General features: G+C 37.5%; 2 protein-coding genes across 3 annotated transcripts; one reads left to right on the top strand and one right to left on the bottom strand.

Moving 5' to 3' along the window:
* Window positions 1–2,663: 2,663 nt before the first annotated feature.
* On the top strand, window positions 2,664–19,743 carry TDO2 (tryptophan 2,3-dioxygenase). Its single transcript, XM_028520971.2, has 12 exons — window positions 2,664–2,820; window positions 3,038–3,143; window positions 4,365–4,455; window positions 7,103–7,173; window positions 9,212–9,339; window positions 10,516–10,702; window positions 12,360–12,467; window positions 15,131–15,242; window positions 16,420–16,477; window positions 17,738–17,817; window positions 18,474–18,564; window positions 19,177–19,743. The coding sequence occupies exons 1-12, from the start codon at window positions 2,786–2,788 to the stop codon at window positions 19,328–19,330; spliced, it is 1,221 nt and encodes a 406-aa protein (XP_028376772.1). The 5' UTR covers window positions 2,664–2,785; the 3' UTR covers window positions 19,331–19,743.
* A 3,529-nt stretch (window positions 19,744–23,272) lies between these two features.
* On the bottom strand, window positions 23,273–38,190 carry CTSO (cathepsin O). Of its 2 annotated transcripts, none has more exons than XM_036031973.1 (8): window positions 37,984–38,190; window positions 33,718–33,826; window positions 32,977–33,125; window positions 30,611–30,778; window positions 28,980–29,101; window positions 25,617–25,780; window positions 24,938–25,030; window positions 23,273–24,528 (listed from the first exon to the last, which is right to left on the bottom strand). In XM_036031973.1, exons 1-8 carry the CDS (start codon window positions 37,990–37,992, stop codon window positions 24,494–24,496), a joined length of 849 nt encoding a protein of 282 aa, XP_035887866.1. In that variant the 5' UTR covers window positions 37,993–38,190; the 3' UTR covers window positions 23,273–24,493. The 2 variants fall into 2 exon arrangements, with proteins under 2 accessions (XP_035887866.1, XP_028376672.1); XM_028520871.2 differs by lacking the exon at window positions 37,984–38,190 and adding an exon at window positions 35,029–35,616.
* Window positions 38,191–60,948: the final 22,758 nt, after the last annotated feature.

Below are 60,948 nucleotides of genomic sequence, written 5' to 3'. Positions count from 1 at the left end.
ATAATGTTCCTGTTGAATCAGCACTGGACTGGATTGGTCAGTGTCAGGACACACTCGTAACTCGTTAGCACCTGACCTGTGACCCTGGATTCTCCAGACTGTGCGTCACACTCTGCTGCGGTGGAATTCCAGCCAGCATACTTGGACTGATATCCAACATGGCCTAAGAAGGGTTTTTTTCTGTCAACTTAAAGGGACAAATCGATAAGTTGCAGCTAGAGTTGCATCAGCAGCTGCAGGACATTCAACGCTTAACTGAACAGGACATTTTTAGAGCCCTTAATGAAAATATTAGTTGGCTGAATCCCAGAACATGGTTTGATGGACTTAATTTGAGATTTTGGGTTTTTGGAGCAGCTGGTTGTTTATTGATTATAATACTGCTTTGTGTACTTCGATGTATCTGCAAGTTGTATTCCCAGGGTCGTATTAGGGACCAGCAAGTAGCAACCTTTATGGAATGTTTGGCATTCCTAACTAAGAACAAGGGAGGGGATATGAAAAACCACTCTGGTAGACGTGGAAATATAACTCAATACCCACATAAGAAACCAGTGCGGGATGAGTCGGTGGGCAGAACCGCACTGGTAAAGGAATCCTCCCGTAGGAAGTCAGGCCTGCATTATACTGAAACTGCCTTGTGATTTGCCTTTCCTGAAATCTATGAAATTCTCCCAAAGATTGAAATGTAATCAGACCTGTTACTCCTATTATTCCCTTGTCTGTAATATGTTTTTTAGGCTAAAATTGGGAGCCTGGGTGTTGGCAAACTGTAAGATCTCTCTCTTTTGCTTTAATTTTTACTAGTGCTGTATGATGTATATAGATGTTGCTTTTCTTCTGATTTGCATTCAAAAACAGCAAATAGTAGGTTTTACAGGCTTAACAACCACAATTGATTTTAAAAACAAAAAAGGGGGAGATGTTGGGAACCGCCCTGCCTGGTTTCAGAAGCTGTAACCCCCTCCAAGGCTAAGGCTGAGGGAATGACCTTGGACTGTAAGCCAGCAGGGAGACAAAAGCTTATCTCCCTGGCAGGAGCACCACTTCTGCTGGCCCCCAATGCTTGGCTGGTTAGCCAATGACAGGTAAGATTCCCCAAGGGGGGAATGACCTAAGACAGGCACAATCACATGGGAGGCCCCCAAGGAAGGACTTTGGGGGATACAGCAAAAGGGGTGATGGACCCTTGCCCATCGGCTTTGCCAAAACCTGAGTCCTCATTGTCTGTGAGAAAATCTCCTAATCTCTTGGCTGCCTTACTTCCCTTGCTCTACCTAAGCCTGAAACAATGCCAGGGTGGTGCAGCCCTGTGCTGGGAAGGGCAGGTTCCCCGGGCAATCAGGCCTAAGAAAGAATACGTAAAATCCTGTGAAACCTGCTTTGTTTAGAATGCTGTCAATGAAATGATAAGGGTCCAAGCAAGAAGTAAGTTTGTTCCTCAAAGTTTTATAGCTCTTTAGCTATCTGACCCTGACTCAGCATAGGCCCTCAGAGTTCTTTGTTATCCATTGTTTGATCCTTACTTCCTGGCAATGAGTAATGAGCTTTATGTGAATTCCTGTGTAAATGAACCCAATAAAAGCCTGCTTGGGCAGAATAACGGGGTGCTCCCCACTAGAGAGAGTGGCCGTTTCGTCCCTGTTTCTCCACAGGACTCGGTTGTCTGTGTGTATGCTTTTCTTGTGTTTCTATGAGCATCCGCAGTCTCGATGCCCAGTATCCATCTCAATTTTGAGTGAGGAAGTTGATATGTATGGGAGTTACATCATTTTTTTAATGTCACACCATTAGTGGTAGAGCAAAGGCTAGAGAAAAAGTTTCTGGCTATTAATGACTTTGGTAACTTAGACATGAATAAACCACTGCAAAGGGTCAAATCACAAGGAATGCTGTCTCTAGGTTCTTAGTAGGGGTGCACCAAGAACAGGGTGACAGAGCTTCTCCCCTGGCTCTAGGCTGCTCAGTAGAACTTAGACCAATCAATAATATTTTCCAGGAAACACATTTTATCACTAATATTGTTTGAAACCGTGGACACACTATTATTGTTTTTAAGTTATCTAGAGACCAAACACCCCGATGTGGATGACTCCCAGTGCCCTGTAATTGGGATGCTACAGGTAACTGTAATTGTCCAGTAAATTTCAATACAATATAGCAGCCTGCTGCTGATTATGAGATGAGATTTAGGCCAGAAGTCCTGTGCAGGTGAGATAGAAATAGGGTCTGAGCATGTACTCTGTCTCTGTTCTATACTGATTTTCTTTTCCCGGAGACATTCAAGTTCAGTTTTTTTTTGTTTGTTTGTTTGTTTGTTTGTTTTTTTGCTTAGGACTTATAAAAATAGTCTAGTCTGAGACTAAGAGTAAATATTTGCTTTTTTTTTACAAGCTCATCATCTTACATATCTTAATACTATGCCACATGTATCCTGGGAGTAGACTAGTTATGTTTTTTTTTTTTAACTTGGTTTCTATTAATTTATTTCATGTTTGCTATTTTGGATACAAAAACAGAACTGGTCAAGTCAAATCATTCAGTTTGGCAGACTACTTAACTATTCTGGCAAACAAACTGTCCCCAACGTAAATTCATTCTGAAGTTCACAGAGGTTCAACTATGAACCAGTTGAAAAAATGAGAGCCCAGCTGAAAGGACACAACTGATTGGCAGGTTCAGGATGAGCTGGGTAAATAAAAGGCAGCAGCAGAACGTCTGCGAAGATCAGTGATACACCACCGATCTAGAGCCACACTTCAGTGCTTCTCAGAGTGTTTTCAACATGAGTGGCTGCCCGTTTTTAAGAAGTGGCCTTAGGTAAGTATTTGCCTCTACTCTAAATATGGTTAGGCACTTAGAAATGCTGAGTATGAACACTTTAGTTTCCAAATTTCCAGAGCATTGAAAACTGTCACTTTGGTTCCCTTGTTTACTAATTTCTTTTTAAATAATTAGCAATAAGAGCATTTTAATCTCTCATTAGTTACTGTGTTTTCTCAAGATCTATTTTTTCCATCACTTCTTTAATCTGCAGGCATCCTTTTGAAAAACTGTCTTTAGAAAACAATGAAGAAGATGAATCACAAACTGGTATAAATAAAGCCAGCAAAGGAGGACTTATTTATGGGAATTATCTTCATGTAAGTGGCTGATTATCTTACAGTATTTAGCTTCCATTGTTGGGTGTTTTGTTGTCTTTTTTTTTCTCAGTCATCACATAGTTTTCTGAACCTAATAATATCCTTTTTCATAGAAATTTATGCTTTTCAATTTTTGTTTGAACAATTCAAGAGACTCATATGAAAATCTCTCCAACAGAGGTACAGTAAAGGCAAAGAATGTAGAATCTGGGTGGAAGAGTATAAATGATCAATTAGTGTAGATAACTGGAAAGTATTGTACAACTTGTAGAAATAAGACAAGGTCACTAAATCCCAAATGATTCCAGAAAAAAATTCTCTTTTAAATCTCTTTTATAAAGTAGAAATTTTTAAGGCAAATATTTTCTTGACATCATTAATAAGTAAAAGAAGGATGATACAGATGAGGTACTAGGGATTATTCTGGGGTAAATTTTAGCCTGTTTGTCTTCTATGTTGTTTAAGAAGTGAAATGATTAGAGCTCTCGATGCCTTCATCAATACAGTTCTAAGGATGAGCTGATGAAGAATGCTAAGATCTTAGGATAGGCTTTTTAGAGAAATAGAAGAATGGAAGTTTCAGAGTCAACTAAGCAAGTTACCAGGCTTTTATCACACTTTTTCAAGAGATGGAAGAACTGTGGCTTGCTTCTCAATGAGTGTAATAGCATTTGTTATAATAGATCCTACCAAATATAAAATTCCTCAAAAAAACAACAACCCAGAAACCACAAATTCAACTCACTATTTATGGGGAACTCATTAATTGTTTAAAAGAAAATAGAATGGAGTCTGAGAATTGGAGAATTTGGGTTATTTTTTCAGTACTGTATTCTACTTCATATTCAAGTTGATAAAAACCAAGTTTTGCAATTTCAAAATCAGTCACTAATTTTTTTTTAGTTTTATTGCAATGTGGTTAATATATAACATCATGCTATAACATCATAACATCATGCTTGTTGATTTGATATCTTTATATATTTCAATATGATTATCAGTGCAGCATTGAGCTGACATGTCTGTCATGTCACATCATTACCATTTTTCTTTGGTGTGGTGATAACATTTAAGATCTGCTCTTTTAACAACTTTCAAGTGTATAATACAGTGTTGCTAACTGTATGTAATCATTCTGTTATAAACCGGGTCCCCACAGTTTATTTATCTTATAACCGGAAGTTTATACAAAATCAGGTTTCCTATTTTTTTTGTTTAAAGTTGGAAAAAATTTTGAAGGCACAGGAGCTTCAAAGCGAAATAAAAGGAAATAAAATCCACGATGAACACCTTTTCATCATAACTCATCAAGGTAAGTTGCATAAAAATTTGGACAATAACTATTCCACAGGCATTTTGCATCAATAATGAGGAAACTACAATTGTTTTAACTGTAAAATGGTGAAAGCCCAAGGAATCTGCTTTGTTAAAAATGCTCAAGATATTTTGCTGTCAGATAAATTCTCACAGATCCTTCTATTGGGATTTGAAAGTCTTCTTTATGTTACTTCACTGCTAATTGGATCAGGTTGGTTTTTAAGCTTTGTCCTCAGTCCAATAAGACATTTATCTTGGAATTGACAAAGAATTTTCAAGCTAATATGTTATTATTTTTCGACTTGGAACTTTAAAAAACTGCTTTCAAGAAATACATCGCTCAAATTTATTATGATTTTACATACTCCCATATCAATCTGATATTTAATAGAAATGGAAATTTTGTCTAAAATGTGTGTTTATCCTTTTTAGACTTAAAACCTGTAGGCAGTGTTTTGTTTCTTTTTCATATTTCAGTGACACTTTGCTTTGCTTTAATATTTTGTCTTTTCTGCTTCCTTTAAATTTTATTTTAATCATTGTTCAAGTATAGTTTTCTGCCCTTTACTCCCATTCCAGTCCACCCACCCATCCCTCCCCACATCCCTCCCATTTCCACCTACCCCCCCAGTTTTTGTCCATGTGTCCTTTATATTTTTTCTGCTTTTGAGATGAACTCTCAATTACAATACATCAAATTGAATTAAAAAGTGCCAGCCACTGGCGCAGCATAGAGAAGCCCTCGAGTAAGGACAGATAGCAGCAACAGGTGGCAAGAGGGACAAAGTGATGGAGCAATGGTTACAAATGTTCACAAGAAGCTAAAACTATCCAACAGATTGTGCCCTGAAGTTAGCACAGGTCATATTAGTCTCTAATTTGGTGGATGGCCTCAGTGTAGCTGGGTTCAGATTCTACAATTTCTTCCAGCGAAGAGTTCCTGATTTGAATTGATCACAGGGTGGCACTGGACCATCAATTAGTTTTTCAAAATACTGTTGTAGACCTGATAGATGTACTGAGAGACTTCAGCAGCTCTACACTTCAGCAATGGCATCCACTTGGGGTTTCCTGGCTGGCTATGTAGCTTAACCAAGATCCAAAGCCTATTAAGTGAATGTCAGAGGTTGACACAACATACCCTATCTTTCCAAAATCCTCTTGGCAATTGTTGTTTCATAACTTACTGGAAATAGGGCCAGCATTTTAATAACATTCCTTAACCTGAAGCTGAAGTTCATCGTTATTGGAAATATTCTTCCATGTTGCAAGGAAGACCTGGCTCTTCATTTTGCCACCATCTACAGAGAGCACATAGAGTGGGAGGAAGGAGACATCCATATTGTTTTTCACAGGCACCTGCAGGTTATTCAGAGGTTCCATGTTCATGACCGGGCCCAAGGGTTTGAGAGGCAGGGAGATACCAGTGCTCTGGTTTGATGTCAGTGGTAAATGTTTGGCCAGAGGAGTGCTGGGGATGACACCAAAGCCATTCTTGTTAAGCTGACAGCAAAGTGTTATGGGCTTCAGAGCTTCATTGGGGAAGTGCATTTCCATATACATGTGCCCTTGGTGATGAGTAAATGTTTCAGAAATTCCCAAGCCTTTAGCTTTTACTGCAGGCAGCCAGACAGCCTTAGGAGCCACATTTCCAACAGGTACAAATCGATCACTCAGACCACTGCTGGCCACAGCAACGATAGGTTAAAGTGTTAAAGGTTGCAGGCACTGATGACGTGATGAAGGATGGGCCCAATGCCAGACTTCCTCCAATGCCCCAGCCAAGGTCACCGCCAAGTAGACTATCTAGTCCTCCTCTCAAGAGATCCACTACTCCCACCTACATGGAGGATTCTGTGGCGCATTGATTGGGGGACTGAGGTCAAGGTTTAAAAGGTCCCCCAGAAGGTCACTTTGAGAAGGAAAAATGGTTGGGGCTATTCCAGGTTGGTGGCAGTGGCAGTGCCAAAATGGTCAGTGGTTTTTAATGTAGGAGTACAAGACTTTGGGAGTTTAGAAAGTCCCTGAACTCTTTGAAATTGCATGCAAAATTTTGTTAATATATATCTTAAAGAGGTCTGTGACCCCAAAATATTAAGATCCCTAACCCTAATGCTAACCCCAACACTGTGCTAAGTACTAAGGGAAATAGATGAGTAGGACAACATTTCAGATTTAGACCATTCATATATGCTTGTCCTCCCATAGTATTCTGAGTGGTCAGAACCCAAACTTTGTCCAATATATTAGGTCAGTAAATATTGAATTTTCAGTTTATACATAAAGTTGGGCATCGCTTCTGCTTCTCCACATACCTCCGTCTTCCAATGGGAAGGCAGAATTAGATCATGTGCCATATCCTAAAACACTTAAATAACATATTCATTGAGATAAATCAGTGTAATGATAACACCTCTAAAGCATGTAAATAATACACATGACATATTAAAACATTAAATACAAGGGAACTATTGTAAATTTATCACTAATATTTGGTTATAGCATAAAAAGGGCTATATTGATATTTATTAATTTTTGAATTACATTTTTATTTCTTTCAATGTATTGACCATGTCTTTTATATAATTATGGTCAAAGAGGCTCCCAGAATTTTCCAACTGACAATGGTTTTCTCATTGCAGCTTATGAACTCTGGTTTAAGCAAATCCTCTGGGAATTAGATTCTGTTCGTGAGATCTTTCAGAACGGCCTTGTAAGTTATTGCCATAATATTGTTTTCATATTCTTTTTAGAGAATGTAGAAAATATTATTAATGAGAAAAATTTAATACCAAATAGTGAAATTTTTACTTAATGAAAAAAAGCTTTTCAGTGGGAAGAATGTAGTCCTACTTTCCCAGTGCCATTGCTACCCTGAGCTCCACATTGCATTCAGGTCTCTTTCATTTTTTTAAATTTTTAAAAATTGTTTTAATCCACACCTTAGGATATGTTTACTGTTTTTTTTTAATTTAGTTGTTGTTCAAGTACAGTTGACTCCATTTTACCCCCACCCCTCCCCCTGAGGCCAGCTATCCCCACTGCCCCATCCTTGATCCTACCCCTCTGGTTTTCTCCATGTGTCCTTCATAGATGCTTCTGAAAACACTTCCCCCTTTACCCCCCATTATCCCTTCCCACCTCCCCTCTGGTCACTGTCACTTTGTTCTTAATTTCAGTGTATCTGGTTATAGGTTGCTTGCTTGTTTGTTTTGTTGATTAGGTTCCACTTACAGGTGAGAGCTAAGTATATAAAGCCAGGTGGTCAGGTTCCTTTCAAATTTCATTTTCAAGCCCCTTGTTTGGAACCTTTTTTTTTTTTTTTGCCCTGAAGAATAGTTGCTTTAGATGATGGTAGATTTCAGAATAGCTAATATACAGTCTTTAGTTACTAAGTACCAGAATTGTATTTCTAATGAATATATTTGTTAGGGGAAGAGAGGAAGAATAATGAGGAAAGAAAACAGGAAGAGAAGGAGGAGATAGGAAAAGAGTAGCAAGAGGAAGAAAAAGAGAAAGGAGTTGAGGAGGAGGGGAGGCCAATGAAGAAAAAGACGAGGGGGATGGGGGTGGGAGAACAGCAGAGGTTGGGCGATGGTAGAAATCTGCACTGCACTTGTGGGCCTCCACCCTGCTTGCTGCTTTCACAGCCTCCCAGACACAGGGCAGGGCCGCAGGTGCTCTACCAGAAAGCCTCTGCTCAGGAGGGGCTGAGAAAGAGAGAACAGCCATACACAGACAATGCCCTTCTTTCTATGTGAATACAATTCCATTTTATGTCAGTGTCAACTAGTCCCTCTGGAAAGAGCAGATTTACCCAGGTGTTGCTTAATCCTCACCTTACCTTTCCATGACACCTTGATCTTTATTCCTCAAAGCAAACATACAGGAAAATAGGTTTAAAATTAGTGGGTTTCATGTTCCAGAATTTACTCCTAACTTGCTTCCATGTAATTTCCTATTTTTAAAGAAAGAAAAATGATTCTAATTTTGCAGACATTCCCTGCACACAATCCAGTTACCATTAGTTCAGCATATACATAGAAGGGGGACGCAAAAAAACCCCAGAGTTTATTTATTAAAAAGTGTGTATTCTTACATGTTTAAATTCAGTAACCTTCCAAGTACTCTCCGTTTAATGCAAGACACCCATTGAGTTTCTTTTCTACCGCTCAAAAGTCTTTGGAACTGAGTGATTTTGGTTCCTTTTAGTGCTTCTGCTGTTTTGTTTCACCTCTTCCCACTCGACAAAACATTTCCCTTTGAGGACATTTTTTTTTTAATCTAGGAAAGCAAAACCAAGTTGCTTAGGGTGAGATCTGGTGAATAGGGGGGGTAGGACACTGGGGGTCATGCCATTTTTGATCAAAAACTGCTGGACACTCAACAGCATGTGGGCAGGTGTGCTCAGTAAATCGCCCATTGTGAAATGGGCAAACATTTTGAGAGTCTTCAAAAAACATTCACTGAAGCCAAACACAGCCTCTCACAGCAATCCCAGCTGGTACACTGACACAGATGGGTTCCTAGAACACTCACCTAGCAGGGGAAGCCTACACTACAAAGCACCAACCCTCCAGAGGATAATTCCTATTGTTTTGGAGTGCCCCCTCCTACTTAAGGCAAATTTTCATTCCAACATTCCTTTTGGGAGTAAAGATACAATTAATAGGAACATACTGTTTGTGGACTATTTTTTATCTTCTAAAATCGAGAATTGATTACTCAGTGTTTTATTTCTTACCCATCAGGTCAGGGATGAGAGGAATATGCTTAAGGTTGTTACACGAATGCATCGAGTGGTGGTGATCCTTAAACTACTGGTACAGCAGTTTTCTGTTCTGGAAACGATGACAGCCTTGGACTTCAATGACTTCAGGTGTGCACCTGTGGCTTTGTGATAATGCAGTGGGGTTGACCTTCTCACTGTTGTGGGGTCAAAAGAGAACTTGTGTATTGTGTCACAGGAGGAGTCTGTTCTACTGACACTTTGTCACTATGAGTACCTGGGAGTCTTAATCACAAAGCATTTGAGGAGTTATTAAAACATTTCATCATTTAATTTTACATAAAAATGTAATGTGATCAATTAATTTCAATTCATCATTATGCATGATTTTACCCCAAAAGAATTCGAGGCCACTTATTAAAATGGCTTAAATGGCTTATATAACTCATATAACTAAATTTCTAAAAAATTAAAAACTAAAAATAGAAGAGAAACTGGAGTGATATATAAAAAAGGATTTCAGCAAAAGTCTCAGAATAAGTTATGCATTGATTTATAAAATTTAGCTCTACATTTTTAGGCAGCCAAAGTCACTATATATATATATATATATATATATATATATATATATATGAAAAAGCTGTTTTATATACCAAATTTTGTAAGTAGATTTTCCTAGACCATTAGGTGCATTTGATGGTGTAATGTGCCGTCCAACATGTTTGACAATCAGAGAAGATGTAAAAGAGTACCTTTGCAGTTGATTTTAAAAAGTATAGTTTTGGTACCAATTAGATGAAGGATGTTGACAAAGAGGTGGCCATATAGGGTAAGAGTAATAACATTTTGATCGCCTATTTTGCCCCAAGGAACATCCCCTTCATTTCACTTGTAGTATCTTACTGGTGATCATAATAGCGGTAGGTAGTGATATCATTAATAATATTTAAAAATGTAAGTTTTAGGAGGGATTGGATATTTATAAATTATAAATAATCTTTTAGCACTATTGAACAAAATATTGTTCCATGTCCACCCATCTTTAAGAAAAAACTTAGTACACATATGTAACATTTTACAAACTATACAAACATTTCAACTTTAAATTGATTGACAGATGTCAACAATGATGTTAAAGTAGCTCATTTCCTTTGCTTCAGCAACGTCCAAACCATAGGTCCAACTCTAGGCAGTCGTGTGTCTGTGCTCTTGATGATATATAGGGAAGTGAAACTGAGAGTCTCTTGTGATAGAGAAATCATTACAGTGATTTATAACATCAACATATTTTTGTCTTTCTCTTCTCTTCCCCTATTTACCTAAAAGAGAGTACTTATCTCCAGCGTCTGGCTTTCAGAGTTTGCAATTCCGACTATTAGAAAACAAGATAGGTGTCCTTCAGAGTTCAAGAGTACCTTACAACAGAAGACATTATCGTGATAACTTCAAAGGAGAAGATAATGAAGTGCTACTTAATTCGGAGCAGGAGAAAACACTTCTGCAACTAGTGGAGGTACATGCTCAAATACTATTTCTAAAGTCTAACTTAATGCATTTTTTCTTCTTTCATTTTTAAATTTATATTTTATTGATTGTGCTACTATAGTTGTCCTAATTTTTCCCTCTTTGTGCCCCTCACCGCAGCACCCCCTACTCCCTCAGGCAATCCCCACACTATGTTCATGTCCATGGGCCATGCATACAAGTTCACTGGCTACTCCATTTCCTATACCTTACATCTTTTTAACTTATTTTCCACCAGATAAGAATTGTGTAACTCCTATCAAAGTTTGGTGACAGTAATTGTAATAAGAACAGAAAGTATTTATACAAAGACTTAAATGTGTAAATTTAACTAATTATAGTAATTAAAATATTAAGAACTCTCTTGAGAATTTTAGAAATATCTATATAATCAGTTGTGTGTTAATATCTAATCTTTTAAACATCTCTACTAAGCAACATTTAATTAGTTGATTTTTAAACTAAGTGTGGTTCATTATTTAATGAGCTTTAATTTCTTCAATATATTATGGGTAGCAGGGGAAAGTGGTGGTGGGAAAATGGAGACAACTGTACTAGAACATCAATAAAAAGTTAAAAAAAATATTCTGTAATGAGTAGTCCCAAAAGTTGAGTATTTTTATGAATTAAAGTATATTACTGAGTATATACTCTTCAGCATTTTTTCTTTTATATTTTAATCCACCATGAGTCTATAATAGTTTTGAGAAATTTTTAATTTGTTTATTCATAAATAAATTATTAAATAAGTATTATCTTGATTTCTTTTACAGAGACTTTTTCTTTGCAGATGAAACTTTTATTTTAGTGAATTATGGAGTTGGGTTAAAATATATAATGCCATATATCAGCTTATAAAGATAGGGATAAAAAATCATAAAGCTGATTTCAAACCAAGAATAGGTTAAATGAGAACCCACAGAGATGCATGAATTAGGTTTTATTTAGATTAGATTAAAAAGTCTTTCAGAGTACTAAAATAATTGAGTAAGTGGGTTTCAGAATTGTTGATTATACCATGCTCCTGCATTTATTACACACCATAATTCCTTCAGAACCTAAGACAAAGTATTCTTAGAATAAACCAAAGACTTCATCAAAACAATATATGCATATGTTCATAGGTATATACTGCATTATTTTGGACTGTGAGATGAACCCCTCAATTTTGGGAGGAAAAGGGGGATGCGTCTTATACTCCGAATTTAGCCTACCTCACTCTCTGTGGGGGGGTGCAGTGGTGCAGCAGGGTCACAGGTTATTAAATATTTTACCACATTTTTTGCTTCAATTTTTTTTCTATTTTCCTCCTCTAAAACGTAGGTATGTCTTATGGTCCAGTGTGTCTTATAGTCTTAAAAATATGGGTAGAACAAAACTGTGATTTGTGATAATATATTTATAATAAATAAAGAGTAAACATCAGTGATATGATTTCCTGAAATATTAAAAAGATGAAATATAATAGATTTCTATTTTTAAATGAAGAAATTGAAGGGAACATTTTTACACACAAAAAAAACCTTATTACATGTATTTCTCAAGTCCATGAAAATTTTGTTTCAAGTTTGTAAATGCTAGTTATCATATATCTTACATATTTAAAATTTTATAATATATTCACTTACAAATAATGTTTACTTAAGGCATGGCTGGAAAGAACACCAGGTTTGGAGCCAGAAGGATTTAACTTCTGGAGAAAGTTGGAAAAAAATATTGTTAAAGGCCTGGAAGACGAATTCATAATGATTCAGGTATTTATGATGCCATACATAAGTATAAGTTTACTACAAAAGTACTGGGAATTTTTAAAAATTGCTATCTACTTATCTCAAACTTACACTTTTCTTATGTTCTTTTTCTTTCATAAATGTATCTGCTTAGAATATATTACATGGTTAATTTAATTCTATATACAATAAAATTAAATTAAGTTTATTGTAGGCAAGATTTTATCTTTAAATAGATGAGATTAATAGACCTTTTTCATTTCTATTGAAAATTTCAGATTGTGACCAATTCTAGACAGAAGTAGGCTCACAAAAGACTTGTTAACCAACTATACTTAATCATAGAATTTTCCCTTGGCTCTGGGTTCTTCCTAGAGGTTCTCAGACAATGCCAAGTTTCTCACTCAGACAATGCCAAGTTTCTCACTTGATTCCTCATGTCCTTCAAATTACAGGCCTCCTCCTTTCTTCATGACTGAATACATTGAAGCATTGTTTTAATTCTATGTCTTGAGAGGCTGTTTCAGGTAGTACTTCATTCAGGGACTTTGAAGTCACACTGCATGGATTCAAGTTTCACATCCATTTCTTAACCATGTGACACTGAATATCTTCTGCAACTTCTCTGCTTCATTTTCATCATTGATAAAATAGAGAATAAGTGTATCTACTTCATAGGGTTATTATGAATATTAGATTAATATTTGTGAAGTGTTTTAGAACAGTACTTAGCATAATTATTTCTTTTTTCTCATCTAATCTTCAACACAGTCCAGTCTGTCTTCTTGTCCTATGATTCACAAATGCCCTCCATGCACATAAATCCAATAGCCGTTTTTTATCTTCACTTTTCTTAAGCAGACAGTAACATTCAATACTAATGAATACTTACTCTTTCTTAAGCACTCATCCCCCTACCCCCATCTTGGATTTGGTACACAATATTCTGTCTTCATCTAATTCTCTGGTTCCTATTTCTCTTCCTCTTTTACTGGCTCATTTTTATCTGTTAGACCAATAAATGGAGGCATTTCCCAAGGCTGCATTAGCTTACAGAGTTGTATCCTTTCTCTGTGCTGTTTCACTAGATGAACTCATTTATACCCACTGCTTCACTATCTACTTATACACCAATGATTACATTTACCTTTAGCACAGATATCTCCTTACATTTCAGATCATATATTTAACGCCTTAATTTATATTGCTCCTGGTCCTCTAAAAAACACACTAATTAAAAAAAAAACTTCAAAAACTTTCCTTCTACCCACTCTAGTATCAACTTGGTCTTCTCCAAGTTTTTCTCCTACAAACTGTCTAGTTTGTCAAGTCAGACACATACAATTGGTCCTTGGCAACTTCTTTCCCAACCACTTCTTCAAGTTATCACGACATGCTGTTGACTTAACCTACTAAATAGCTCTCACATATCTCCTTTTAATCTACCACCACCCCTCAAGTGAAGATTCTCATTGTTTTCCACCTGGACTAAAGTCGTGTTCTTTCAACTATTTTACAAGGCTCCCCAGTATGGCTCCATTTCAATTTACTCCCCATACTGCAGTTTGAGTGACCTTTTCAAAATGCACATCTACTCACCTGTTTCCTTTGATTGAAACTCTGATATTTTCTCATTTTTTCCAGCATAACCATCAAAATCTTTGACATAATCTTCAAGGCATTTCATGATATCATGTGTGCCAATCATACTAAATTTTCTTTAAGCTAAACTTAGTTATTTTGAATTTACCACCATATCCTTTTATATCTTATTCCCTGGGCTTGGAATAGTCTTCCCCTGATAATTCCTTTTCATTCTTCAAGTCTTGGCTCAAGGAAAACTTCTTCAGGAAGGTCTTTCTTGACCTCTTTACTACAATAATTTATCATGGTGCTATACTGCTCCCGTATACCACTGTGTGTTCATGGTCACAGCTTAATGCTCAGGTTATTATTTGTTCTATGTCTTATTCCCACCAGATAATATATTGCATAAAATCAGGGGACACAATTTTTGCTCATAATTTTATTGATCACCTGAGCATGACATTTCCTAAAAAAATGAATATTTAATTGGCAACAGTATGCATACAAGTTTTTACCAAACAGCTTGGTTTTTCTGGGAATTGAAGATAATTGGGTTAATTAATTTTTGCTCCAACTTAACAGAATTGTAAGTAGAGCATGTGCTATAGGCAGAAAAGAATTTTCTTAAGCCAATCAATAGATATAAAATGAATAAAAATACTAGGGTGAAATATAGCTGAGAAATTATATTTACAGAATTTAATACTGAAAATAGAGTTTCGGTTGTGTTTCTAGTTTTCCTGGCTAGGAATTCTTCACTTTTCCTAAGTGGAATTGCTTTCCTTACTGTGTTAAATAATTTCCATCAAAATGTAGATCAATATTGATCACTTGTATCTAGTTATATCCTCTTGAATCCATGAAAAGAATATTTGAAATTAACATGTCACTTAAACTAAAATAGGAGAATAGAACTAGCAACTTTGAAGAAAAGTCCTTCTCATAAGTCACAATTTCCAAGTTCTAATATTAGATGAAATGGTAAATGTTCCAAGTACAACCTTTCTGCATCTGGCAAATCTATTTGTCACATGCAATGTTTTCTAAAATTAGAATCTACTCTCTCCCATGAAAATACTAATGCAGTATTTTCCCCAAAGGCTAAAAGAGAGTCAGAGGAAAAAGAGGAGCAGATGGCTGAACTTCAGAAACAAAAAGAGATTTTCCTCTCCTTGTTTGATGAGAAACGCCATGAGCATCTCCTTCATAAGGGTAGGTATTTTATTCTAAGGATTGTTTTCTGGTGCTTTACTACTGTGACATCCAAAGATCAAACCCCACTTGGGGGAAATGAAATGAAAATTGGTATTTCACTCATAGAAACAAGAATTAGTTAATGTTACCTATTAACAGGTTTAAGTGTCCAGTTTATCACAAAGACATTGGTAGAAACTTTCATAATATATCAGACATAAGGGATACCAAGGTACATTGAAAATATTCTCTCAAGTAGTTCATAGCCTAATAGGGTCAGGAATAAGACAATGATGTCATTGTAAGAACTACAGGAGCAGTAAGAGAGGGAAGGAATAACTCCATTGGCAGGGCAAGGGTGGCTTGGCCAATGAAATATTTCTCAAGCTGACCATGAAAAACACACATTTAGACTTCTTGTATAATTAATGTTGAGGTATTGGTTTTTGAAACTAATTGACCATTACAATCAAAATACTTCTATTAGTTAACTCCTTTCTTTGATCTGTTTGAAACTTTGTGTTCATTTTTTATTTGGAACTTTTACTCTAAAGTACCTATAAATCTTTTGGGAAAAGATAGAATAGAAATAAAAATTAATTTTTATAATACAAGTATAAGGCATAACAATATATGAAATTAGAGTGAAATTCTATAAGCTAAGATGTAGTCAGCCTTGGCTTTCTATAGAACTTCAGTAAAGAATAGCAAAATCTTGTTTTCCTACAGATAGAACAACACAGAAATTTTATATAATGATTGAAATCAAGTGATTTTAAGTAATTCAAGTAATTTTAAGTAAATTATTAAAACCTACTTTCAAAAGAAATGTGGAATACATTTTGTTTAACTTTTTAAGAAGCCATCATACTATTTTACTTAAACAATACATTCTATCATGGAATTTAAGTAGTTTCTACTTAACTACTTAAGTAGATATGGCTTTCATAGCACGTTAAAGGTTTTGAGAATTTAGGGTATATATATATGTGTATATATTTAACTTGTCTTTTAAATTCTGATATTAAAACAATGATTTATATGATAGTTTTCCAATTTCAAGCTAAGGAATAAAAATGTTAACCTAAAAGCTAAACTGTTTTCTAAAAACATAAAACAATTAAGGTGATGGTGCCAAATTAATACAACTATCCTAAATAGCCTATTAAATTAAAACTCACTGTGTGTCTTGCAGGTGAAAGACGACTGTCATACAGAGCACTGCAGGGGGCCTTGATGATATATTTTTACAGGTAAAAGCAAATTAGAAAAGAAGCAGAAGTTAAAACTGAGGATTGGATATAGATAATGCATCACATATAAAGCCTATAAATTGCAACCATAGTTCTAATAAGTTATTTAGTTTAGGAGGAAAGCTTAGGAAATAATTCATTGTGAGGTTTCATGAGGTTTTCTCTCTCATAAATAGTAAAGGTAGAACTTTATTTCTGTAGTTGGTTTAAAAAAAACCCATATGAATTAATCATATATTCTTTTAGTAAAAAGGAGTCATGGACATGGACAACAGTGTGGTGGTTGCTGGGGGGAGGGGGTATAAAAGGACTAAATGGTAATGGGGAAAATACAATACAGATAAACAAAAAAATTCTACTATTACATGATATTGTGTCCAGAAAGACCACCATGCTGTCTGCCTCAGAAATGGTCATGGAATGCGTTCCATCTTTAAACAATGTTGAGGAGTTATTCCTGTTTTATCAAGGCAAAAAAGAATGGCTAAAGGGAAAACACCTTATAAACTGTCATTCTACTTATTCAGCAGTTTCAAGTACAATCGCCTTCACTGTTCAATGCGTTTGAGGTGTCCTTTGAAAGTCCACGTACTCTTTCATACACATGAAGATCTCACCTTCATGTTTCATAAATTAGATGAATCAGAACAATGGGTAGCACACCAGGAAAAATACCTATATTTACTGGGTCTTTTACTAACTTGTATTTATTTAATTTGTAGTCCTCTCAAATAATTTTTCAGAATGACAACATAAACCAATTTTTTTTTACTCTTTTCCTAAAGTCTTACTAAATGTATGCCACTCAAGTTTATGTATCCAAAGTAGAAAATTTACTGAGAGGGTTGAAGGATTAGATATATACTACATATTTATATGTTTTGGAGGAAATGAAAAAGCAGTCTTTGTTTTTGAGTTTTAATATCTTTGTTTGGAAAAAGTTTTTGACTGTACTAACTGGAAAATCGGACCCAGTGTATATGTCTGCCTGTTAATGAGGATCAGTGTTAGGTGTGACTCTGACTGGTTACTTCATTTGTATTACATGGAATAGTCTGGACTCTTCACACAAATGATGTAAGGTGAGAGGTAGTGTCGCCATTTTTGAGATGAAGAAAGTAAGACTGATTGGGTAATTCAAAGATGCCACAGCTTCTCAGAGCAAAGTTGACATTTGTTTTAAGGGCCAGGAGATTATGAGAGTCATGTTCTTCCCAACACACTAGATTTGCTTGAATAAATTTCTTATTTCTCCTTCAGGGAGGAACCTAGGTTCCAGATCCCTTTCCAGTTGCTGACTTCTCTCATGGACATGGACACGCTCTTGACCAAATGGAGATGTAAGTCGTCCCCTTCATCCCCACCCCACAACTCTTCTCCTCGATCTTGTTCCTTTACCCGTTTTCTCCATCTGCCCTCCTTCCTGCTCTCTTCTCTTCCATATTGTTAGTGTGAGTTGCTAAAAAAAACTTGACAATTATTCTTTCCTAGGGTCCACTTATCCAATATACAAAAAGGCACAATGCCTGGAGCCCAGCGTAACTTTGGGGGCCCATAAAAATATTTTATTTGATAATCAGAAGGAAAAAATACATTTTAGGTCCAAATAAATGTTTTACTATATAATAGTAACTTATTCATCTTTATGCCAATATAATTTAAAAATATAATTTTAATATTTTTTAATGGAGGAAGAGACCCATAAAGAAAAATGACCAGAGCTCATTAAAATCGTACTATGGCCCTGCTCTCCCCTACTGTGTTCACAGACTAAATGTAAATATAGTTGGAGACAGATAGGATTCTGAACCAAGTGGGGTGCCAGGCAACCTGCAGGCCTCATCTGGCTCTCACAGGTGAACGTTCCATATGGCTAAGTGATAAGGCATGAACCCCTTTCTCAGAAGCAATAGCCATTATTGACCCTTTCTTTTTAGAACATTAGGGAACTAATAGCAGAAAAGTATCCATGGAGTTAATTTGTGTGTTTACCTAGATAACCACGTGTGCCTGGTGCACAGGATGCTGGGCAGCAAAGCCGGCACTGGTGGGTCCTCCGGCTACCACTACCTGCGTTCCACAGTGAGGTAAAGACAAAGTCTTCTTTGACTTTTTTGACAAAAAGTTTTGCAAGTGACAGAACAGGATTTGAACCCAAATTTGACTTTAAAGGCCAATGCTCTTCTGCTATAAAACTGCAACAGTTACAATAGTGGACTAACAAACAGAAGCAACTTTTAGTGTTATAAGCACTCTGATGAACATTTACTATGAATCTTAAGATGGCATTTCTATTTTTTAATCCATTTATGTCAGTTACTTGGCAGCTACTTTGTAGGTGGGGAATAGTATCCAGTGAACTAAAAACTTCGGATGCTTTAAATTCATTATTTTGAATACTGTCCTTTAAAGGTCAGAAACAGGACAATAATGAGACTAGGTTGTACTCTGAACCCGCCTGGTCAAGATCAATGAAACATGTAATATGGTTTTATGGGCATGGACTTTGGATACAGAATAAAAATGGAGCAACCTTAATGCTAATAATGCTCAATGTAATACATGTGATATATACAACATGTAGCATACAATATTGAATACTAATTATTTATGGCAAAATACTGAGGAAATGTTTTGATGAAAAGTTCTAAATATTTCATTTCAACAAATCTAAAACATCTGTATGTGTTTTTTTCCAGTGACAGGTACAAAGTATTTGCAGATTTATTTAATCTGTCAACATACTTGATTCCCCGACACTGGATACCGAAGATGAACCCACTTGTTCATAAATTCCTGTACACGGCTGAGTGTTGTGACAGCTCTTACTTCAGCAGTGAAGACTCAGATTAAAACTGTCTGCAACAATCTAGGAAGAACACAGATTTCTGCATTTTTTCTATGAATTTTCATGAACACAGGGTGCTAAATGTAACATATGTATACATGTAGTTAAGCACTGAGGTGCTCTGATTCAACCTCCGAAATAATTTTACTTTATTTGTTGTGATCAGACTAAGTACTTTTGTGATGGCAGAAGACACTGAGATAAGAAATTAAATCAGTTACATTCTAACGTTGTACATAGGGTATTTTCCTATTAAAAAGCTCATGTCCCCTGATGTTTACCTTAATGTAACCATTTCATGTAATCATTCTCATTGTTTCATATTTCATAAGCTTGCGAAGTTCAACTATTTCAAATATTTTATGCAGTAAAATGCGTGATTCTGTACAAACATTCAATAAAAAAGATTTTGAAGTAACAAAAATTAGTCTTTCTACAATATGGTGTTTTGAAAACATTCCCTGCATTTGTTAAGACTCTCGGCCATCAATGAAATCTGTGTGAGCCTGCCCAAAGGGGGTTTACCTGATAATTACTCCAGTAGCTTAAGTAACTGAGAGAGCCTGGGAGCTCCAAGTCGATTGGGATAGACCCAGTTCCTAGAGTACTGTGTTCCTGGAACACTTTGTGGTTCCTCCGTGTCTCATCTCTTCTGTGTAGGTGTAGGGTTTAGTCTTCCCTGATGTAGACCCACTCTTCCTCACTCAGGCTGGGACTCAATTTTAGCACCTCTGAACTCCCAGAAGGGCAGAGGAACTCTCCTCAGCTCTAATGCTTGTGGTCTGGGAGGGACAGTTTACTCAAATTCACAAGAGTGAGGCAGGGATGAGAGTTCCTTCAAGTGAAGAATGTTCTTTCCAGAAGAAAGGGGAGGAAAAGAGACTAAGCAATGACTCAGTTCATTTCTAATAACCATTAGACTTGAAGTTTAGATCAGATATGAGCTTTAGTCTTCTTTTTCTGGCTTGGCCTGGATATTGGCAATGCTTAATTTTTTGCTATGAGAAGAATACACAACATTATCAAAGGAATCTAAAACTTACATTGACATTGACCTAGATAATTTTATACATGGCAAGTAGCAAGCTCTTGTTGGAGTTGAACTATTCTTTACTGTCAACTACACATTTTTTTTTATGAAGATCATCTTGTTCAATCCATCTCTAAATTACATTGAATTGTTTGTGCCTGTGTGGCTCTGTGCATGGTGTGCATACCTGATGCAGACACCAGCCTGCAGTGTCCGAGTCGTTATGGATGAAATGAGACATTCACACAAACTACCAAATCCAGTGGTGGAAAAGGGACAGCATGGCTTTTCTCTCAGGGGGAGCAAAAGCCTTGGCCCTTGCCATGACCGGCCTTTATTGGGTTTCTCAGCACATTACATGATGGTCCTCATTTACTATGCACAGGTTCACTTTAGGTTGTTACCTTTTACAGAAAACAAAGGATCCAGTGCTGCTAATCACATCACAGAAGAGGGATATTTGCAAATGAAAAGGGAAAAGTAGTTGAACTGGTTACACTCCTCCTTGGAAGGTTTAGTATGGATTTCAGGAAGTTACATTATAGTAAATGTCCTCAATTCAGGGTAAGGGAGTTTTTTAGCAAAAGTAAGACTCAAAGCAGCCTAGGCACTTTGCGGGCCTGATTCCCCACAGGAGAACCTATTTGTGGGCGTGGGTCCTGTGCATCTCTGAGTGGGAGCTGTGCCCACACCACGCAGAATGGTCTCCTACATGTACCCATATACACAGTACCTCATGGTAGTTAGGCTGCAAAAAGTGATGAGTAGTAGGGTGGCTAAATCAGTACATCCTGGCACTGCCATTTAGTAACTGTCTACTTTGGTGCAAACACCAGTTTAAGTCCGTTTTCTATCTATTTATAATGGGGATAAAAATACTTATATTCTTTGTTTTTCTCCTCACGTAATGAAAAATATGTTAATAGATGTTCTGTCACCAAGATGCTTTGGAATCTTGGAATAAATGCTATTTTGTCAAAGTTTATTCCTTTAACAGACTAAATCATTTGATTTAATTTTTATCTATATTTCTTGGTGTTAGAAACATATAGTTGTAAAGATTTTTTTCAAAGGATATATCAGTAATTCTTCATGTACATGTCAAAACAATTTGCAATGCAGGGTTCTACCTTTGCCATTGTTCAAACTTGCTTCTAGTGCTGACACTCCACTTTACATAACAACTCTTAAATGGATCACAAAGCCACTGTAAAGTTGCCTACTTTAGAATTCACTTTGACATGCTTGTGAAATCACCCCCAGGAACATCTTGATGGTTTTCATTGTGAAAGCTAATTATTATGTGTAGGTCTCATTGCTTTTGTCTTAGCCTCAGTGGGTGAACTTCAAGTAGTTTGTGATGGCTGGAGCACAGCAGATGCCTACATAGAACCGCAGAGGTTGAGCTGAGAAGGAGCTCTCATTTGCAACAGCTGGCGTGTTATCTTTTAGGCATTGGGGAGTCTCTGGTTTAAACGGGAATAACATGATACCATTGTCTTTAAGAAATGTAAATCCAAGGAACACAGAGTAGGTGGATTATAGTGACATCAATCAGAATCATCAGGAGGGCTTATTAAAACAAAGGGTTTTACAAATCCTCAGGTATTTTCTGGTCTGGGGACTACACTTTTGAGAACCATTGGATTAAGGAACATGGGTTTATTAGGTACACTCAACCCACTGAACCACACCAGTCAGGGCTGGGTAGACTACTCAACAGTGGAGATGAGATACTATGAACATGCATCAAAAAAGGAACAGTAGAAATGGGGAGGAGGCAGGTGACCAGGTGATTGGTTACTAAGGTATAATTGGCCTGATTAAATATCTAAGGAGATTTCCCTTAATTTTATCAGTTGGGTGATTACTTAATGATGATGCTGTTTAATAAAGAGACTCTAGGAAGTGTAGCAGTCTTTTCTTCCTTTCTTCCTTCTTTCTTTCTTTCTTTCTTTTTTTTTTTTTTTGAGACATTGAGGTTAAGGTGTGTGTGGAGAAAACCGAAAATGAAGTACATGGATTTGGAATAGAGCAAACTCTTGGGTGAATGTGAAGCACATTATACTGTGTTTACAAATGTAAGCCACACACTTCTGGAAATAGTCTTCTTAACACAAAGTCAAATGAAGGTTGTTTTATTATAAATGTCATCAAATTCAGAGCAGTTGTGAGGTATTAATGATTTTGTAATTTTAACTTTTTTTAGCATTTAAAAGAGTATCATAAAAGCATTTACATTATACAGAAATCAGTAAATGAACATGAACTTAGTTCCATTTGGCATACTTAAATAATTAGAATATTAATCCATTAAGCTATCAATGCTTAGCTTCCTGGAACATATCTAAACCTAAGTCAACACATATTCTTTTGAGATTGGTTCTGGTTGGTGTAAGAAAAAGAAATACAGTGTTTTGTTTTTGATTTTCATTTCTAATAAACAGGATAGATACAAACCAAAAGGGAAATAAAAAGCAGGATTTTTTTAGTGGTTGCTTCTACATTTAGAATTTCATTTCTGTAATATATTTTACATTAGAAAGCAATCTGGAGGGATTGAGCAGGGGGGGAGGGGGAGAGAGGGAAAGAGAGAGAGGGAGAGGGAGAGAGAGAAAGAAACTCACGGCCATGGACAACAGTGTGGTGATTGCCAGTGGGAGTGTGGATGAGGGAGATAAAGGGGGGTATGGGGACAATAAATGGTGATGGAAGGAAACTTGACTTGGGGTGATCAAAATACAATACAGTGCATAGATGTTGTGTTGTGGAACTGTGCACCTGAAATCTGTATAATTTTGTTAATCAGTGTCACCTAAATAAATTTAATAAAAATTAGTGGGGGGGGAAGAAACGATGAATTTTATAGAAGAAATATTTACATATGTAGTCTTTGATTAGATTTTCTCATGTAACATTTAATACTGTTGTATAATCTAAAGATCAACTCTTATGCTATGAGGTTGTTCCCCAGCCACACATGATGATTTAGGCAAGGAACATGGGCATGAAGAATTAAGAACTGGGTGAAAGCCAAATGGATGCACAGCAAAGTAGTTAGAATGGGAGTCTGGGAAGCATATGCAGGAAACTGGGAAAATGGAGAGCCTGAGAAACTCGCATTCTAGCTAATACCCCAGATTAATGGCATTAGACTTTGAAAGGCATATTACCTACAAATAATGGGAAAAAGAGAAAGGTAAGAACTTGATGTTTGTGGCTTAGAAAGAACAAAATATATAGTTGTAGAAGTGAAAAATAAACAATGAGATTTCTTAGCCAGGGAAGTCAAACAACCAGGAACACTTAGGAGTATCACAGTAAAGAGTAAGAGAAAGAGAGTGGGAAAATATGGAAAAATATATTGTCCTTCAATATAGGGAGATCAAAGTAAGAAATGAAGTCTAGTGGAATCTTCTTGACAATGAAAATTTCCAAATAATTAATTTGTCCCTCAGGCAATGCTACTTGAGCTGTTCTTATCACACAGTTGCCATATAATTTATTGTCATTTAATTTTAACCTTGTAAAAAAGTGATTTTTGTCCTTTTGTTCCTGACTACATGGTCTCCCTGCAGTTTAAGGGATAAGTGCTATTTGTTAAGGTAAAGCTATTGGTATTTCAAAATCCTTATAAAATTTAATCTCAGAGGGTGAGAGTATAACTGTGAGAGGCACACATAATTTTACGTTGGCTATTCTTGTATATACGGGTAAGCTAATGCAGTGGTTATATTCCACAAAGGAAAAGACATTCTTATCACCTCTTTAATTCTACCTGAAGTATGACATTAAGAATAAACACATAAAAAAACAAACAAAACAGCAATCAAACAAAACCAGCTAATAGCCTCTTCAAAATAAAGAGACCTAAGATAGCTCCTAATTTGAGACTCAGTCCAGCGTAGGAAATTGTCTCTCAGGACTCAGTGCTGGTGTTCTTCCAAATGACTATAGTTGCCCATGTCTCCACATAAGAAGGGGACATTCTAGAACTTAGTTTAAATGCTACTAGGCCCTAGAAACTTTTGTGGGTATTTGCTAAAACCTAAAGGTAAATAATGCCGAGAATGCAGTACCAGATACATTTCATTATGAACCTTCATTTTTGTGGTTGTTTCTTGATCCGATCAATATATCATACAAATACGGCAGAGACAGAATCTGCAATACCTAAGAGAATAAAAAAAAGAAATTATTAGAATGAATCTATTTTCTCTTTACATGCCAACAAAACAATTTTCACTTGGGTTCAGAAAAAGTTAGCATCTATTAAGGAAATAATTTAACAGTTACAGCTTTCAACATAAACATGGCAACCTAAAAAGCAGATATTAGAGATATGACTCATATTTTGTTTCAAGAAACTACAGTATAACCCAACATGACTTATTAACTGAGGCGATAAAATAATGTATACAACTATTTTTATCAATTGGCTAAAGTGAAAAATTATTACTATAAAAGTGATTTGAGTACGTTGGAAGCATACTATGAACTGGACAGGCCTGTAATTTTAATATATTCAGAGTATCTTCTTTGACATTTAGCTCGAAGTTTTCAACATCAATTCATGACTCACCGCAAATATTCCCTCCCATTTTGACATGGGCATAGCCATCCACTCCCCATGAACTTCCCCATGAGTTCCGCACAATCCAATATGGAGTACTTCCTGCAAAACAGAACCAGCTAACATACCTGAAAAACTCATGCTGGTGTTAATGCATGTTAATTTAAATGGTATTTCTTGATCAATATAGCAACTTTGAGAAAATAATTAAAACTCTAACGGAATGCTAACTTAAGCTAGCTAAGTAAATCTGAGCTATACTTATGTCAACACTCCAATTAATGGAAAAATATGTTTGAATTCATTTCACTTAATGCGGGGCCTGCATAAAATAAAAACACACACGTATTTCCAGGGAATTAGAAAAAGGAAAATAAAAATAATTGTTAGATATATGTGATAAAATAACAGGCACTTCTGTTTTCCCAACAATTATCCTAAACACTCCAGAAGGAAAATGCACATAATTTAAATCAATAATGATCATCATTCAAACAAGTGATCTACCAAAATTGATAGGCAGAAGCACTTTGGGGTCATTTGTCCCCAGAAGTCTTTTGAAAAAGTTGTAAAGATGGTAGGAGGACTTAGACATAAGAAGACCAAATTTTAACCTTTTTAAGGATGGCAATCATTTGTCCATCACCCTAAGCTAGAAAGCAATCAATCAAGTCTTGCCAGCACTCACCTGTTTTGTCAAACCCAGTTATGATCACTGCATGATTGGCTTCTCCACTAGAGCAGTGATGCTGAATGATCCCTCCCAGATAATCTTGCCAGCTCACGGCATCTACGATCCCTACCAAAGGACCAAAGGTAAGAAGCGCTTTTGCCATTTTGTCTTCTTGGTCACTACCAAAAGAGAAAGTATTTGTTTAAGGAGTTTAGTTTTTAAGGTAAGAATATTTTATAAAAATGATTTCTTTAATTTTTGTATGAATACAAGTAGGTTTGGCTGCAACTACAGAAGACTTAAACACTGGAGGCTAGAGAAGTCTGTGATATCGGCAATCTAGGGCTGCAGTGGGGCTACGGGATATCAGGAACCCAGGTTCCTTTTACGTTATTATTCTGCCACGTGAGGTGTCCATTCCCAAGGTCAACTAATGGTCCAAGATGGCCACAGGTGCTCCAGACATTTAACACATATTTCACACAACAGGAAGTAGAAAGAAGAGGTGCTATATCCCTGTTGAGACTTCCCAGAAGTAACACACACATTCTGCATATATCTGCATGGATCTCATTGGCTAGAATTCAGTCATATGGCTAAGTCTAGCTTCAAGGAAGATGGTGAATGAAGGTTTGCAACAAGCTGGCTGGCCAAGTATCCAGCTATAATATAAAGATTCTTTTAATAAGGAAAGTGGAAAGAGGGGATGCATGGAACTATCTCTGCCATACCATGTGAAAATCAAGAGACTGATCTTATGTTAGTGAATGTCAAATACAGAAATTATAGCAAAAGATTATCCCAAAGTGGCAAATATATTATATGACAGAAGAAATGTTAAGACACCAGAGAACTAGTACTAGATTGTGAAGACTGCAAAGACACAGTTATTGCTTCCACACTCCACACATGGACATCTAATGATAAATTTTTAGATGATCTTGGAAGTATGTGAGTAAACCATTATTTACATTTTTAAAGGTCAGCTTTGGAGGGGGAGGGCACTATAGCCAAGTTACTGGTATTTCCAGCCATGAAGATAGCATTTGGTAGATTAGTGCTGTGGCAAGACATGGGTGGATTAGTGGCTTGAAAGAGTATATAATCCTTCATGATGCCCAACTAGACATCAGTTCCTATCAAGAGAATATTTTCTCCACAGATGAGGGGGAAAAATGAATGATTAACAGCAGAAATGACTGAAATAGAAACTACACATTCATTCCTCACATTTATTCATTACCTTTTAACTTGAAGATATGTTTTTTGGGAATCTATGACCAGCCATTTCTAATTTTTGCCACTGTAATAGTAATTAGTATTCACTAGCATTACCCTGAAACAGGCAAAATTATATAATTTCTTAAAAGGCATCATGGTGGGGTAGAGACTTTGAAGTTCTACATACTGGGGTTCAAATTCCAGCTATAGTCTGGAGTCATTCCATCTGCCTTGTAGAATCAGCATAAGGATAAAATTATAGGTGTAAACTTTGTAGCATGCCTAACACATTTTCCTCTAAGTTAACAAAAAACATTGTTTCCTTCCCTCATTCCTAACTTATCTAATAAACTAGTTTTTCTTAGCATAAGCTTTAGTGTATAATATATATTTTATTATACTTAATTTAGAAAAACATTTTGTAATCTGTGATAATCCACTGCTTTGTCTTCTTTAGAAATTATTACATCTAACATGCCATACATATTTTCATTTGTTTTGTTTGTTGCCTGGCTCTATCACTAAAACGTAGTCCCAAGGAAGGGTTTTTGTCTGTTTGTTTACTGCCTAATCTCTATAACCTGAAACAGAGCTCAGTAAGTATCTGAATGAATAAATGAATAAGTCAAAGCAAGGTCTTCTTGCACAATCTATCACAGTTAGCTTAGCATTGTATTATCAGAGAGTTTAAAGTCCAGTGTGATCACAGAGATTTTTTTAAGGACCCCTTTCTGTTTAATTAAAGGGGTGGATAAACCCTGTTTCAGGCCCAATGTCAGTGACCTCTGCAGATTCTCACGCTCACTCACTCTCCAACTCAGACTAATGCCTCTTATTTTTTCATTTCTTTCTAACTTTGTCAGTCATGACCCATGACAAGGGATTCCTTGAATCCTCTTCTAGTGACATTTTGAAAACTGTGCCTTCTTGTACACACACATCATTTATACTGTCAAGGAACTGAGAGCTCACAAAGGCACACTTTCTCAAAGGAGATGCTGACCACCGTATTCAGTGACCCTGCCCATGTTATTACAGATTCAATGTGGTTGGCCGTCTGTGGAATGGAAGCTTTCTGGTGCATGGTCCCTACAGTCACCCTGGGTGCCCTTGTCAGGGACAGGAGCTGTGCTGACAATCTGCCAGTCCTGTGACACACTTACGCTTATTTAGAGGGGTTCCATTTTGTTCAAGGGTCCAATTTCACCCTTGATTCCCTTCACATCCCATGGGTAGACACCATCTGGATGCGGAGTTTCTGTTCATGTTAAGCACCAGTAACTTAGAGGGCAGTCACCTCATCCAAATTTAATTTAATTTCTCTGTGTTCTCTGTTTCAAAAGACTGCACTAAGCTCCCTTCATATTTAAAAACAAACAAAACAATAAAGCCACATCTGGGTTGAGTCTTTCTCTTTTGTTATCATTTCTGATCATCTATTTTGCACTACATCGAATGGTCACAATGGTCTCTCACAGGCTTTAAGATTTTCCTATAATTTGAAAGCATTTTTAAGTGGTTGTTTTCCCCTGAACCTGTCCAAAGTCAATTTGCCCTTCAAGCTCTGACACAAATCGTCTTCCTCAGCTTTTTCTTATCTACGTCTCACTCCCCTTGTGCCAATATAGGGTGTGCTACAGAATCTGTCTCCAGTAATACATTCCTCCTTGTTTCTAATGTGGAAGTTTCAGTTTATGCTTTTCTTAGAGTTGATGGCTTGAGATGCAAGGGGCATGGAGGGTGTTCAAGAAATGATTCCTGGTAAGTAGACTGCTTGATAGTAGCTGGGGCATCTATTCAAGGCCATTTTCCATTGATTCCATGGGAGGATTAAAATATACTAATGGTAATTACAACATGTAGAATTGGTAAAAGGAAGGTGGTAAATATAAATTATACCTTTACCTGGATTTAATGTGTTGATTTGAGCTTTATATTTTTTATTATAATGACACATTAACACCCACGTAGATCGTGTTTAAGGAAGAACATCCCTAGCACTCCATGGTGATTGACAATTAGTCTCTGTAGTAGAAGGTAGGTTTGAAAACAATTACAAATATGCATGGAGCCTTCAACCAACTTATTAATTCTGAATAGTCAATAGATCATAAAATAAGAAATAGGAAGAAAATCACAGCAGCATGAGACATTTACCTGAAGTCATGTACAGAATAACCTTTGATTGAAAATCCAGAATGTGAGTCGGAAAAGTAATGGCAGAGGCCATTCTGTGCTTTAAATGGGTATTCTGAATCTCTCACCAGCTTTACCTGTGTCTAAAAAAAAATAATAATCACCCAGACAACTGTATTTGAACATTAATAAAAAAATTCAAAGACGAAAATAAAAAGAAAATAATCGCCCAAAGCATTCTCTGTCATGCAGTTGTTTTAGAAGTCAAACAGAACTTTCTGCAATGTGTCAACATAAAATTCAACTTGGCCACACCTTCATCATGAGGGTATTCTTTGAGGAATTAAAGATCTTAAATTCAGTCTTTAAGTGTTCATTATGGACATCCTAGAAATTAGAATCATTATCTTTCTTTCTCTCTTATTCTCGTTGTTTTTTTTTCCCTGTATCCTCCTTCCTTGGAACCTCTATCAATCTAAAAATAAAGTCTTGTCATCTTTCTTCAGAGATTATAATAGGGCAATCCACTTTCCTTCAGGCTTCTGGTTCTACATGAGCAAGTCTCTGAGACTCACTCAGCACAGTGGTTTATGCACAGGCCATGGTCAGGTCAAGCATTTTTTCCATCCTCTTCCCTCTGTGCCTTTCATCTGGGATGTGACACTTACTTTATAAGTATATGTACACACACCTCCTTCTCTGAATGTCGGGCTTATGAAAGGGAGAAGAAACAGTTCATTGTGCCCATTATATAGAGCAGCTTTGGGCATTCAGTGACTCAAATACAGCAAATGATTAAGGGAAGGATAGTTGAGTTTGGGGAACTCAGTTTTAGAAAACATAATAGCACCCTCGTTGGCTGCTTTCACACAGCCTGTGTTGGATCTAGGGCAATGTCAGAAAGTATTCTAAGAACACTGAGGGACACTGGGATAGAGTGGGTAAAGATGTCCAGTAGGTAGCGGAGGATTTAAGGTGCAATTCTGGCTCAGATACTGATTTTGCAATATAATCTCACATCTTCATCTATATAATGAGTAACTAAATTAGCTGACCTATAATGTCCCTTTTAACCTTCATATTCAGAAATTCTATGGAGATGGTTAATCATATGCTCTCTTCTTTCTGGCTCACTATTTGACATGCATCTGCAAACTAAAAGTATTTACCTTTTAAGAAATGTTCAGAAATAAACATAAATTACTATGGGTAAACAGATCTCAGGTAAGATTTTTCTACCGTTTGATTTTGATGGCTGACTTACCTAGAAGCAATTCATTTTAAAATCTGATTCATACAAGCTTTGGTCATCTAAATTTTGAAACTTAAAAACATTGTTAGTAAACGTGCCCTGGCTGGCGTAGCTCAGTGGATTGAGCGCGGGCTGGGAACCAAAGTGTCCCAGGTTCGATTCCCAGCCAGGGTACATTCCTAGGTTGCAGGCCATAACCCCCAGCAACCACACATTGATGTTTCTCTCTCTCTCTCTCCCTCCCTTCCTTCTCTCTCTAAAAATAAATAAATAAAAAAAAACACACACAAAAAAACAAAAAACATTGTTAGTAAACAAGAGTAAACTGTTTGAATTAGGAACACACATTAAATAAGCAAAAGAGGAAGCAAAGAGTTTAAAAGGCTGAGAAACTAGTCACCTTATTCAGCCAGTTCAAAGCACTGAGCGTAGAGCCTCCATTGCAGCCGTAATTGCTGTATGAACAGTCAATGACCTGCTGCACGCTTAGGTCTTCCAAAGGCTTCCCTTTTATCGCATATGCTGACTCCACTGCACCTACCACGCTGAAGGCCCAGCACCCTCCGCACTGTTTTAAAATAGAAACAAAATAGTACTTTTTATCAAGCACTGTTCAAACCAGGTTTGCCAACATTTTTCAATATCACAAGTTATCAAGCCAAGTGAGTCGAGTGTGGAGGCCTATAAGAATATAAAGGGCCATCCTTTTGGTTTCCGAATTGAAAAAAATGAAACCAAAATTCTCTTTTAAGTATCAAAACCCAGCAATTAGTTAAAGGTAAATTGGCATATCACTAATGCAAAGTAGATAATGCAAGATAAAAGCAAATTTTAGAGACTCAGAAAACAGACTGGTGGTACTTTTCAAGACCAGTCAGTTCATTAAACAGGTGATACCTGTTTCTGAGACATTCACCGATTCTACCCTATTCTCCAATCCCAGGGGTCCCCTAACTCTATGCTTCCGTGTCACCCACCATCTCCCCCAAGCAGAGATGATAAGGTGAGGTGGGGTGAGGATGTGTGTCGCATATGTCGTGCTCATTATTTGATGGACACAGGAGCTGAATGAGTTCTGTTTTAAGCTCTCAAATGCCAGCATGTGCATATTATGAATGCACATGAAATGTCCTCATGGTAGGAACCCATATTCATCATTCTTCATTCAAATGTTGGCTGGCAATCTTCCTGATTCTGGATCTATTAGCTTGCTTTTATTGGATGGACTGGAACAAAAGAGCAAAAGGATGGGTCCTGAAAGAAGAGATCGAGCAAATGGAATCAAGGACCATGCACAAGAAAGACAGAACCCCAGAAAAGGCAGAGGTGAGAGTGGGATTTGGAATTGGGTAGAACTGACCTCTGCAACACAGGTCCATGTGTTGCAGAATTAGACAAAGAAAGAAAGCACAACTTGTCTTCATGGAGTGAAGTTTTGAACAACTTTATGGATTAAAGTGTCCTTTTATGCCTACATCTCCAGCGCCTACAGCATAGTGAAATATTTACTAAGGGACTAGGCTGCAGAACCTTCACACATTGAGAAATGTGAATATAGGCTGCTGAGACCATATCTACAGCCAGCTTTAGTTAAGCTCCCTTGGGCTTCCCTAGGATGGCAATGCCTGCTCAAAAACATCTCTCCGGTAAGTTCTTTAATTAAAGATTCCTAATTAAATGTTCCCCCTTACTACAATGTAGACATTCCTGGGAGGATTAGATTTTAGACTACTCCACACTTGATGATGAATCCAATAACAAAGCCCATGATTTGGTGGTAAAATGTAATTCACAGCAATAAATATAGAACCTGGGAAATAAAAAAGATCACCCTAAATCAATGGTGATAAGAAACTGCAGGGTCTAGAATACTTGCCACATTGTCAGACGGGCACTAGATTTATCAGGATGATCACTTTGTAAGTCATATAAATGTCTAATCACTATGTTGTACACCTGAAAGTAGTATAATACTGTGTATCAACTGTAATTGAAAAAAAATTTAAAAAGGGGAGGCTGAATGGCCTGTTGCGGTATCCGTTGCAGATACATCGAGACCACAGCCACATGGTTAGGCTGCTGGTCAGCTGACATTTCCTGTGCTGCAACTTTTACTACCCCCTATCTTTGTTGAAGTGTGCCACTGAGTGTGACACATTTTTAAATGTACTCTAACCTCATAATCCCTTTCATTTTTCCTGTGTGGTTTTGCATAGGTGGTGATTTTTAGGAATGTAAGTATGTCACATTATAGCAAAAATGACCACATTTCTAAGGGTCATAGATAGAAAGTGTAAGATCCTTTAGAGGGTAGGGTTTTCTGCTAGAGCTCAAGGGGTGAGACCTAAGAACCCAAGAGACCAGGTTACACTGTCGCTAAGTGTGCCTGGTATCATGTTACTTTTTCAGTGCTGTTTCCCTTTTAGTAGTCAAATTTACTTTCCCCAGCCTCCCATCTGCTATAAGAATCTTTGGTAACTGTCACACAGCTGCTGGGAAGCACCTCTGAGCCAGTGTGCTGGTAGCAATGGTAATTAGTGAGAGAACACATCAAAGATGGTTTATCTCAGAATAAAAGTCCAACTTTGATGTCTGCCTCTCATTCCCCGAGTCCAGTCTTACTGCCATGTTTTGAATGATTGGGGTGTGATTTTTACCTAAGGAAATGATGGCTTCCCTTATAAATTTGATTGAACTTGACCTCAAAGGTGACTTCCCATGCTAAGGTGATTTAAAAACAAAACAAAACAAAACTCTAAAACTTACCGCCTGCTGGTTTCTCACTAGTGTTACAACATGCTTGTCTCTCCAGTCAAATCTTAAAGGCAAAGATATGTTGCCATCCATGGGGATGGGCTCTGGCACTTCTGCTTCATATTTGGGGAATGCGAAAGGTTTGCTTCTCAAGTAAATAGCTGAGCAGAAAAATGAAATGAAAAGACAACAATATTACATTCCAGGAAGGACCTCTGAAGGTTCTTTTTGGAGGAAATTTTCAAACAGAAACAGTAGCTTTCAAGTAGAGCCTGCCATTTGTGATTTTTCTATGTGCTTTTCCATAACATGAAATGCAGTTCAATGGAAGCTATAAAAGATAAGAATTCTTACAATAGAGACGGAACTGCCATATGAAATGACTTGTTTGAAAAAACCAGGACAATAATAAAAATGAGTATAATTAGTATCATTTGTTTTATCAGAACCCATGGAGCCATGGGTAACTTGAATAGAAATAGCACTAAAAATTATGGGAGGAATGAGGCGTTCGCTGTCCTGTACAGCCACACAAAAATGCCTTGTATCTGTAACATTTCTCACGCAATAATTAGAAGAGTGGCCATGCATTTATTTTTTCTGTCAGCACCTAGTACATGTTCAATTTTAGCATTTAATAAATTGTTAACTATTACTCAATTTTCTAGGTTCACAATTCAACAATCCCTTAAAAGTTAAGGAAACAAGTTAAAATCAAGGAACCAATCGACTAATAGCACCACTACATCATACCTTTAAACTCTTCAGGAAATAAATATGAAAACTGATTTATTCCATAGACGGCAGAGGAATTTTCACTAGGAAATAAAGAATTCAAATATTGATGTCTATTAAGACTTTCCTAAAAGAAAAAAAAAAAGGTAATTTATATCACCTATGTTAACTTTCCAAAGCAATTTGTGTATAACTAACTTGGAGATATTCTTCAGGTGTGAAAGTCAAAGCTTGATTTATTTCCAGCAGATCACAATGAAAGATTTGTATAAGAAAATGCGATCATACTTGTAAATGTTTTGTATTAGAAATACTACGTGCTTTCAGGGATATTTTTCAGGCGGGGGAAGATATGTCTAATCCATTTGTAACTTGTCTTCACTAAGCCCATTGAGAGCACTAGATATATGTTTTTTAATATAGTGAAAAAACTGCAAATAAGCCTTTAAACAGATTTGGTGAAAAATAATTATCTTTGTTTTCGTTTGTTGTAACTGAATGTGTGTAATTGAATGAGTTACAATAAGACATTCCAATTCTTGTCTGGAAAAGGAGCCAGGACCAAAGAACTTGAAATTATCTTATGACTGTAAAACTAGGGAAAACATGTCATTTCGACATTAACAGTTCGTTCCAAAGCTTTCTAACCAGCTTAATTTATACTTAGCCAACCTGTCTGTTCCAGAGTTTTAATGCTGGGGTAAAATCTAACTGTAATTACGAAGACATTTCAAAACAAACTGAAAAAGAAATTAAATGTTCCCTTTCTCTAAATCAGTCTCCACCAAGGCTCTGACTTGGTGAACTTTTAAGGAGAAGCAGGAGTCTAAGGAGCCCCCAGTACATGAAAACCATAAACTGGCAAGATTCTTCCAGCTTGCTCAATCAGTGCTGGGTCTTTTACCAAGTTCTGATTCCAGAAGCAGTTTATCAGCGCCCTCCTTTGGAAGAAAACAACGCAGGTTTCTTCCGCTTATTTCTGATCCCTGCCAAGCGGTTCTGCTAAAAGTGGGAGCTTCGAATCAAGAGCAGTTTGAACATATCCATTGATTACTTGGAGTGCGTTATATAAATTCACAACCGCAAGCTTTCGTGGAAAATCAAATATTTGAGTTAGCACAGGCACAGGAGAGAGCGAGACACAGCCACGTGGGGGAGGCAGGGAGAAGCTCTCGGGTGTTATCCCAGCCCTGAAACCCCAGCGCGCCACAGAGCTGAGGGCATGGGGAACCCCGGGAGTCGCGGGGCTCGCTGGCCCCTCTGCCCCAGCCCAGACTTCGGACAGGACAGGGCGGGAAGGAAACAAACACGGAGGCGCGCGCTGGGTACCCGGAAGGCGGCCTCCTGTCGCTCGCGGCTCCGCGGTCCAGTCCGGGTGAAGGTGGCCCCGGGACCTGCTCCGGGGCCCGCGCCGCAGCACCACCAGCAGCAAAGGAGCCAGAGCCGCCGGAGCACCCGCAGCTCCATGCCGGCTCCGAAGCCCGCGGACCCAGCCGCGCGCGTTTCCTTTCGGTTCTTCTGCTCCTCCTCCTCCTCCCGGGGTTTGGGGGGCGGGGGGAGAAAGCGGCAGAGCGGGGTGTGCGGTCCTACACACTGTCACTCCCCAAGTCCCTGTTGCTCTGGGCCTGGGAAACCACTTAGGTGCAAACTGTTGAGATTCTCGCTCCTGTTTGGGGGGAAGAAACGCCAGGCACATGACCACGTGCTTTCCGGTTTCATCTATCAATTAAAGAAAAAGTTTTCTTCATACAGGAACACGAACACACAGAGTATTGAGTGGTCTGCACTTCCAGAATTAAGTCCTTATTTGTCTTTTATCTCAAATGGGAAGATTCAGGCAGTGGTGGAATTTAACTTGACCTTAATCCTGTTGTCACTTCTACGACGGTCCCTTAAGTTGAGAAACTAACTCTGAAATGATGTTTGAGAATTTACACGGAGACATTAGTTCAGCAGGTACTTGCTTAGCAGTACGTTAGAAAAACGTACGGTGTTGGAACTAGCGCACAATTTCTCGATGTATTTATATTGGGGCCATTTGGAAACTCTCGAAGTCTGTTTCTTCATTTGCACAAGAAGAGATAGAGACATCACCTATTTCTTAAACGTGTGGTAAAATTTAAATAAAGTAATCCCCATAAAACACTTTGTATGATGCCTGACACATTTTAAGTGCTCAGTATTAGCTAGCTGTTTAATTTTTAAGTTAACCCTGCCCCATTTTATTGTTACTCTGCATTCCGTCTACTCGGCTTAGCTCATCATATCCCATTTTCATGCTTTCTTCTTGTGTTTTTCCTTAAAAAAATTTCATTTCATAGTACTCCAGTCTTAGAGAATGGACCTTAGAAGGGACAAAAGTAGTGTTTAAATAAGTTAACGTCCTAAAATGGCAGCATCTGAAGTTAAGGATTTTCTGGTGGAAGGGGAGAAAATCCCCTTTGGAGACACTGGGGGACTTCCAATGTCCACTATCACAGGTCCAGGATGACTCTAGGAACTGTTCAGCTGTTTCTCAAATTTAAAGTGCACAGGACACCTAAAATTATATAAAATAATATTGAGTGTCAACTATAAGTAAAATATAAAAAAAATTTAAAAGGAAATAACATAAAAATAAGTGCACAGGAAATGCAAATTCTGACCCAGTAGTTCTGCTTTTCTAACTATCTCTGGGGCTGTTGCTGCCTCTAGTAACACAGGCCACACATGGAGTGACAAAACAGTGCACCACTATTACTATTTCTCCAGCTTTGCTCCTGTGGGGGGAACTGGGAAGACGGCTGGGGTAACTCCCTATCTCAGAGAAAATTCCGTACGCCTTTCTGGTCATTCCATCTCTGCTTATTTCCTGGAAAAGAGAGTAGTCAGTACTCAGTATTCCTGGGCCTCAGGATCAGCTACATAGTTTGCACACCAAGTGTAAAATGGGGGCCCCTTCTTCGTGTATTATTAACAATTTCAAGACAGGAACAGTAGGGCATTTAAAGCAAGAAGCACAGGGTCCTGCATGACTGCACAGGCGATGGACCCACAGAGGCAGCTCTACTAGGCCTTTCTATAATAACCTTTACCATACAGTGCTTCCGGAAGTCTTCAAAATTGATGCCATGACCCTCATAAACTTTTTAGAACCACCATCTGATCTATGTCTTTAGTTGTTATCTAGGTACAGTGAGTCATGCTATTCTCTGATGCAGAATTGGTAATAAAAATAAAATACATCTGTTCTGGGAACTAAGAGTAAAGACTTGGAAGCTTTTTTACATGCATGTTTGATGAGATATATTACTCTTGGAATATATGGTGACAAAGATTTCATTTAGACAGTACATTCAACAATCGATATTGATGTGAACCTCAGTAGTACTTCTTCACCTAGTCCTTATTTGGAAATTATTCAAGCTAATACTTTTTTTTAAAACAGAGGTTTGCATTCAGATCACAACTATTGTTTATTGACAGCTTACTGAATCAGGAAATTTAATCATAGGGAGTTGTCTCTATCCTAGCATAAGAGGCTGTGTAAAAAAAAAACATTACAGTAGATTTGCTTCCTAAGTTCCAATCAGCAAGTATTTATTGAGCACCTATTAAATACCAGATATTGTTCTATGTAATGAGGATCCATCAGTGCATACATGACTAAAGAGATAAAATTTACCTCCTCATGGAACTGACATGCAGTGAGAAAGGATGCACAGAAAAATTAGGAAAAATGTTATGGGGCAATAAAGTAGTATCGGGGGAATCAGGTGTGTGCAGGACTGGGGTTACAATTTTAAGTAAGGTGCTTGGGACAGACCTTCCTGAGAAGGAGACATTTGAGCAAAGGCTTGAAGGAGGTGAGAGGGAGATATCCTGATATTTGGGGAAGAAAGACTAAGAAGGGATAGTTAGTACAAAGGCCTTGAAGTGAAAGTATACCTGCCATGTTCCAGAAATATAAAAGAAGTCAGCGTGGAAGAAGTGGAGAGAAAGAAGGAGAGAGTAGAAGATGAGATGAGTAGGAAGCACACAGATTATATAGGCCTTTGGAAGTTAAGGGGGGATCAAAATTATTTATTAAATACTTTTTTAAGGTTTGAAGGTTTTCATCTTGAAAGTGAAGGTCACAAGTATTTACTAATTTTCAGAATAAACACTGTAAATTAACATGTACATGGGAGGTGTAATTTTTTTCATTAAATTTGCAAAATACCACACTCCTGTATTAATTCTGAATTAATTATCTGTTGCTACATAGCAAATAACCCCCAAACTTAGTAGCTTCAAAATACTGACATTTATCATCTCACGCAGTTTTGGTGGAGCAGGTTGGGAATCCGGAACCTAGCTGGATGGTTCTGGCTCAGACTGTCATGAGGTTGCAGACAAGCTGTTAAAACAGCTGTAGTCACCTGAAGGCATCCCAGAGTTAGAGGGTTTGCTTTCAAGCTCACATGGCTGTTGGCAGGAGTCTTTGGTTCTTCTCAGGCTTTTGGACAAAGGCCTCAGATCCTTACCACCTGGATTCTCCAGAGACCTGCTGTAGCAAGACAATGGTCTTGCCCCAGAGTGAGATTGGAGGGACTGAGAGAATAGGCAAGGGGATGACTAAGAAGGAAGCAGCTGTTTCCTCTACCGCCTGATCTTGAAAGTGACCTATCATCCCTTCTGCTCTTGGTTGCACAGACCCAGCCTGGTACTATGTGAGAGGTGGGGATTACTGAGAGTGTGCATAACAGGAAGTGAGGTTTCTTGCGTGCCATCTGGGAAGCCAGCCACCACAGGCTCATCTTTGACTTGAGCTGCCCAGTAAAAAATATGGTCATTTTTTTTGTATGAAAATAATCTGGCCCTTTATCCACTTTTGCAAATGCTTCTCAATCTCTATGATATTAAAATCATTATTTCTTTTTGTTTCTACCTTTTCATGAGTCTTCTGGATTTTCTTCAGTTTTGAATCATCCTACTTTGTTTTAAATGGCTTTGCTATCAGTTATTTTTTTGTTTGTAAATTTTTTTACTTAATAAACACCCATGTATTTATTATGATTTATCAAGCACTATATTAAGCACTTTATAAATATTACCTTTATTTAATTCTTATAACAAATCATTGCAGTAAATAGTATTATCATTTTATAGATGGGGAAACTGAGACAGAGAAAAGTTAAGATATTCATGCAAGGTTATACATTTAGTAACTTGTGGATCTAGTATTTGAATAAGTAGCACCTGGCACTAATCTATGCTACATCTCTCTCTAGTTCTCCATTATCATTTTTATGTGTTTCATGAAATTCTGTGCCTTCTTTAAGACATGCATTTTTAGTTCATTATCAATGAGCACTATAATTGCATGAGATATAATAAACTTCAAATAATCAGCTAAAAATTGTCAAATAATTTGTGTTCTTTTTGTCAAATAATTTGAAACAAACCAAAAAAGATGCTGATGTTGAGGTGGGGGAAATGTTTGAAAGGATATTCATTTTATGAGATTAGCTCTTTAATGCTTGTTTTTGTGATGTAAGGAATTGTTCATCCCATACCACTTCCTGACTGCAGGCTTTCAAAGTAATAAATGCATTGATAAGAAAGGGCCTTGCCCATTACCTCTAATCCTCACAAAACCTTGCAAGGTAGGAATTATCCTCTCTTTCTAAATGAGGAAACTGACTTGTATAGTGATTTAGGGGTTTACTCAAGATCCTAGGCAGCAAGTGGCCATGGCAAGTGTAAAGTGAGCTGTCAGACTTCAGAGCTCATACATGCTTTCCAACCAGGTCAGCCTCCAAGGTTACTCCAAGGCATAGCTGTGGTGGTTTTCTATTATTATCCTATTTTGTGTTGGCTTTTCTTTATTAATCATACCACTTGTAGCTGGGGACCGCTCTGTAGTCCACTATTCACTTTCCATTTTCTAATGTAACTTACGGGAAAGCATGACAGCCGGTAATATACTTGAGTCATTGTATTACCTCTGAATTGAAGAGGTTTTTTCCTTTTTCATTTCTCTCCCTATGTTATGGCGAGGGATCTTATACCTCCAGGCAATGAATTAGTTACTGTCTAGATTAAAAGATGTAATTATTTTTGGTCTTGGAGTTTACACTCAAAACTTATACTAACACCCTCCCCTTTGGTTATTGTTGATTGGGTTCACAGAGTCATTGCAATTGTCTTTAATCTCTTGTATTGGCAACATTTCATAGAGACTACATAAATCTTGATATAAAATTGCGTTACATAAATTTCTAGGTCCAAGGTTTTCAAATTTCCTTTCTGGCCAAAGAGAAGAAATGCTGTCTGAACAGCCATCACTAATGGGCAAGATTTGTCAGGCTTTCGAAATAGCTCATTCCAGTTTCTCAGCTGGAGGGGAAAGGCTGTGACAGAGGCTGCCAAAAATGCAGGAGAACAAAGGAGAATGCGGTACTGACCCTCTTCTTAGAAGTAAGGAAAATACCATTACACTTGAAACCTAGATAACCTTATCAACCAATATCGTCTCCATAAATTTAATAAAATTAAAAGAATAAAAACTTTCGGGAAAGCCATAATTTATACCTTCTTACTCCAAACAGTTAATGGAACAAAAAGCCCTGAGAAACACCTGAAGCTAGGAGTGGTTTCTATGGAAACCTCAATCCATTTCTATTCTGCTGACATTTGAATAAATGTGAACAGAGGAACGCTTTAGCTCTGCCGCCTTGCCTGCACTGTGGAGACAGAGCTAATGGGTTTATCTCAGAAGAATTATTAACTACTCGTAGCAAAATAGTCAGTTGTCTTTTCATAGATAAGGACTATTCCATAGTCCTAAGGCCCTTCAGAAAAATCTATCATCGGTAGGTAAAAACAACACATTTTGCATGCTGATAATATTTTGCAGGAGCTTAAAATGCTCCTTCTCTCTTATATAATAATTTTAAATAGTGGAAATTGTTATGATCCTAGAAAATAATCCCGGTACTTTTTATTCTGAGTGTGCCATTCATCCAAATGTACGTGCTGTTTCTAACAGCTCTCCATTCTCCTTTAGTTAGGTGGAGCCTGTAAGAATGATATACCTCTAGGCCTCTATTACCTATGCAAAAATCACATCATCCCTAAGATCAGGTGTAAGATGGAAGAAAAAAGGAAGTCTCACTGGGAGTGGAACCATATAGAGAAAAACCAGTCTTTAGGTGCAGTTGATATAAATGGGGACGGCTCCTCTTGCCTGCAAATCTAGCCTCACATTTAACAATTCTAGGAAACCCTTATCACTCAGGCAGCAAAAGGAAAAGGTCGCTGCTTGCTGCAAAACCAGAGGCAATTGGCTGTAGAATGATTTCATTTCATTACTTTGAATAATTGCTTGGTTTATATGATTATTAATTAATCACCATTTAAAGAAATTGATCAGCTTTAGGTTTTAGAGCAGTTTTAGGTTTGGAGCAAAACTGAGCAAAAAGCACACACACACACACACACACACATCCTCCCCCACTATCAACATCCTTCACCAGAGAGTTGCCATCATCACTATTGATGGCCTTCACTGACATGTCATTTCCCAGAGTCCATAGATCACATTGGGAATGGAATATGCCACTCATTTTGTAAATGTATAGTGACATGTATTCACCATTATAGAATCACACAGAATAGCTTCACTACCCTAAATGTTCTATGTATTCTTAATCTTTCACCCTATCCCCTGCCCCCTGCCAACTACCAATCTTTTACTCTTTCCATAGTTTTGCCTTTTCCAGAATGTCACATAATTGAAATCATACAGTATGTGGCCTTTTCAAATGAGTTTCTTTCACTTAATAATATGCATTTAAGTTTCCTCCATGTCTTTTCATGGTTTGATAGTTTATTTCTTTTTAGGGCTGAATAATAACCCATTATCTGGATGTACCATGGTTTATGTATCCATTCACTGAAGGACATCTTGACTGCTTCCCAGTTTTGACAATTCTGAATAAAGCTGGTGTAAACATCATGTACAGGTTTTGTGTAAACATACATTTTCAATTCCATTTGAGTAAATACCAAGGAGCTCAGCTGCTGCATCATATGGTAAAAATATATTTAGTTTTGTAGGAAATTGTCAAATGGTCTTTCAAAGCAATGTACCGTTTTGCATTCCTACCATGAATGAATGAGTTTCCGTGGCACCACACCCTTGACAGAATTTAGTGATGTACGTGCTTCAGATGTTAGCCATTCGGATAGATGTGTGGTAGTATCTCGTTTTAATTTGCAATTCTTTTTTCATATGCTTACTTGCCACCTGTATCTCTTCTTCGATGAAGTATCTGTTAATGTCTTTGGCCCATTTTAAAAATCCAGTTGTTAACTTTCTTATTGTTAAGTTTTAGGAGTTCTTTGTGCATTTTGAAAAACAGTTCTTTAACAGATGTGTCTTTTGCAAATATTTTCTCCTTATCTGTGTCTTGACTTCACATTCTTTTGATATTATCCTTCACAGAGAAGAACTGTTCAGTTGTAGTGAAGTCAAGCTTATGATTTATTTTTCCATAGATTGTGCCTTCAGTGAATCTAAAAAGCTATTACCATACACAATGTCATTAAGGTTTTCCTCTATATAGCTTTTAGGATTTTATAGTTTCATTTTTTACATTTAGATTTAAGATCTATTTTTAGTTAATTTTTATGAAGGTACACAGTTTCATTTTTTCTTTCATATGAGTGTCCAGTGTTTGCAGAATCATTTATTGAAGACTTTCTTTCTCCATTTTTGCTTTTGCTGCTTTGTCAAAGGTCCGTTGTTTGTACCTATGTGAGTCTATTCCCGGGATTCCTATTCTGTTCCATTAATCTATTTGCCTAGACTTCCACTGGTATCACGCTGTCCTGATGACCGCAGCTTCACACTGTCTTGGAGCCAGGCAGCATCAGCTCTCTGACTTTATTCCTTTCCTTCAATGTTAGGTGGCTCTTCTAAGTCTTTGCCTCTATATATAAACTTTAGAATCAGTTTTTCAACATCCACAAAAAATCTTGCCAGGATTTTGGTTGATATTGTGATAAAATTCACAGATAAAATTGGTAAGAACTGACAATACTGAATCTTTCTATCCATGGACATGAAGTATCTTATTATTTAGTTACTTCTTTAATATATTTCATCAGAATTTTGTAGTTTTCCTCATATAGATTTTGTACATATTTGGTTAGATTTATTCCTATTTAAATTGAAAGTCCTTATGTAAATGGGACTGTGTTTTTAATTTTAAATTCCCCATGTTTGATGCTAGTACGTAGGAAATAGATGGACTTTTGTGATTTAACTTTATGTCCTGCAACCTTGCTATGATCACTTACTTGTTCCAGAAGTATTTGGTTGATTCTTTCAGATTTTCTACATAAATGAATTTGTCATCTTAGAACAAAGGCAGTTTATTCCTTCTCTCTAAGTCTATATAGCTTGTATTTTTTTTCTCGTCTAATTGCTTTAACTAGAATTTCCAGTATAATTTTGAAAAAAAATGACAAGAGGAGATATCCTTGCTTTTTTCTGATGATTACCGTTTTGAACCTCTTTGTATACCACAAAGTCTTTCAGGTAATTCTTGGAATAAAATCCAAAGTGTAATGCAATACAGTGGCTAAAACACAACCTTAGTTTTGGATTAACATGAGTTTTTATTCTTGCTTCTTATTGACTACGTGGCCTTAAAATTATTTACTCTTCTTGAGCCTTAATTTTATTAGATACAATTTGTAAATAATTTCTAGTTCTAATGTTATAAGGACTGGAGAAAATAGATAGAGTGCTTAAGTCATAGAAGTTGAGTTGTAATCATAGCTACATTTGCTCAGCTATAAAGTTTCCCTTTGGGACAAGATTCAGAACCAAAATTTGTAGACTTTACTCCCTTCATTGTTAAGTCCTGAGACAAAAATAATTGTATATTTGAAGACTGTAGTCTGTCTCTGTCCTTTCTGCATCTTGGTGATCTTTACTGATGTCGTATCTGCAGTAGTAGTCATGTAGTACAAGAGCTAGCTATTATCATCAGGGAAAGAAGGCAATTTCCTAATGATTCTGCTTAGATTTTATAAATATACTCATCATTTCTTCTCAGATATTCTCACTGACCCAAAAACACAGAAAATTTTGGTGTAAATTTATATTGTATTTCTGTGCTTAGAGGTACTTAAGAAAATAAAGTTCTTTTGTAAAACATTTTTATTGCTGTTCAAGTACAGTTTTCTGCCTTAAGAAAATAGACTTTTTGAAGTTTGTAATAGAGAATAGAAGGAACATGAACAGCAAAGCTGGAGGTGTGATTTCTGCATGGCCTTTGGGGAGAGAAAGGGTTGTATGAAAGTGAATTGCTAGCTTTCTGTATCTGTTAGGATCTGTTAGGATACAGAAAGCACCTGCTTTGTCATTGCCTTATAATGAGCAGAGATAAGATCACTAACCTTGATTAACCAACTCTAAAGTTGGTTGAGAAATAGCTAAGTAGGCAAAATAAACCCTAAGCAAATACAGACCCTTCTACCATGGGGGTTTCTGAAACTTAACCTATACAGTCAAGGAATGACTATGGCATTATTAAACAAAGCAGGCCAAAGATAAAGGTGGATCTGAACCCAAAACTTTTTAGAATTGCTAGGATAATGGACTATAGAAGGTAGTAGAGCATATACAAATCCTAGAGCCTAGTCTCTTCCATTTGTATGCGAGAAATTTCCGAAGGAGATGAAGAACCTCTACATAACGGTGCCTCGATAGCCCTTGGAGAGCCGGAGGTGAACATGGTATCCCGGCTCCTACTCTCATACTTCTAGTATCTTATGCTGCCACCTTGAGTAAATATGCCCTTTCCACTTTAAAAATAATAAATGATTCCTTTTTGTGACTTGAAACACAGCCACTACTGATCTGCCTGAAGTCACCCAATACAGCTATAAACCTAAAAATAGTCCCCTGCTATTACAACATTTCTAACAGATCATTTCACACTTGCAAACAATAAAGTTTAGGAAATGGTTACTCTGTTGAGAAAATGGTCAGTTATTGGTTGGTGTGAGATATTTAATCTCTTTATTCACTTATGTCACAATTGAATCATAGTGAATATGTAATCATTAAGCAAAACAGTATGAGCAGTAAGCTAAGTAATTCATGAATAAGTTAGCATTCTCTGGACTCCCATTTTCATTTCAGGCATTGTACTGTGTGATTTTCGTGTATATTTTCTCATGACAGTTTCACACATTTTTTGACCATATCCTTATAAATTTCTCCTGAAACACATGAGCACATGAGTGCTAGAAAGTGAGGAGTGAGGCTATCTTGGTGGAAGGGTTTGGGCTGTGGAGTTCGACAGCTGGACTGAGACTGGAAGTCCCTGTTGTGACGTCTCAGAACATCCCCCAGCTGTGTTTTCATTCCCACATCTGGAAAATAATATATTAAAAAACAAATTTGTCTTTGAAAAATCAAATGAGACGACATATGTAAAATATTTATAATGCCTTACCCTCAGTGCAAATTAATGTTAACTAAAATTTGTAGTCATCTACTCCTACATGAAAATTTTGCATCACTAGGAATGGGTAAAACCCCAACACTTTCAGTGGATAGGTGGTTCAAATGGATTTTTACAGATTATTTATGAATTTTAATTGAAAGTAGAGGATTCCACTTGCCATTAATGAAAACAAAACAAAATGCATTTATTGATTTCAGTAACTGTATTATTTCAATGCTGACCACATGAGGGCAGCATGGTACCTTTTAAGAGAAAGAGGTCGATTGGCTGGAGGAAAAAAAATCTAGTACTTAAGCTATAGAAATCATAGATACATAAAACCAGAAGACTCTATCATGATTCTTTAATCCAAACTTTCATTTTACACTGGGAGAAATTGAGGTCCAAAGAGGCTAATCCACAAGTCCTGTCACGCAGCTGATGTCTGCTGATGGTGGAGCAAAGAACCAGTTTACAGCATTAACAGTAACAGTAATTGCATTATCAGAGCACCCAGGCATTCAAGAGACCTTTTATTATGCACTAATATTTTGTGTGACAGTATTTTAGAGGAAATCGAACATTTCTCATAATGAACTAGCCACAGGAATGTGCCTTCCTGGAGGAATTGAAAAATAAAATGCATCTCATTTCTGGGAGACTTAGGAATATACTTGAAGGCAAAAGATTGAACTGTATGACTTCTCAAGGTTGTCATTAATATTTTGCTCACAACCATGTGTTTGCCAGTTGCCCTGAAACCGCAGCACTCTCTCCAAGAAGCAGGAGCTAACAAAGGCAGAGAACACACCCGTTTTCCTAGTAAATGTCCTTGTGTGTGTTTTCTTAAATGTTTTTCTCGGCATCTTCTTCCCTAGTGACATAGTCACACAAACATATACAGATAGAAACATGCAAAACACAAAACACATTCACCAGTGTCAGTACCATGGTGGGAGTACTCCGCTGGGGGAAGATGCTTACATTTTGCACCGATATATGCATTGTACATCAGCCCTTTTACAAACCTTGTGGATAAGCATCAGATAAGGTGAGTCAAGATAAGCTTGCTATACAACTTCACTCCTCCCATTTCTCTCTACCTCCCTAGATCTTTTAAATCTTTACAGCTTTGCCTTCTCTTCTGCCAAAATTACTGCTCATCTGCATTACTCCAGCCTCAAAAATTGGACACTGTGATAGTTAACATTATGTGTGTTCATTTGACTGGGCCATGGGGTCTCAGCTATTTGGTCTGAGAGGTTGCTGTTGGATGCGGTAAGCATTCAAATCAGAAGACTGCATAAATCCTGTTGTCCCCCATAATGCGGGTGGGCCACATCTGACTGGTTCTAAGCTAACTGGAAAGACTAGAACAAAATGGCTAACCCTCCCAAGTAAGGGGGATTCCTCTTGCCTTCAAACTAAGATGTTGGCTTTTTTCCAGCCCTCAGACTTGAACCGAAAGGTGGACTCTGGGTCCTGAGATGTCAGCCTTCATTCACTACTGAATTACCTCACCAGCCTTCCTGGTTCTCAGGCCTTCGGGCTGTGAGCTGTGGACTCTTGTTTGTCTCCGACTGGCTAACTCACCGTGTAGACTTTGGGACTTGCCAGCCTCCATAATCACATGAGTTAATTCCTTATAATAAATGTCTCTCTCTATATATTTTTACATGCATATACCATCCTATTTCACCCTATTTGTTCTGCTTCTTCCGGAGAATCCTGACTAATGCAGACACTTTGGCTCTTTTATATGTTTTAATTGAAACCAGTGTCTTTTTAATAGTAATTTACTAATTAGGATTCTTCATCAATTTTAAAAAAGAATCTATTAAATTGCAAAGCCTTAAAGCCTTAAACCCCTACCTTACATCGGGCCTTGACCTTACATCCTCAGTGGTCATCATGGAGTTTGTCATTTAGCAAAAAAAATAGATTTTCTGAATTCTATTCTACTAGCTATCCTGTGAAATTATTTTTGTTTCTCTCAGAGATCTAGCATTTTTCCTTCCATTTATGTGTGAGCATATTAAGGTTATTAGCTTAGTGCTTATTTGTCTGTTGCTAAGATACCTCTTTGCCAGTAACCAGGTATGCCTATTATAGTTTAGGATGAAAGATATAACAGATTTCTAGTATGATTAACATAAAATACAGAAGTTTAATATAACAGTATTAGTTGTCAATTAGTATTGGAGCATTAGATTTTTGTTCAGTTTAATTTGTTAAAGCCTATAATGGCACTTTTATAGTCTAGACTCCTACATTTTACAGGTAAGAAAAATGGGAGCCATAGGATTAGTTTGTTTGGCCAAGCTTATATAGTTTGTAAATGAGAGAGTGACTATTAGAAGTCAGGTTCTCAAATGCCCATTTCTTGCTTCTCTTCGTCGGCCTGCATGTGCAAGCCTGTGGAAACCACCATCTTCTGTGTCAAAACTCCTTCAGTTACCTGCCCCCGCCCACCACACTGAGCCCGCCAGGTACCACGTCCCTCCCCCTGGCTCACTGGGCGCCAGTGTCCTACACTTTCTTCCCTGTACCTCTTAGATACAGCAGATCTCCAGATAGCTGGACAGCCACACTGCTTATCTCCTTCTCCCTTTAGATTTCGGTTCAAATGTCTTCCCTGATCCTTGTAATTCATGCAGCACACATATTGGGAATAATTGTCAAATTCATTTCTCTGTTTATTTTCTTCATATAACAATAAACTACCCAAAGTGGTGTGTGTGTGTGTGTGTGTGTGTGTGTGTGTGTGTGTAATTTTAGATTTGTCCTTTCTTGTCTGTAACCCTGGCTGATAATATTTGTAAAGCATGATTTTTATGACAGAAGCCTGCCTATATTGTTGGATCTTGCTTTGTAGAGTACACAGTGCCCAATGCATGCTACACAATCACTGACTAGTTTCCGAAATGAGCGACTCTGATTCAACAACAACAACAAAATAGTATGAAGATGCGGTTCATGAGAATGAGACTTCTATATCTGAGGTTCATCTGAAAATGTGGTTCAAGCTTAAATAATAAAGTCAAACTTCAAATGTATGTGGAAGTGCAGTCTAAATAAGTAATTGCATTATTTAATTTTATTTGTTAAATTTGTAAGAAATTTCTAAACTTTCAACTTGAGAGATTATAGGTATGTGATTGGGAATAATTTTGAATATAATATGTGCATGCCTTTAATAAAGAGAATTTCATGACATTGTCTCAAATATTTAGTATCATTTGAGTAAGATTATTTGAAAGCTCATACTGCCATCATTTGAATGAGGTTACAAAGAGATCAAACACAGAGATATATATTTTGTGAAAAGTAACTTTGAATCTTAACAACAGAGGCAAGGATAAAAGCATAAACTGTCTTATTCTCCCATATTTTATGACTGCTCTGGTATTTAGAAAGCCTAGCAGCTTAATATTTGCTCTTTTGTTTTAAATAAAAATAAAATATGTTAAATCTAATCACGGTTGTCTTCGTGTCATTAAGTATTAAGTTCATAATTATTTTCATTGATTTATAACTTTCCTAATTGGAGAATAAACATTCTTGATAAGAAGTTCGATCATTAATTTATAGGGAGAACACACCGTCCAAAGTCATGGCCATTCGGTGCTGAGTGCCCAGTGCCTACGGTGAGGATTTGGACATTGGGAATAACTGGCTGGAGTCGAGTGAATAAGAATGAAGGATTTGATACGAGTGAATATCCAAAACAGCGGTCACAGCTAAGCCCGGAAGAAAAGCAGTCATTTGGGAAACTAGTGCAGAAACATGAAACCAAATGGAGGTGGAGAGGGTGTGCTGTGGAACTGAGCCAGGGAACCATCCAGGGAACCAGTGCCTGGGAGATGCCCTGACGGGTAGGATGCTGCTCCGAGGCTGGGTATGATGAGCCTGAGTCATCCTTTTTAAGTGGTCTTAATTGCTACATCCTGGTTTCTTTTGTAATTGTGATTTTGATAAAGTTGTATTTGTAGGTTATTACTGGATACTAGTTTTATTATCTAGCCTTTTACTTATATTACTGGGGCAGACTGTGCTATGCACCTCTAATTCTCCCTCACTCTTCTGCTGTGCTGTTGCTTCTCTGTGAGTGGAGTTTATTTTCTTACCCCATTGACTTTGGGTTTGGCCAAGTGACACCAACTTTTGCTAAGGAAATATTTACTGGGCAGAAATGAGAATATGCCTGTTCCAAACTGATCCCTTAATGGCAAATTTCAACCAATATCCTTGGATCCCCTAGCATGAGAGGAGCATACCTCAGCTGCTATTTCTTCTTCAGCCTGGATCCTGAAATGGAGACACACCCCGTACCAAAGCCTGTGATCCAGTCTGGCTCAAGAAAGACAAAGCAAGCCCCACTGAGATCAGCCAAATAGCTGATCACCCACCAACATGAGAATGAATAAAAAAATGATTGTTTTTGTAAGCCCTGGGAATTTGGTGGATGTTACACAGCATGCTTACAGCATTAACCTGAGTAATTCACCCACTGATAAAGTATATTTAACAATGTAGTGAATTTACTAATGAGAAGATACAATGATTAATTGGACAATGATGAAAGGAATTGAAAATTATATCCAATGTCCCTGACAAAAATGGTACCATTGCTATTTATTTAGAGGTCCACCAGGCCTCTTTAGGATGACTCCAATGATTTACCTACCACAATGTCTGAAAACAATCCAGGTTGTAGAGGGCAACCCTGGCCTTTGAGTGGCTGTGTCTCTTTCTTTGTGCTGGAAAGCAGTGTTGGGGCAAGGCTGTATTTTATGGAAGAACCAGCAGGAAACTTGCACTGGGACACTGTTATCTATGCACTGTGATTTTCTAAATTGGGTTTTCCCAGTGAGCTCTTTAGAGGAACACAGTGTTATCAGTTTGACGAAAGCATGCATACCACACATAAAGTAATGTATGAAACTGCTGATTCCTCTAATGTGCAAAGTCTATGTTTATTGCTCTGTCTCATAATTGAATGCTCCTATATTATTTGCACCTTACTTTTCTTTCATTTTTTAAAATACCTTGTTATTTTCAATTACAGTTGGCATACACTGTTATACTAGTTCCAGCTGTATAATGTATTGATTAGACATTTGTATAATTTACAAAGTGATCATCCTGAAAAGCCTGGAACCCGTCTGACACCATACATAGTTATCACAACATTATTGATTAGATTCCCCACACTGTCCTTTACTTCTCCGGGACTGTTTTGTAACTGACAATTCTCACATCTGAATCCTCTCCCCTTTTACCCCATTTCCCCAACTGTCCTTTCATCTGGCGACCATCAGACTGGTCTCTGTACCTATCAGTTTGTTTCTGTTCTGTTTGTTTGTTTATTTTGTTTTTTCAATCTCACATATAAGGGAAATCATATGGCATTTGTTTTCCTCTGTCTGACTCATTTCATTTACTTTAATATAGTTTCTAGGTCCATCCATGTTGTTGCAAATGGCAAGATTTCATTCTTCTTTATGGCTGAGTACTATGCCATTGCATACATGTACCACACCTTTATCTATTTGTCTATTGGACCCAGCAACTCCACTTCAGGTCTTTATCTGAAGAAACCCGAAAAGCAAATTTGAAAAGACATATGCATCTCTCTGTTCACTGCAGCATTATTTACAATAGGCAAGATATGGAAGCAACCTACTCTTCTTTCTGCAATTGTGCCTATTGCAAACAAGTAAAAAAATTAGCAATATTCTCATCTCTGAAACTACGTGTGCTACACATGAAGCTAATGTCTACTGCATTTGTTTATATTTTAAGCTATTAACACATTTATTCACATGTATAGATGCTTTTGAAAAACATTATTTAATTGTAAACACTGTGAAGGTAGAGATTGTTGATTTTTAAAAAGTTATCCACAGGCATATTAGAAAATTTTGTGAAAAGTGGGTATGTGGTAATTGTTGCTACCTGCCTCTGGTTTACACTGCTCTTTGCTTCTACAGATCTGGCCAAAGACTCTGTTTGAAAGAATCCCACCATTGTTCCAGCTGTTAATCATTTCTTTAGACGAATTAAACATTACTATTTATAACAAGGGGTAAATATTGTGATGTTTGAAAGCAAAGCTCCAGTTAATACATGAACAAAAAATGCAATCCAATTTAAAGGACAAATTATTCTATTGATCTGAATATTAAAAAAATCCAGAGTTTCTGAGACATTTTTATGTGATTGGCTTAATACATATTATCATCATACAAACCCATAACTGATGGTTTTATTTTTTAAAAAGTAGCAAAACTGATTCAAACCTAAAACTTCTTAGTAACATTAGAAGAGACCATTAAATTACCTAAGCATATTTTAGAAGATAGTTCTAGTCATAAATACTTTTAAAACCTACTCCAGCTGCAATGTTGAAATATTGGTTTGAAGCTTTTCACAGTTATAAATGATAGGGTTTACATGGCAATATCAATTAAAGAGGCTGGGAAGATAATGCAGCTAGTTTTATTTTAAAATAATTTTTATGATATATAATAGAGTTCTTGGGGAAAAGCAATTTTCATCTCAAATGTGTCATTTCCTAGAGGTTATGTACAATTATATATTTTTTCAACTCTCAAATTATAGGCCATATATTTGAAAAATCTAAATGATATTAATGAATCTTTTTCAAAAAGAAGCAAACGTCTGTCATTTATAGATAACTGTTTATTTTCTTCAGTAATTGTGACTACTTTTAAGTGCCACTTTATTCTCTGTACCATAGAATTCTATATTACCTATGCAAGAGCCCCCTCCACAGAGAAGACAATGGTAACACGATTGTCAGTTTTATTGTTATTGAACCTTTCCCTCCAGTATTTCCCAATCTTTAGTAAAGGCAATAAAATCATATTACAACATTATAGTAAGACTTTAGTTTCTCTTAAATTGAAGCAACAACTAATGTTACAAAATTCATACTGGAAATTACTGAGTGAGTAATGATGGCTTCTTTCTTCTGTAAATTACACTGGAGATAATGATCATTTTGAACAATCTCACTAAACTAAATATCTGGTAGTTCAGTCTCTTAACCCAATGATTATCGGAAATTTTCAAAGGAAAGTTAGAATTGATTTTAAAAGCACACCATATGTTTAAAATCATCCCACAGAAGACAAAAGAACCAGTATTCTCATTAGAGGTTGGAACAGAATGGGCGGATATAAAGGTTCTCATTCACACTTCTAATCCTACTTGGTTCCCATATGGGTAGATGCTGAGTAGAGGGCCAGCAGGCCTATGGTGGCACTCATCCAGCTGTTGGTGGGATGAATTTGCCTCAAAAGCTCTAACAGCCAAGCCACCTGGTAGAAAATGTGGGGTGTCTAGCTCTGGACAGCAAAGTAAAGGCCGAGCCTGCAGGCAGAAGTGGCTTGCCTGAGCTAAGCACTAGTAGCTCTCTAGTTAGCCAGCTGCTGGTTCAGCCACAGATGTTCTCAGGACACCCAGAGATGGAATCACGCATGTGCACCTCAAGAAATATAAGGCTGGCCACTGTCTAGCCAAGACTGGCAAGGACCTCAGGGACACTGTACAGACTAAGAATCCGCCCCCCATGCTCTCTCAAAATCCCATGAGTGTCCTTGCATTCACTGTGTCACACCGCAAACGTTGCCTTGGAGAGGAACGTGAAGGCTGCTTTCCCTGCCATCCTGCTTGGAAGCTTGTGAAGAAGACTGGGTCAGTTACTAAGTTTAGCTGGAGTAAGTCTGTGACCACATTACAGGGGGAACATCAAATTTATGCATACGCTTCATATTTGTGTTTCCTGTTATTTATTCAACTTCAGTTTCTCAGACTTTTCTTTGATGTTCTTTGTATTTGTGATGATACTGCAATCCAACTTTGATTGACACTTTTTCCTTTACCCTAAAGTTGGTGATCTGTTTCCACAGCTGAGACCTAATAGCACATTTTATTTATTCATTTATTTATGTTTTGTTTAAAGATTTTATTTATTTATTTTTTAGTGAGAGAGGAAAAGAGGGAGACAGAGGGGGAGAGAAACATCGATGTGAAAGAGAAACATTGATTGATTGCCTCTTGAACACCCATGACCAGGAACCTGGCTAGCAACCCAGGCATGTACCCTACCAGAATTGAACTGAAGACCATTTGGTTTGCTGGAGGACGCCTGACCAACTGCACCACACCACTTGGGGCACACTTCCCACATTTCAAAGAGAACTACCAACAATTGCAGCCAGACATATGCAGAGTCAGCTCATGACATTGAGGAATCCTGTCTCTCAAGGAGGCCTGAAGAGGTGAAGAAAAATTCATCAGCCTTCTGGACAGTACACTGTCAGTGGTGAAAACTGAGTCCCTCCTTTCCCAAATAAGTAATAGTCACACCAGTCCCACTCCGGGTGCCTGTTGACAGCAGCGAGGGTTAATAGATAGGATATAATTATGGAGGGCTGGTCTGTGAGAAGGGGAAGAGGGGAAGCCTGGCATTCTCATCTGGAGCTGGATGCCTGCTTAGGCAACACTCCCACCTCTCTGTTCAATGCTCACTTGAGCAGGGGAAAGGCAGTCTGGGAGAGAAAACGCAGGCCACCGAGAGGCAGGAGAAATGAAAGCAGAGGTGCCAGTCAGGCTGGCATGTGGAGAACGTGTGTTTATCATGGATCAAACAGTTACCTCCAGAGGGGGCTAAGGAGAGCTGTCTTTCTGGTATGCTCACTCCATCAGGGGATCTTAGTATCAATGGGCTAAGGGTGGACTATCAGGGGCTGGAGCTGGAAGGTACTGGAAACAGGAAACTAAACCAGACCCAAGTTCCTCATTTCAGGACCTCTGCACTAGGAGGCTCTGAAGTGCCTTCCAAGGACCTCACACAGATGTGCAAGAAGGGGCCAGCATTGGGGTGTCTGTCTCACAGAGGCACTGACAGCCAGGCAGCATTAGCTGGAGGAGCAGTAACAACTCAAAACAGGGGGACTGCCACTGACCCCTGTTAAAATGACATCTGCCTGTCCCTCCACCATCCATCCTCCTGATCACGGTGATCCATTCCTAAAAGTTACAAGGGCACAGGGGATGCAGTGAGAGCTGACCATTTCACAAGCATAGCCACAGATGCAAGAGGGAAAGCACTGAACCAGATATGAGACTGGATTATAGACTTAGACAGGACCAAACTGCAATAAGAAAAAAATATTCAGAAAATTACGAAGTCTGCCTGAGGTGACATTCAGGGATGGGAAAGGGGATTCAAATGAATATGGTTGAAAGTAGTGACTGGAAAAAAGAAATACAGCCATTTGTGTTTATAGCCTCAATAATCTGCTTTGATAATGAATGAACAATTAGAGCTTTAGATCAAAGAAATGAAGACTATGTTATAAGGAAAATGGCCAGAAAACTAAGATTTGTTGAATGAACATTAGCAGGTAAATAGTTTGCTGAGTCAATATTCATTATCTTATTTATTCTTACAATGAGTTGTCTATATTTCTTCTCATTTAAACAGTGAAACTGTAGCTAAGAGAAGTTAAATAAGTTACCCAGACAGACACAGAAGATAAATGATGGATTTGGGATTAAATTTAGGTAAATAAGACGTCAAACCAGCACTTATTCTACTGGTCTCCACTGCTATCAACAGAGGTGCATGGTTAGACAAACTTCACATTAAAAATTCCTCAGTGTCTTTCTTTGTTGCCTGTCTAATCTAGCATGAAAATCATTCATTCAGGTACAGTATACTTTAATTGGACTCGTTAAATGTATAGGATGACTCATTGCAAGTTCAAATTCTAATTCCCTATTAAAAGCATACCGTCTTGCCTTTATTGTAAATTTCCATTGTTTGGGTGGTGTACTTGGGTGCCATGGAGATGACAGTCACAGACAGATGTTAACATGTCATTGTAAACACTGCCTGTTCTTGCTCTCTGCTGAAAATAAGTAGATCTGTTAGCATTTCTTGGCGCATTGCCATTTGGATTGGACTCAAACCTTCTCTCTTGACACATTTTCACTTTGAATGACTAGTTTTCTTTTCTGTTGGCTTCTGGTTCCTCCTTCTGAGGTTTCAATTTCCATTTTGAAGAGTGAGTGGTAGAGAAGGGAGAAGCAAGATGAAGAACTGGGCAGAGAAGATGGTCACTTAAGTTATTTTGATGCTGGGGACTTTAGTAGAACAACTCTGAAGGCGACATTGACTGAGTGATTTATTCAGGTTTCCTATTTAAAAAAATTCCAAGATCCTAAAAATCACAGATTAATATTTCTGATACTCATCTTTCCCTCAGCTTCCCAGAATTATACAATTTCTCAATTTGAGAATTTCTTTTTGACTCTGTGCTCAGTATTTAATTAAATCTTACTAGTACTTTCATGTTTGGCCTAAATTTACTTAAGGTTATACAGGTTTTTCATTGGAGCTGGGACTGAATTAATATCAAATACTTCTTTTCCATCTTCTATTTTAATATCTTCCCCTTTGGAACCAATAAGGGACATTTCTTTTATAGAACAGATATTCAGTAGTTTCTTATCTTAAGACCTCATATACTGTTAGCCTTAACATTTATATGTACGTGGAGCTTATTTTTTCTAATTGCATAATTAGAAAATATAATATGCATAATTATGCAATTAGAAAAAATCTATGGCAAATATCTATGGCAATTTAAATTACCTGGGAATTATTCTAAGCAGTAAATAGCTAGTTTCATAGCAGTAGGCAAAGCATTTGTCTCTCATCAACACACAGAAAGTTATCTCTAAGTTGAAAAGGAAGAAATTTATTTAAAAAAACAAAGACCTATACAGACTTCCTTGATATTATATTCTAAGTGGAAAGGTTTAATTAACTCAACTCTCTAGACAGTAAAAAAGTAGATAAAATCTCCAATCATAGCTGGAAGTGTTAAGATGCAAGCTTTGATGATGTATTTTCAGGATAGCACATATGTCTTACATTTTGACCTCTGCTTTCACAACTGCACTCTTGGTCAGCTAACAAGGCCAGGTGAGTGGTCTTGTTAAGGCAGATGGCCAGCTTAATCTTATCCATCCTTGTTAGGTTTTCGAGACAATACTTTTTATAAGAATCAACACTTCCATTTTTGTTTTCTACTCCATGTTTTAGAAAGCACAAGAGCAGATGCTCTATTATAGTTGATAAGCAAGAAAAAACATTCAAATAATAGCATAAACCCCACTTTATTGTCAAAGATGGTGGTGTTCTGAAATTAAGTTGTGGTCAGAGAACCATCCAAAATGAGATATCCCAAAATATTTAAATTGTCAGATGCCATATAAATGCCTGAATTTGGCAAGTGGAAGGCATTAGGGTTACCAAGGAACCACATTTACAAATATAGTTTGCATAAAAGTTGAACTTAAAAAAAAGTAAGTCTAAGTTTTACATTTGCACTTCACGACAGTAAGTCTAGGTTTTGCTATGTGTCCAGAGGAAAAAAAGTTACAAAGACCTCATCTGGATTATCTTGAATGCCTCTGTTACTAACTTAAGAGCCATTTGTGGTAGAAGGTGAAATTAGAAGGTCAGAAGCCATTGTCAACATTGGATCATATATAAAAAAAGGGAATGAAAAGCATCAGTTGATTGATACAGAGAATTAGTTATTTAAAAGCTGTTTGAGAGCATCTATTCTAAATTCACTTCACCAGCTAAGTGACCATGTGATTATATTATCTTTAGCACCTGTTTACTCTTTTAAAGAAAAAGGACAGAAGCAATTGCCTGGATTCACTTTTAAAAAATGATGATAGATACAAAGCTGTCTGAGTATTCCTGTGAGCCTTCTCTTCAAAGCACTATGTCCATCCTACTGAGCGGGTATTTGAACAGCTCGCTGGATAAAAGCTCTTTTGACTATATTTTTCTTTATAGCTGCATGAGAACGTCTGCAAGTCCATCTCCCATTTTCTTTCATTGACACTAACTCAGTTTGACAGTTTCTTCCCAAGAGAACTATATATCACATTGTGAACCAGAGTTGGCTAGACATTTAAATGCTCTTCCAGCTCTGAACTTACAAGGCCATTTTTAACTTTTATTTTGTTTGTAGACTTCTGTTCAAGGTAAGTTTCCATGTAGTAACTGCCTTTTTTCCACAGGGAGTTCACTTCTATTTGTGAGACAGGCAATCTAATGTGTTCTTCTTTATTACATTGCAAAACATTTTAGAAGCTCCAGAAAGTACGTTTGCCTTCTTGCCCCTTCAATATTCCTGCATTTGTGAACTTATGACAAACCAGATGTCAATCACAGCCATGAAATTCAGATAATATTTGATAAATAAATATAAATTGTGCACATAAAACTAGGTGCAGTTTTATAAATGAAGTAGAATGCACGTTTCAGCCTTCAAACAGTTCTGTCTTAAATCAGTCTGAATTGAGGGATCCCATTTTCCCAAGATTTTTCTTGATACTTTTAAAATTGTCCCTGAATGGAATCCATTGCCCTTTGGTACCATTATGGTATGCAACCTAGAACTTTGATTATGTATATGTTTCTTCATTCAACTTGCTGGAGGAAATCACACTTACAACAGGCAATTTACATTATTATTTTGTATTTCTGTTCCTGATTGCATCACGACATTCTATGAATTTCCAATTTCAGCAACTAGTTGTAGCCTGATAAAACTGTCTTTGGTCTTTCTGTTTTTTAGTGCCTAACGTTCGAATCTTTGTTGAGTGAACTGATTTGTTAAAGTAATACAGACTTTGGTATAACATCAGCTTCCAGTCCAAGCAATTGTTCTATGCAACGCCCTTGAATTTGTTATTTAAAAACACTGTTTTGTACCTTAATCTACAAGACACTGTTTGAGGATACACGGTTTCTGCTGCTAAAGAATTTACCTTCTTGTGGGAAATGAAAGGCATGTGTACAGCACCACAGTCTATGAAGTCAGTGTCACCAGGAGGTAAAGGAAAAGTGTTGGAAGAAGGAGAGACTTTGGTAGGTCTTTCCTAATTTAAGAGAATGTGACTTTCTTGAAAAATAGTTCAGAATTTGATATGCAGAAATGAGATCGAAGACGGAAGTGGGCAGGACACCACAAACATTCCAATGGCTTGACTTTTCTTCTGGAATAAAAGTCAAGCTCTTTTCTTCAGCATGCAAAGCCCACATCAGTAATTTTCCACTTTGGCTGAACTTCAGAATCTAAATCCTGACCTTTATTCACAAAGGTTCTGATTGAGTTCACCCGGAGGTAATCTTAATTTAGAGCCAGAGTTGGGACTTACTGATGGGAGTGAGCCGGCCCCTGCCTCCCTTGTGGACCGCATTCCCTGCCATGTTTCTCCTTGTTCACTTAGCTCTTGCCTCCTGCGAGCCCACCTCAGATTCTCTTCCCCAGTGACCTCATTCCTTCTGAGGGTAACCCGCTGTTACCTCTACCTGCACTACTATTTCTGAGGTGATTACAGCAGCTAACAGTGACTGAGTGCTCACAATGTCCCAAGCACTCTGTAGTACATGCACTGGGAAATGCATAACCCATTCAACCCTCCCAAAAAATGTATAAGGTGTCTCAGGCTACCTGTGGAAGAGCCTGAGGCACAAAGATGTCATGTATGTGCCTGTGTGTGGCAGCACAGGGTTCTGAGCTGATGCTGAACACTATGGAGCCACCTTCTTTTTATTTCTTTCATGTCATTTCAGCCTTTATCTAAAAGTCACCTTGTCTGAGAAGCTTTGCTGGACCAGCCCATCTGAAATATCTCCCACCTCACTCTAATTACTCTCTAGTCCCTTTCCTTGCTATTATAATGTTTATTTATATGCTGTATGTTAAGTCTTTCCTCTACTAAAATGTAAACTCTGCAAATCTGGCTGTATCTGTTTTTTGATCACTGCATCTCTAGCACCAGAAAAATGACACATAGGTTTTCAACAAATATTAGTCAGAGGAAAGAAAGAATTTTTTGAGTAATAAGTATTCAAAGGAGGAATAAATTTGTTCCAGGCATTTTTCTTGTCTGGTGTATGTCTGTCATAATGACTTTATAATTTGAAATCCCAGAGGGAGGGCTAAGGTGAAGGACTGATAATTTCATCTATTCAACCCATATTTCAACATTACTGGAACTGAATTTTTACAGTGGGAACCTGCAGCAGACACCAATGGTTGTTGAGCCCACATTCATTGTCCCGTGCCCTTGCTGGCCAGGACATGTTGTCCTGGTTTTCTTTCTCGGGGAGACTTCAGGAGCACCAGGCTACGTCGCATCCCCATGGGGAGCTTTGGGAGAGTGTGAGCCCATCACGGCGGTCCTGTTGCACTTGCTGATGGTTCAGGTCAGGCCAGTATGACAAACCTGGCAGGAAAGACCAGAGAGGAAGTCTGCAGAGGGGCTCCGGCAAAGTGGGGCCCTTAAAAAGGAAAACAAAGGAGTGAGCTCCTCCTGCTCTGCCCTGAGACACGACCACGTGTGAAAGGAATTCCCGCAGCTCTTGGCCCATCTCACCACAATGAAGTCAGACAGGCCACAGGTTAAGAAGAGAGGTTTTGGGGTCTGAAGGCTCTGCAGTTCCCCCCTCTGCCTCTTGCTACCCATGTAGTTGTGCGCTAGTTGGTTCCTGTCTCTGTGCCTCATTTCCCTTCCCAGTGAAATGGGTAATAACGGTGCCGATTTCATAAATATTTTGAAGACAAATGAGTTAGTATGTATCTAAAAGTTTCCTCGTTTGTAAAAGGAAGAATAGCAAGAGGTCTGCTTCATGGGACTGTGGTGAGGATTACATGAAATGAAACACACCCAAGGCACTTAAACCAAGGCTGACGCATAGAGAGCATTAAGAAGTGTCAGAAACAAAACAAAGCAGCCGGAAGGCAGAGCCCAGGCAGTCTCGTGGAAGCAGGACTGAGGCCCCGATTGCACCGAACTCAGAGCTTTTTTTTAATGTAACAACTTAGCTTTGTAATGCTTTTATATTGTAACTTTCAAAATTCTGTTACACAATAAAATGTCATAATCTGAGCCATTAGAATTGGAGCTTTCTGTATCTTCCTATGGAACTTATCTTAACTGACATGTTGCCCCTAAGTGCAGAGTGGTGGAACTGATGTCCATCATACCTGAGGTCACAGGAGCGTTCTTTCTCTTATGTACAAAGGAGAAACTTACTACTCTACCCATACTGAACACTCCACTTTCACAAAGGTGAATATGAGCATTTTAATTCAATCTCCACTTTTAACTGCTCTGCACTTTCGTGACCAATATAGCTGATAATAGTTGTAAGGACACAGTTCTGAACGCAGGCACTATTAAATGTCACAGAATCATACAGGGCTTTAAAAAATCTTCATCTGGGGCTAAAGCACCAGGAAAAGCTTCACATGTTTGCTTTCTTCTGAATCTGGCTCCCATGGCTAAAAATCCTAAAGTCCAGAACATGCACTGTTTAATTATCTAACAACTACTGAATTTCATTGGAGCAAAAACAGTTTGATCGATGGGTCCAGCTGTGACCATTGTGTAGCATAAATTTCCTGGTCGCCTTAAAATGTTGGCTCTGCAGCTGTCATCTGGAACTTTAGAATGCAGTAGCATTAAAATGCCAAAGCTATTTTACAGGCCTGTCTGTATCAATGGGAGAGATGACATTCTTCAAGGGAACTTCAATATGCAATTTGTTGCATATTCTAATGATGCCGTAATCAGTGTTAATGTTTTGTTTCTCTTAAATTCTTGTATTAGTGTAATTTAGCGGTTTAAA

Source organism: Phyllostomus discolor, chromosome 8 (assembly GCF_004126475.2).
Source record: "Phyllostomus discolor isolate MPI-MPIP mPhyDis1 chromosome 8, mPhyDis1.pri.v3, whole genome shotgun sequence".
Lineage (NCBI taxonomy): Eukaryota > Metazoa > Chordata > Mammalia > Chiroptera > Phyllostomidae > Phyllostomus > Phyllostomus discolor.
Note: the sequence above shows the minus strand (reverse complement) of the source record. Positions and strands in the feature narration are given on the sequence as shown.

What these genes read in the sequence shown, in the direction of transcription:
- CTSO (XM_028520871.2), bottom strand. Translation starts at nt 35,166, where the DNA reads ATGGAGCTGCGGGTGCTCCGGCGGCTCTGGCTCCTTTGCTGCTGGTGG. An exon ending in TATTCTGTACATGACTTCAG is followed by an intron (nt 25,781 to 28,979) that starts GTAAATGTCTCA and finishes CTCTTTTGGTAG; the next exon opens with TGACCAAGAAGACAAAATGG. An exon ending in AACTGGGTTTGACAAAACAG is followed by an intron (nt 25,031 to 25,616) that starts GTGAGTGCTGGC and finishes TCTGTTTTGCAG; the next exon opens with GAAGTACTCCATATTGGATT.
- TDO2 (XM_028520971.2), top strand. Translation starts at nt 2,786, where the DNA reads ATGAGTGGCTGCCCGTTTTTAAGAAGTGGCCTTAG. An exon ending in TTTCATCATAACTCATCAAG is followed by an intron (nt 4,456 to 7,102) that starts GTAAGTTGCATA and finishes TTCTCATTGCAG; the next exon opens with CTTATGAACTCTGGTTTAAG. An exon ending in TACCTGCGTTCCACAGTGAG is followed by an intron (nt 18,565 to 19,176) that starts GTAAAGACAAAG and finishes GTTTTTTTCCAG; the next exon opens with TGACAGGTACAAAGTATTTG.